Raw genomic sequence first — 51,655 nt, 5'->3', positions numbered from 1 at the left:
AACAAATGTCATTATTCTCTTCAGCCATGAATAAAAACTGTTTTGCTCTGAGGTTGTTTCATTTAAGAATCAACATCTCAGATGTTCCTCATAAAATTCCTTAGAAGAAAATCAAATGTTGAATGAGCTGTAGAATAAATGTATAGATAACATAGGCCAGATCATTTGGCTCATATTTTATTGAGATCTTATAAATTCAAGTGGAAACACATGAGATTACTAGGGTCATTTTCTGAGGAGAAAGCAGAAACTTCAGTGACCTAGAAGTCTCTGTTTGATCGCCATGTAACCTCACTGGTGTCTAGGAATAGCAACTGAGATACTGGTGAGATTTTTTGTTCTTCTATTGCTAAAACATAATTCCTTTTATCCTTCAATTTCTGTCTAAACCATCGCAAGCCGGTTTTTGGTGTTTCTCGGGGTCTGACACAGGGTCTTTGACTGAGAGGGTGGAGTATTATAAACCTGGAAAGTGGACAGTATGTTGACTGTTCCCATTTCGGTTTGTTTATTTTGGACTTGAGCGCACAGCTTAGTATAGCCGTGGTCTCCTAAACGTCAGAACAGTAGTATTTGGATATTTGCATTTTAAAAGCTTATTGAATTACTTAATGGATACCACATCATCCATATATGCGCTGTTGTACAAGTTTAAAATGTATCTTTTGGTAAATAAAAGGTTATTCTTGGAACTGAATTGACCAGCTACAGTGCCTGCCTCATTCATATTTCCTGCAGGACTATAGTGTTATTAATATTATAAAGAGTCTTCTCTTAAACTCAAAATGAATGCAGATAAAACAATTTACAATGAAAAATGTTGTATTACACTTGTGAAAAAGAAGTACAATAGCATACTTTTAAAAAGAGTAGGAAAATAATATATTTTAAAAGAATATACACTTAGGTGTGAACTGAATGAACAAATAAAATAAATTGTACTGTAAATTTATATTAATTGCAATAAGCGGAACTTTAGAGTGCTTTTTTACCTTAAGTACATTTATGTGTAATGTCATAATTACTTTGATTATCTTCCAGATATGGTTAAAGTTATGACTATGTATTACACATAATGCACTGAGAAGCATTTATGGCATTTAATAAAACATACTTTAATGTAATTTCTATTGAAACTTGTATGTCATGATATTTAAATATATTTGTAGTTACACATCTGTATCCTGTAAAAAGTATTTTAATGACTTATCACAACTTGTATAATCAACTTATTAATGTGGTTCAGATAACATCATATTTTGAGTTTCTATTTATTAAATTTCATTCATTGTATTAACTACATTTTTTAATTTCAATGTACTTAAAAAAGTCAATTTTAAGTTAAACCAACAATAATTTAGTTGCAGTTTAGAACATTAATAGGTTACACTTCAAATGTACTTCTATAAGGTTTGGTTTAGGGTTAGTTGCTTGTAATTAAGCATAATTGACTGTTGTTTCTATATTAAGTACATGCAATGTGAAACAAGACGACTGTAAAATAAAATGTTACCCATTTAAAATATATGAACTTTAAATGTAACATTGAATAACACACTACAGTTAAAATTGTAATCAAGTCAACACGTGACCAACAAGAAATAATGATGTACTGTAAAGTATTATCTGCAAGTACAGTTTTTTTTTATACAATTTTAAGATTTGAAGTACACTACAAGTGCACACTAACCACACTTCTTTTTCACAAGGGTGAATCAGAAAATAATGTCAAATAGAATAGCGTGCCGTTATTGTAAAGTGTTTCCAAATATTTCAACTAGTGACCTTTTTGATCCCAACATTCAACAAATTAAAAAACTAGCATCTATGGCCAGTTGCATAAACATAGCCGCTGTGTCTTAAAAACTGACCTTACTTTTTGGATTTAAATTAGACCAATCTAAGTAACTGACTTAAACAAAAAGTTATGACCAGCCTTGTAAAACTAGTCTAAGCCGTTTACTCAACAGGCCATTGGTGTTGAAAAGGCCTGTAAGTGACAGGAACACTGTTCTCCTTCATAGCTGTTTGAAAAACTCCATGTCTAGTATCACACATGACTAAAGAGGAACGCAAATACAGAGGAATTCTGACGCCAGCTGCTCTGGTTTATAAATCTCCAAGCAAAAACTGCAATTGTCCTGTGGAATCTCTTTGGCTGTATGTTGCACATACCAGTCATTGTTTTTACAGATATAAGGCATGTTCCATATAGCGTCCAAAAATGAGGCCAGTGAGGGTTTGTTTTATAATAGTTCTTGTATTAGTGACATCAGCACAGACGGAGTAATATCCCCATCACTCTTCAGCCTGAACACAAGGATTTCCTACCAGTTTGCAGGAAAGGTGGAAAGCTCCATTTTGTTGCAATTCTGGAAAATATCTGTCAACTGTGAGCCAAGACATTATGGGGGAACTGACACATTTTTCCCTTGCAAAAGAACAAAATTAGCTAAAATGCCACTGACATGTTTTTCCAATGAGCCTGTGCTGATATTCAAGTAAGTTCATAATTTCAATGCAAAGCAGTGAACATTGTAATTTGAAATGAGAAGTATGTGTAAATGACGCACAACAGATGAGGATTTGACTCATATACAGATTTATTTTAAGAAGGTTCACTAATTGAATGACATTGTTAAGTGAATGTTATCACACAGGATTTCAGAGTTCAGACTTCATTAAGAGAACAAGTAAAGCCAAGCATCTTTTTTTTTGGAATATGGTCACAATTTCTGAAATGAACAGGAAACATAGTGTCGTTTTTTTCAACCTAGAATGAACTTATGGCCCATGACCCGTCAAGCACAGCTGTCTCTTCTGGACGGACGTCATTTGGAGCACTGCACTGCTTCAAACTTGCTTGCGCAACAGAGTAAGACTTGCAAAAATGCTGAAACATTTGCTACTTGGTTAACAAAAAAAAAAAAAAAAAAAAAAAGAGGTTTTATAGGTTGTTTTCCTGGAAAGACAAATAACATGAAAAGTTCTCAAGAAACTCAAATGGTCACACATATATTCAGTGTAAAATTGATAATAACAATGTTAGTATTTTTTTTTTTTTTTTTTGTATGACAACTGGTAATACTGATATGTTTTAAAATTACATTATCTCAGCCCCAAATCCTCAATTCATTTACAGAGTGCAAATCTTCAAATTTCATCCATATTAAAGTGGAAAGTTCATTCTCATTACACACAATGCCATTTTAAACATGAATACACATTAAAGCAATACTGTCATTAAGTTCAAAATGTTATAGGGTACAAAAGGAAAAGCCTTTTTCTACAACACTCATTTTACATCAGTTTTAAACTGGAGGTTATTTCACGAATAGCGTTCCCTCTTATAAACAATACAACATATAAAACTGTTAACTTCACAGATGTTAGAATTAGATTATGATCTGAACAGTGGCCCCAACACGTTTTGGACACTTACCATTCTCATTTACAATGAATTAGTTTTCCCGACTAGTTTTCTGCAATTTTTGGGTGACGTAATCTTTGCAAAGCATCTTTGTTACACGTAACATGTCCTTATTGTAGTAACAACAGTACATTATGCATAATTACATGCAACTAACACTAAACCAAAACCTATTCGTAACGCTAACCCCTATAGTAAGTACATGTTGTTCATTAATTAATAACTCAGTACTTAAATGTAAAATTGTAACAAGGTGTAACAAGTACACCTAAAAATAAAGGGTTGCACTTTATTTTAAGGTGTCCATGTTACAGTGTGACTTTACATTTAAGTATGGAGTAATTCATTAATGAACTACATGTGCTTACTATAGGGGTTAGCGTTACGAATAGGTTTTGGTTTAGTGTTAGTTGCATGTAATTATGCATAATGTACTGTTGTTACTACAATAAGGACATGTGACGTGTAACAAAGACTAACAAAGTGTCATATTTATCATTAAATGTATCTTAAATGTCCAAATACTTTTTTTGGGCCACTGTATACTAAAACACTTGTCATTCCATGTTTGGCCAAGAAAATATATTTTGTATGATGAAATTAGATTTTAAAGAAGAAGTTTAGAACCAAAAATATTTAAAAATAGCTATACCTTGGTTCAAATGATCTAACTTTAAACAATAAACATTCCCTTTTTGACTAACATATGAATATATACACTTATTATATACATACGTACATACGTTGGTATATGAAGTAAAGACGCTTTTCGATAATTTAATTTCAGTCATGTTGAACCATTATTATATTTTTTTGTTTATGACATTTCATTTTGATTATGGCCATGATACAAGGTACATTGCATCACTTCAATGAATCGGTCAATTCTGTGGGAATAAATTGAACATCCATAAAAATAATCTTCATTTGAACTCTTATTTTTGTATTATGTGTTTTAGAAACGTGAACAGAATACCTTGAAAACTGAATAAAATTCATAAAAAGGTGTCAGATATTATATATATATATATATATATATATATATATATATATATATATATATATATATATATATATATATATATATATATATATATATATATATATATATATAGTAATAAGGCACGGATGCTGATCCCTATTGAAAATTACTGGGAATGATATAACCAACAGATAAGGCAATTTTTGTGTCAGGAAAGATATAAAGCCAAGTTGCGTATATTAAGCTGTTTCAAGTTACTGAGGTATAAGTTTACCCAGCTTCACATAAATATTTAATACTCCTCATCATGTTCAATTTCAAGCATTCATCTCCATTCTCAGCCCCTTGGACCCCTTAATCATTCAATGGGCTGAAAGAAATATTTTTTTGGGTATTATATTTGGTGCCAGCTTGGTATCAAAGGGATGAACCTGCAGTGCAAAAAAAAAAAAAAAATCAAGTACTTCGCATAGTTTACCAAATTTATTTCCCAGTGGTCTCTTACATGCACTCTTTCTTTCTAGTGCAGATTCACTGGATACTTCACTACGTCCTTCACTTCAACGCCTGCTGTACAAGACAAAAAAACCTCCAAAAAAACCACAACGTGTAACTCCTCGATTTACAACAATCTGGCCAAAAAATTACAACTAGCCAATATACTCATCCAACCTTTTACCATACTTAAGGCATTACGGGAACAAATATGATTTGTGTTAAACTGGCTACTTAAACCCTTTTGGATTAGCCTTTAAATAGTTCAATATAGTGACAACACATTATGAAGACAGAAAAGTCTTTTGCTGATGAAAATGCCTTTTTTCACAGTCTCTGCTTGCTTATACTATGTGGATCCTGGCCCCTGTAGAAGCTCAGACCACTGAATGGTCATTATGGTGAGCACCGCTCAGGACCGTGTGGTTGATGGAGGACGCGGACCGGTCTGAACCCTCCACAGTCCCGTTCACGTTCTCCTGGCGTTGACAGCACAGGATCTGTTTGAATGTGACGCTCATCTCCTTGTCCCGGTAGGAGTATATGATAGGGTTCATGGCAGAGTTGAATTCTGCTAAAAGGAGGAAGAATTTCTCATAGGTCAGGATATTGCAATTGGTACAGACCACGTCCAGCAAGAGAAGCACCAAACCAGGCGTCCAGCACACAATAAAAGCACCTGAAAAACAAAAGGAAATGGATGCAATTCATTTGAGGAAATTGCAGGATGTATTGTAAAAAGTAAAATGTGTGAAAGTAGCACAGTCAAGCTCAATAACTTTAACTGTGCACTAAGAGATTTCTGAGAAATGCTTTTGAAAGTGGATCGGACCGAGCAGTACAACACACTTGTAGCCAATCAGCAGTAGGGGGCGTGTACAATCATGACAGGGGAGGAGCGAGGAATAATACTTTTATTCAGGATACGTCACAGCCTCTCGTACCTTATTGTTTACATACAGTAGGGGGCGCTATTGCACATCTTCTGATCGAGTACTGAATCTTCTGATCAAAATACATGTGAAGAAGCATTAGAAACAAGCAATACCAATGTGATCATCAATATTGAACAGTATATAAATCAAGACTGCCTAATGTTACCAAATGAAATGTCGACCCAGGACGAGCTATTATAGGACTGTGAAGCTTTGGGGGTGTTGATGAATGCGATCTACTCCATCTTTTGATCCATGTTTTGATCATTGTTCTGAATCCAGACGTAGTCTTTTACAAAAATGCGATTTTCTCAGCTTTTTGCTCAAAATTTTGCTTTTTTTAATGAAACTTACTCACATTTAACTGTTGATAAAAAAGAGGACAATTTTTAAGCAGAGGCTCTGTTATTTCTTTTGATATATTGTATGTTCAGATATTACTACAACAAAAGGGACAATGTGATAGAAATGTTGTTTAAAAATATATTTATTAAATGCTGAAAAGTATTCATAGTCCAATTAAAACTTGTCTATTTTAGCCAATATTTGTGTGATATATTTCTATACTTTTTAGAGTATTATAGCATTAGCTTACCAACATGCTAACAGCAAATGGAATTGAAACCAATTGCAAGTCAAGTGTCCGATGTGATTCGTGTGAAGACAGGATTTGAAGGTTTCCTTCAGGGATGGTGTCTTAAGGTAGTTCCCTATATAGGCAGTAGACTAAGTTTTGGATGGAGCCTACATCTCATAATACAAGGCAATGAATATCTGCCGATTCCATTACTAACAGAAGGGCAGGCAGGCATCCCAGTGCTTAAAAAAATCCCTATAGTAAATTTTATTGGTGCCAAACTTCTCCTTTCATATCATTTCCTTATGAATCTAACCTAACATGACTTCGACAAACAAAAAATGTTTACTGAAAAAGAACATTTTGGCCACAGTTGTTATTTTGCAAGACAGAAATACGTTTGCAAAAGCACTACTCTTCTTTAAGTCAAACGCAGCTGCTCTTGAATGGTTGACATCACTAGAAAGTTATGTGGAGACTCTCAGCCTTTAGATAAACTGCAAGCTGTTTCCAGCATGGCTTTGCCACATGTTTTGCTCTCTCTGAGCAAACCCACCAGAGACGTGAACGAGGGGGACTGAAGACTGCGTTTGAAGTGAGAGATTCTGATACTTTTGTACGTCCGTAGTTTTCTCAATACTGGTCCCCACACCCAAACGTCCAGTTGGTTTTACTCGGAAACTTGATGCCACTTTAGATTCGTAGTTCTTCTGAGAATAATGAATCTCTAAATAAAAATATATACTTGAAACGAAGATGATTTCCGTCACAAGCACTTTCACTGTGGGTTGAGCTGTGAGAAAGGAAGCAGCATCGAGAGCTTCTTTTACACGAACATCTCAGAAAACTAATTTGAAACAGAGAATCAGCTTGTTTTGGAAGAGAGAAAAATCCCAGAAATGTTATGGTCTTGGTCGAGTTCGGGACTCCGAGTCCTTGTTAGTCCTTGGACTCAGGAGTCGGGATCATGTGGATTCAGACTTGATCCCGACTTAAAATCAAATAATTTGGTCTTGCTTACTATACTGTGGTGAACTGCGATAGCAAATCTGTCAGCCTGCTGTTATAGCACACAGTGAATCTACTGATGACATGCTCTCTCAGAAACATTTAACTAGATTTTGCTAAGTAATATTTATGTTATCTAATTTAGGATGAAATTCGACATTGGTTAAATTGGAGTTTAATCCACCACAACACCATTTTGATTTAATTCAGCCCTTCTGAGTGATTCTGTAAGTGGCATATTCGTGATATGATACCACATTTCCACTTACAACAACATGTAATAATTAGATGCACTGTATCCTTAAAGTGCGTTTTATGTAATAACAATTAGTTTGATGGATAACTGTGTGTCTGGGGTAAGTTTTCCTCCCAGTGCTTCACAGACATACGAAGAAAGCCAATACCATGGGTGTGGACGAGTTAAAACGGAGTAAAACTGAGCAAGTTTAGACTGACTGAAACTGCTGTTTAGAATGACTTCAAAGCCTTGTATGTTGGACCTCAAAAACGAATCATTCCCCAATTCATGCTTACAAATAAACATTTCATTTTTAAAAAAGCACCCAGTTGAGGAGTATTGCTTTTTTAATAATGCTATGATATTTCAACCTAGATTCTGTATGTCGTAACTACAGGATATTGGTTAGGTACAAACAGGGCCGTAAAGACACCCCTCACCCTCCATTAAAGCTCTCTTCCACTTACAAGCTGAATAAGCTGCTTAAATTGGCAGCTGCTCAAAGCCTTGCTTCATCTTAGAGCAGGATTTCGATTTATTACTTCCGCAAATGCTTATTAACACCATCAGGCACAATGACTGGGGTGTTCAGACGAACACTGCAAGAGATTCGGGTTCAGAGGCGAAATTACTTTGCCAAGTCACATGAATGTTGGGTTTGTCTAGGAACAATTTTTTGGCTTTCCCTGACAAAGGCAAGGGCCTGACCATATCTAAAGGATAACATGGTTTCATGCCTTGATTCTATTAGAAAGTAGAAGCCAAGCGATTTATTGTTTTTCTGGTTATTCAGCATGTTTACAACACTTTAGTTTAGAGTCCAATTCTCACTATTAACTAGTTGCTAATTAGCATGCATATCAATGGATATTGTCCGTTTATTAAAGCACATATTCATACCTAATTCTGCATGACCATGTTCTACATTATTTAATCCTACCGAATACCTAAACTTAACTTTACAAGTAGGAATTAGGAGTTTATTGAGGAAAAGTCATAGTTAATAGTTAGTGAGAACTGGACCCTAAACTAAAGTGTGACCAACAACACAATAATAGCCTGTTTATATTTATAGTGTGTTCAATTGGTGCTGGAGAGTTCTAGAGTCTCGTCAAGGGGCAACTGATGCAGAATGTGTTTTTGCATTCCACTACACTGATCTTCCGTCGTTTATTAAAAATGTTCTAGACAGACGTGTTGGACAATTGGACTCGCATCATTTGCAGAATCTTGCACATGACATGGCATTCTCCGCTCAGAAGTTCAACTTAAAAAAAAAACGCCTTGCGCAAAATAACACAAAATGTACAACAGCTGTCACTGGGACGGTATCCTTTCAAAAGGTTCTAATATGTACCATTTAGGTACTAATGTGTAATTTTAAGGTACTAAGGCCGCATTTACACTGCAGTTGATGCCCAATTCCAATTGGTTGACTATAATCTTCTTTTAAAAGTGACCTATATCCAACATCTGGATTTACACTATACACTTGGCGAAACAAGCCAATGTAGACATAAGGGGCTTTCGCACCGGAGGAACCTTTTCATAGTTCCTAGAACTATTGGCAGAAGTATCCATTTTTGGCATGTTTGCACCGCAGGAACTAGGAACGATTTTAGTTCTAGTAACTCCTTTTGGGGGAACTAATTTAGCTCCTACTTCAGAGTCGGGTCTAAACCTGCACTATAGGAACTACCAGTGACGTTAGTGACGCTGATTGGCCGAACACATGTGAAACACAGCACCCGCTATTTAAAAAAAAGCTGTGTAAACACACAGATTATAGCCTATATATTTACTCTAGAAACTAACTCTACAAACATGGAAAACAGTGATAGATGGGCCTCTTAACCTTTACGCTCAGGAGAAAATCCAACTCAACTTTGAGGGGACCAAGCCAAACATGATTTTGTATTTCTTTGTATTTTTATTTTTCAAAATAAAAGTTACAAGATCAAACGCATCTTACGTCACTTACTTGTGATGCAACCAGGCAAATGTTAAAAGGGAAACATTAGTTCCGGGGAACCACCATGGTGGCTAGTTCCTATACTGACATAGAACTGCTTAGGCCAAAATAGAAGGAAAAACAGCACAATTTGCAACGGGCACAAATGAAATGTTTTCCGCACCATCTTTAAAAGTCACTGTCTCTTCGCCCCAAAGGCTCAAAAGAAAAAAGAAAACTTCAGCATGAGCTTTCATCCTCCATTGTGCCATTGGAGAGAGTCATGTGTGTTCACCGGAGTTGACGTAATTCGCCACCGTCACTTTTTCAATGACGTACGATCTGTCCGCTTACATGGCAGACGCAAATGCACGTATCCATTGCATATCAGATTTATTTCCACATATGAATGAGGCTTGAAACCGATTTGAGAATATAGGCATTGATGTGTTTTTTTCCTGCTTACACGTTCATGGGTCATATACAAAACAATCAGAATTGGGTCTCAACCATGTAATGTAAATGCGGCCTAACAAACAACGGAGAACAAAAGTATAAAAACAAAAATTAACTAAGTAGTCCACAGATGCCGTGTTCGTTATTTACAACAATAACCCCACATTAATTTGATCTCAAACCGATTAATTAGCAGATGCTATTACGTCATTACGACAGTTTTATTGTTGAACCAACGTGGTTCGAACAGCAGACGTGCAAAAAAAGTTACTACGGTTAAAGCAGCACTCAGTAGCTTCGGGATTTCTTCGCTGTATTCTCGCTTTTTGCTCGCAGGTTTCTCTCTAGAGCTCCCCCCACAGCTTCGGAATAGATATTTGACAACACTGTTGTAAAAACTCGTTGGTGATTCTCAGACACCAGAGGCTATAGATCAACGACATCAAAGCAGATGGGACATTCTTTAAAACGTCTTCTTCCTTCGGGTTCGAACAGCGTGAGGGAGCGCAATAATGACAGCATTTTAGCAGATTTCTTTTGGCCGTAAAGCAATTGTTTACATCGCAAGACCTGATATCACGCGAGACTTCCTGACGCGGCGGCTGGTGGCCCGCCGGCTCAAAGTTGCAAGTGCGTATTTTCCGCTCACGGGCACCAGGGGGGTGCGAAACGACCACCATCCAACCTGAAATAAGTAATATAACAATTCCAATGACTCCGAAGCTGTTCAGTTAAGGTAAAAAAAGTTTCTTAGTTCACCTTTAAGCAGCAAGTTGTACTAAATGTAAACTGCAGATCATCATAACTTTTAACCTCCTTGTTTTATGAGACTAAAAGTAGAATTTGTTATTTGAGCAACTTGTCAGAAATGACATTGATTTGTGTAGTAATTTTACAGCCTCTATCTGCTGCTTCCAACAATACTGCATGATTCACTGGCACATGACAAACATTGACTCAAATTCAACAAACATCATGTAATCTTTAAAATCTAGAATGCAGAACTAATCAGTGTCTATCACCATTATTCACCCACGAGTAGAAGTTATCTCTGCAAAACAAGTGCTATCTTTTTCATGGCAAACACCACAACACATGGTCAAATGTTTGTGGTCAAAAATATGCAGCATTAGCAGGAGGTTGATGGGAACTCAGTAAGACAGAGACACCTGTGGAAGTGCTTAGCGCATGCTTTGCATAGCAGATTCCAGACCGGAGGACTTGCCAAGAGCACGGGCATTTGCTCTGCCCTCCCAATTCAGTTAGCTTTTCCTTGGAATTTCTGGGGAATCGGCTCATTAAGTCTATGTTTTATTCAAATAAGAAAAGTCAACTGTCATTTTATGTGTTTATTCAGTATTAGATGACTGTGTTTTGGCCTGATTTTTTCTGTCTTTTTTTGATGGAAAAAAGTAATTATAGAAGTATGGAAGCTTGTGTCAAAAAATAAAATGGTAATTGTGACTTTTTATCTCACAATTCTGACTTTTCACACAATTGCGTGTTATAAAGTTAATAAATCACAATTCTGAGAAAAAAAATGGACTTTTTTCCCTCGAATTGGAACTTATATCTCACAATTCTGAGAAAAAAAAAAGTCTGGATTGCGAGATATAAACTCGCAATTGCAAGAAAGAAAAAAATCACAATTGTGAGATGAAAAGTCGCAATTATCTTTTAAATTGTTTCATTCCGTGGCGGAAACAAGCTTCCATATGGAATAGAATCAGGTTGAGCTGTGAACGCAATTCAATACTGACTTCATGATTGAATTTGTAAATGGGAAGCTGATATTCAGTTGTCATCACTTGCATAACAAGATATGGCAGTTGCTTGTTGTTTATGTCTGACATACCGGTAGTTGAAGAAATCTTATTTAACACCATTTTAATGGATGGTTGACAAGAAGATATGCAGATATACTTCCATAACCAGAAACTCATTGCTGCTTCATGGGCTGTGATGTTTACATTTCTCAGGAATCATGATTATGGCAGATTCACAAGGGGCAAGATGCCAGTAAAGTCAACAAAATATTTTCACATGATAGATGCAACGGTCAGCTAATCATAATCTATGTTTTTATTTCAGAACTGGTCACTTCCTTCAAGAAACTAGGATGAGGAAAAAAAATAAAAAATAACATAGACTAGCAAATGTGTTTTTTTTTTTTTCAAAATTATCTGTATGCCATGTAAGCATATCTGAGTATGTCATGTGATCCAGTAATGCTGATAAGGCTAGAAACAATGGCCTGAAAATGAAAATTTAACACTGGCAAAATGTGTTCAGAATGAAACACCCTGCTGTTCTACACCCCACGAGTCCTGATATCTCGTTTTCTTGAGGAGGGGAAACTGATCCAATGATTTCATCATCACTGTAACTATGTTATTCAAATATACTTCATACGCCCTTGAGTAACTCTCAACAATGGATGAATCATGCCTTTGAGAAGTAACAAAAACTGATTTCATTTTAGCTTGTGGAAGTTATTTGTAAGTGTGGGGAGAAGCAGAGTCTCATTGTTTCCTGGAAAGTTCTTTTTTGTGGATATATCATGAAACCCTGGATTGGTATTGCATTACACAGTGATGTTACAGCAGATCGCACTAGAAAAACAAGCACCTGGTCTGACAGAACAAGCTCAAGTCATTTATAATTAATGGATATGGTGAATGTAGTGCACAAAAGAGAATTTTTGGAAATTACAATGAACTCTAATATAGACAAAGCCGGGAAATAGAGTCTTTATTTTAAAGAGGCTGTATTCTCTTTAGCCTTTGATTTTGTTTCCTAAAGTCCAATGTTTTACTCCGGCGAACGTTTCTGTTACGTCTCTGTTGTTCCATAGTTCCTGGAGCATTCACAGTTTATATGGACTGCACACAGGATAATGAAGAACTAATCTAGACAGAGGTGAGGAACATGTATAGTATTTTGCTGTAATGTACACTACCAGTTTACACAATACACAAACTGCTACTGTACCTTTAAGACTTTTATAGGGAAAATGTCTCACTGGGCTGGAAGACTAGATAACCTCAATCTTTTTAACTTGCATTATTCTTAATTCAATCAATGATTTGTTTTGTTGTCTGACATATTGGCAACAAACAGGCAAACAAACAAATAAATTAATAATTAGTATTTCGTTTTAGGGATTTTAATCAGACCAAAGCCATTTATTTTCCTAACGAAGTATACAAACATACCCAACAAATACTGAAATAACCTTGGTAAAACACATTGCAGCTGGTGATTTTTTCTTCCATTTCTCTCTTTTTTTTCTCAGCCTGACACACGTTCACTAAACCAGAGAGTAATGTTTACGAGCATTAATAATATCCTCAGAGATCCAGGGCACATTTAGTTAGTCAGATTAGTCCGAATTGTAAGGGTAACACTTTAATTTACAGCGTCATTGTTACATATGAAACATTTAGTTGCTAATAATTATAAATTAGGCATAATTACATGCAACTAACTCTAACCAAATCCTAACCACTAACCTATGGAAGCTTGTTTCCGCCACAGAATAAAACATTTTAAAAGATAATTGAGACTTTTTATCTCACAGAGTTTACATCTTGCAATTCTGACTTTATTTCTCAGAATTGCAAGATATAAAGTAAGAATTGCATGATATAAAGTCGAAATTGCGTGTTATAAAGTCAGAATTGAGTGATATAAAGTCACAATTGTGAGAAATAAACTCGCAATTCTGACATCTTTTCTCAGAATTGTGAGATATAAACTCCCAATTGCCTATTAGAATTGCGAGAATTGCGAGTTTATATCTCACAAAATAAACTTTATAACACGCAACTGCGACTTTATATCTCCCAATTGCGTGTTATAAAGTCAGAATTCACAGATTTGAACATACAATTCTGAGAAAAAGTCAGAATTGCGAGTTTATAATCACACATTTTTGACTTTATAACTCACAATTGCGACTTTAAATCATAAATATATCATATCATACTTTATTTTATATCAGAATTGCGAGATAAAAAAAAAAGTCATAATTGTGAGATAGAAAGTCACAATTACCTTTTTAATTTTTTCCTCTGTGGCGGAAACAAGCTTCCATACCAACCCTATATAGTAAGTCCATGTAGTTGATTATTATTACTCAGTACTTAAATGTATAATTACACTGTAACAAAGACTGCTTAAAATAAAGTGTGACTTAAGTCAGAATAAGTGCTATTTGGCCTAGTTATAACAATATAGCAAGTCATAATCACCAAAAAAACAAACATATATATATATATCAAATATTCCATAGTATAATTTGAAGGATTCTATTATTTAAACATTAATTACACACTGTAATTACCACATATACATATCTCCAGGGTGAGATCACAGTCTACAAACTGTGCTTTCATCCAGACTCTTATTATCCATCCTTCCTAGAGGTTCGAGACAAGCTCTGCCTGGTCCAAACAACAACAGTACTGTTTCCTGCACAGCACCATGACTGGCTTCCTTTTCATCCAGGCCAGGCTTCACTGGGGGAGCCGGCGAGGCATGACACTGAAGCAGTGCAAGGCAAACAGTGGAACTGGCCGCAAGACCACTATGACGGTTCCTCAGCCTACTCAAGGGCTACATTGTTCGTCGACTTGAAGTTGGCACAATAGAGTGAAGGGTAACATATTACGTAGCATTTAAGTAAAGCTGCTATATATATATATATATATATATATATATATATATATATATATATATATATATATATATATATATATATATATACTGCCGGTCAAAAGTTTTATATCGATAAGATTTTTAATGTTTTTAAAAGAAGTCTCTTCTGCTCACCAAGGCCGCATTTATTTGATTAAAAATACAAACAAAAACAGTCATATTGTGAAATATTATTACAATTTAAAACAGCTGTTTTCTATGTGAATATATAGTTAAGTGTAATTTATTCCTGTGATCAATCATTACTCCAGTCTTCAGTGTCAAGCGTTCAGAAATCACTCTAATATGATGATTTGATGCTCAAGAACCATTTATGATTATCAATGTTGAAAAGAGTTTTTTACATTTTTATTTCATGATACTATGATGAATAGAAAGTTCAAAAGAACAGCATTTATCTGAAATGGAAAGCTTTTGTAACATTAAACTCTACCCTTCAAAAGTTTGGGGTCAGTAAGACTTTTAATTTTGGGGGAAAGAAATAAAATAAATCAATACTTTTATTCATCAAGGATGAGTTAAACTGATCAAAAGTTACAGTAAAGACATTTATAAAGTTAGAAAATATTCTATTTTAAATAAATGCTGTTCTTTTGAACTTTCTATTCATCAAAGAATTTTGAACAAAAAAAAAAGTACAAAACTGTTTTCAACATTGAAAATAATAATGAATGTTTTTTAAGCATCAAATCATCATATTAGAATGATTTCTGAAGGATCATGTGACACTGAAGACTGGAGTAATGATGCTGAAAATTCAGCTTTGATCACAGGAATAAATTACATTTTAAAATATATTAAAATAGAAAACAGTCATTTTAAATTGTCATAATATTTCACAATAATACTGTTTTTTTATAGTTTTTTTATCAAATAAATGCAGCCTTGGTGAACAGAAGAGACTTATTTTAAAAACATAAAAAATCTTACCGATCTAAAAGTTTTGACCAGTAATGTGTATATATATATATATATGGGCTTTTGGTTATTTTGAACCACAACATGGAGCCTGGGGTGCATAAATTTGTATCATTAAAGGACCTCCCTTGACAGGAAGTGGACAAATGTAATTGCACCAAAAAAAAGCAAAAAAAAAAAAAGCAATGAGTGTGAACAGCAATTGTAGAGAACGAATTGATCCCCAGAGCAAATCTCCATGTCATAGTGACATCATTAAAGGCCAGATTCTCAGAAAACATATGCAATTTGGCTCCATGATGCTCATATTCACAACGCGGTTGACCAAAAAAGATCGTTTCATGTGCTTTTTTGCAAAGATTTAGTGGTCAAGAGTATTGACCTTTATGATTTTTTCCCAACATTTAAAAATGAGATAAAATCAGTGAGGACAGTTTGTTTGTTGATCAAGTCATTGTGGTTTTTGGCCATCTGCTTATGATTGCACCAAAGGATACGATAGCTATTTTGATGTAGATCTATCTGCAAGTAAAAGAGTGTGAGAATTGACCCACACTGCGTTCAAATATACCTACTTCCCCACTATATAGTAGGTGAAAAAGTACTCAGATGGCCCACTAATTCAACAGAGGTTTTGAAGTGTCAATCCAGTGTACACTTTACTATGACACCATGGGAAAGGGTTTGTGAATGGCAGTGAAGCAATTAAACTGATTCTGGTTGGTCACATGACAATGACAACATGAGGGATGACGTAGGGGAGAGCGGGGCACAACCTAACGCTTTTTTACTTTCTCAGTTTGTGTAAATCTACTTATGGTTCAGAGTATTTATTTTTTCCCACATTAATTTCCCACATGTCTAGTACAATTATGTGTTTTTGTTTTATTAATACAGTATATACTTTTTTCTTGATATACCCTGAAAGAATGGAAGTGAAATGTGCCCCATAGGTGGGGTACATTGTAACATATCGTGGGGCACATTGTAACATAACATATGACAGCTTAAAATGTTATCTGATCTAATAAAAAAAATATACAAAACAAACTAAAATATTTTCTAAATAAAATACAATTAAAAAACTTTTTCATATAAAATAATGGCAATTTTTAATAATTAAATAGAAACTCATTTTTGAGTTTTGACTACGAACACATGAAAACACAGCTATACAACATAATTCAAAACAAATAAATAATTAGTAATTTCTGGACATTGACTCTCAGTCTTTATTCACCTTTTTCTCACGTTTTCTCAATAAAATTAATAAAAGTATAGAATATAATAGCATATTTCTAATAGGGGCACATTGTAACGCAGTGTTACAACGTGCCCCGCCTGCACAACTGGGATTTAAACCCTGCTAGTGTCTTCTGCTAGTTAGAGAAGCATTTACTAACTATCTCAACTGTTAAATAACATATTGGAGATTAAAATAATATCAGATTTGTCTTATTTTAAATAAACACAAAAAATAGAGATGAAAAATTAACTTAAGTAAGAAAGTTACTTTTGCTATGGTTTAATAAATGTCTATGGATATCTTCCAAAAAAAACTATTTATTTTGGCGGATTTTTTTTTCTATATAGTGTTGATATGGCAACTAGTAAATAAACAAAGTTCCGTCATCCAAGCATGTGCGGAAGTATTTAAAACAAGCGTGTTACAACTAACCCCGCGTTAGGTTGTGCCCCGCGCTCCCCTACATCCATATTTAATTTGTATTACACACATTCATACACACTTTTTAATGGTCGCAAAGTTTGTTTGAACAAACTAAGTTTGAACAAAGTTCCTCATCTATTCTGACAACATTAGCTCTGTTTGAATTTGGATGCACCATTTCAAATTGCTTCATATGAAGAAAAAGGAACAAATTACTAAAATCTTGTCCTAAAATAATGAAAATGTCTTCAAATGCCCAACAAAATTACAATTTTTAGTTTGTGTCTGTTAGCATTTAGGCCATCTCTAGACTATATCAGGGGTGTCCAACCCTATTCCAGGAGTGCCTCCATCCCACAGTTTAGTTCCACCCCCAATCAAACACACCTGAACCAGCTCATCATGCTCTGAACATAACAGGTAAGTGTGCTGTAGCAGCGTTGGAACTGAACTCTGCAGGACGGTGGCCGTCCAAGAGCAGGGTTGGAATCAGGGTCTATATGCTAGTGCAGGGTTGTCCAATTTTTCCCTGGAGGACCACATCCCATGCTGGGGAAAGCTGGTGCTAAACTATGCAGGACCCCTGCAGACAAATCCAGCACTGTTGTTCAACAGAATAAGGTTTTGCATGCTGGGACCAGCATGGGATTCTGGTTGCTGTTGGACCTGCTACACCAGCTCTGCTTTCTTAAGAACAAGCACTATACCAGCTCTAATAAACAAGCAACATGGAATTCATGCTGGTTTATGCTGGATTTTTCAGCAGGGGTGTTGGCCCACCAAGCCTAAAGTACTAATGATGAAACCCTGAATGAAAGCAGAACTTACCCAATACAATCACAACAGTTTTCAGCAAGCTCATCATAGTGTCCCTGTTCCGCCGTTGACCTGAGCTGTGTCGGGACATCCTCATGGTTCGCTGACGTACGTACATAAATATGTGGGCGTAAAGAACGACCATCACCACGAAGGTCACCAGGTTGAAGATGGCCCAGAAGCCCAAGTAGGAGTTGCTGTAGAGGGGGGCCATGTTGGAGCAAGTATCTATGGCACAGATGCAGTTCCAGCCCACGCTGGGAATGGCGCCCATGATGATAGACATGGTCCAGATGATGACGATAACTACAACTACTCGTCGATTGCTCATGCGGGTATGGAGCTGCATGCGGAACACAGTTATGTGGCGCTCAATGGCTATAGCTAACAAGTTAGCAACTGAGGCTGTTAGGCTTGTATCGATGAGGCCTTGGCGAAGCAACCACGTGCTGACTGTAAGCCTTCTCGTATTGGGTCCCGTGTTGAACATCAAGTAGAAATAGGCAAGTCCCGCAAAGAAGTCCGCAGCTGCTAGGTTGGCCATTAGATAGTAGATTGGAAAATGAAATCGGCGGTTGACGTAGATGGCCACCATCACGAGCAGGTTAGCTAGCATAATAAAAATACACACTGTAATCCCAAGTCCCATCACTAGCTTGCTTACGGCGTTCCATTCTGTGGCCAGATACTTGTGACTACGATTGTAAAAAAAGGCAATGGTTTCATTGTAGTAGCATTGTCCGTCGTCCATCCTGAAAGGTTGTGTTTCTGAAAAAAATATCAAAAAAGGTGTTAGAGCTTCAGCATTATTTGAAATCTAATGAAAGGTCACATATGGCTTTAAGGCTTGCATTATTTATGGCATGTAATTTCACATTGATGCCATACACAGTAGACTTGCCACCCACATGCATTGATGCCAATTGATTTAGAGCCATAGGCACAATGATCATAATTCTGAAATAAAGTGTTGATGGTTTTTTTTTTTTTTTTTTGTGACATTGCAGAAGAGCATTTATAATGCATGTTACATCCACATAAATTAACTGGTAATAAACCTCTCAACAATGTGCACTTATTTAATTCAACAGTATGTCCAGAACACAGTGAGATATTTCACATATCAGCTTTTTAGCATGCAGTTTCCATCTGGTCCTGTTTTATTAGCATGTTAACGCATAATGTTGACCAGGAAAGGCCAACTAAACACTGAAAAAAAAAATACAGCTTGCATAAACACACAAATGGGGAAAATGGTAGTCTGAAGCATGGGATTCTAACTCTCAAAACTAACTATTAAACACATCAATGCAGGACTGAATTGAGCGATTCTTCCTCTCCGAACACCCAACACAGGAAATAGGCCCCATTTGGGCATTGCAAGATAAATTAACCCTTATTATGTGTAATCAGTAAAAGTAATCAGTAAAGTTCAGCAGGGTTTCATTATTTTTCAAGAATCATTGTGGTAACATTTGTCTAAAGTCTCAATATCTCAGTCTCAATATCTAAATTTGCTTAAATTACATTCATGAAGTTATTAAACCTTTAAAATTACTTTATGGAAAATTGTGTCATTTACTAACACATACATTGAGTAATCTACCAATGGTTGTTCTTTTACCAGCAATTACAATGGATAGGGGCTAGAGCTTTTAATCCTTAAAAAGCCAAACATGTGATGTTAGTTATTAGTCCCTTTGGATGTATTGACATTTCCTTCTCACTCAATTTCACTGTATTGAAAAGTGTGACCAAGGTATTCTCAAAAATGCACACTTTGTTTTCCACAGAAGAAAGTTGAACAACATGTAACTGAATAAACAATTTGGGTTTTAGGTTGTGTTTGAAAACCTGGTTGCATTGAATATCATAAAAAAATTAAACAATTTTAAATAGAACCATTTATTGTAACTATTAAAACTTCAAAACAGACATTTCTTTGAGCTCACATGCAGCTATCTCAGGCTCAGCATGCTATCAATTGTTTAGAATTCAAATGCCAAGCAAGAGTGGATGACCTTTCCACAGTTATTGTGTACTTCTAAAGCTATCATCACCACACATTGGTCCATAGTGCTGGGAGATAGACAGACAGATCCTGTCATTGTGTTTCAATGTGTTTTATCATATAGCCTCAGGCCTCTGATCTTGCTAAACTAAAGGCAATGAACAAGAGCTGTCTGTGCACAAATGTCTGTGAACTTCCTCTCTCAGCTGCAGCAATGCTCAAAGCCACATTTTCAGCACTGTTGCTGAACCCATCCTCAATGGATAAAGACAGAGAAAAGGAAATTCCAGAACGGCCTTGGCTGAGTGCATTTGATAACATTGTATCTTCACAGTTCGGCTGTATCTCCTGCTAAAACAACAGTGCAAGACTGCAACTCAAGGAAACATTATGTGAAAGTAAACACTTGTTCTAAACAGTGTTTAGAAGGTCTACATAATTTAATTAATACAAATAATTACCAGTCACTTTGCACTCTCTCGTTTTCCAGTTGATTCACCCAAATAATTTGACTTCTTGCAATGATGCCTTTTTGCAATTACTTTTGACCATTCATACAGTGAAACATGGTTTAAAGTGTCCAAATACTTTTTGGCACCATTGTAGTTTCAATACACCCAACACTGACATATTAATGACAATCTTGGTTTAAATAAATGAGACAAAGACCTTAATCCTCAATACTGATTAGCATCACAAGCAAACAATACTATGCAATATAGATACTCTGCAGGAAAGCTTTCTGAGAATGAGGTTAGGGAACGAGCAACGGCACCAGTCTTGAATTATTTCAGTATTGGTCCCTTGCCTGACTGAAATTACAATGCAGGCATTGTTCTGCACCCATCCTATCAAAAAAACAAAACAAAAAAAACAAACAATGAAACTGGATTTTTACAAAGAATAAATTGTTCACATTAGTGCATAGTCTCTGTGAAGCAATACTCCAATGTGATTCAGACACAAATGTTACTAATTTATGCCATAATTAGGCAGGCATGTGAAAGCTGTAAACAATGAGGAGGATGAATTCAGGAACTCAGGTAAAGTAGTGGTGGATTCAAATCGACTTTTTGAGGGCAATTCTAGGTAACACTTTATTTTCAGGTGAGGTAGTTACACGTTACTACACGTACTATAGTAATAACAGTAAATTATGCATAATTACAAGTAACTAAACCTAAACCAAACCCTAACCGTAACTCTATAGTAAGTGCATGTAGTTTTGAGTAAGTAACTTATTTGAGTAAGTACAATGTAACTATCACCTTAAAATACAGTGAAACCTATTTCTGTACTAAAGATATAGGCTACAGTATTACAAAAGATAATGTGTCATATAGGCTACAGGCAAGGCTCTCGATTACAATTAATGTAATGTAATGTACCAAATGCTTGTTGTATTCCTTATTTGCAAGTTGCTTTGGATAATGCAGAAATCTACTAATTGTTCAGTAACACTTTATTTCGATCGTCCACTTAATACATTCTACTGACTATAAGTAACTTTGCAACTACATGTCAACTAACTCTCAGTATAAGTAGACTGTCTGCTTAATTTCTGCTAACACTTTATTTTGATGCTCCTTAACAGACATTCTACAGACTATAAGTAACTTTATAACTTTTATAACTAACCTAATAGTATACTAAATAACACTCTAATGAGAGTTAATTGACATGTAGTTGCAAAGTTACTTATAGTTAGTAGAATGTTTAAAGTGGACCATCAAAACAGTGTAACCAACTGTTCTATATGCTAACTAAATATATACAATACTATTTATTATTATACCAGTCGAAAATATGCTTTGCAATCGTTGAACTTCTGCTTTGTTTCATGAGAAACCACATCCATCTGACCCCATTAGACACTTCTAATTTGGGAGGAAGTTGTTTGTTTCAGTCTGAACATTGTAACCATAATTGTTCCCCTGGAGCAAAACTCTGTAAGACAACAAGTGTCATAAAACCTGTTTTGACATGTTCTTCCATGGACTTGAACCTCAGGTTTATCTGGGACTCGGTTGCAGATGTGCTGATGGTTACTTTCACCTACTGTCTCTAGCACCCTTAGGCTCATACAAGCCTCCAAATATTTGGTTTGGAGTGCACACCGTACATACAGTGTCCCTATATTACATGATTCTCAGACAGCCTCTGTCTATGAAAACAGATAAATACATATACTGTGTAAATAAATAAATAAGGGAAGCGCAATGTTGCGTAAAGCACCAAATTGTCATACTTAAGTAAAAGTAAAAATGCCTTCATGGAAAGTGAAGTAAAAGGTAAAGGTACTTATCCGGAAAATAAATAAAAGTAATTGATTTAAAATATACTTAAGTATCAAAAGTATTGCGTACAGCCTCAGGAAGAGGCTACAACATGATGGACTGCATAAATGACACGAAAACAGTACCAACTTTGTTATTGCTTATCACAAAGAACCAGCCACAACTTGATTAATTTATTTGGAAACATCAATCTTGAAACACAGTGAGTTTAAAGTTAGGCATCAAATCCCCCTAAAGAAAGGGTTTTGATCTGCACCACAAATGTGTGAGTGGACTGTTACAAAATCGTTTTGAAGTTCAGTAGAGTTTGCTGAGAACTCTGGGCAGTTTCAGTGTTGTTTTCTGTTTTGGCCTTGAGATGTTAGTTCAGTACTAGAAGTTAGGTGGCCTTGAATTCTCATCTAAAACACAAGAAAAGAGAAAATGGGAAAACATAACCTAGCTCACTTCTACCAACCAGCGGATTACACCTAAACCTGAAACCCAACCAGCCTGCTAAATAGACATTTAGTTAGTAGTACCCTAACAACATGGTTCAAACAGAAGTGAGCAAAACCGCAAAATGGCCAAACTGCTAAAAAGCAAAGTGACCAAGAACCTTTAGTTTTCATTTTGTTTCTGCAGTTTGAAAGAGCTTGCCCAATCAAACTTTCCAGAAAAGTTCACTCCAGCTGGGAAACACTCTTGAACTACCATGAGTCTGTGGCGAATACGTATAGGTGTGGTTATTTGACGTGGACATTTTCTGCGGTTCATTTCTATTGTTCAGTCCGTCAAGGTCAGACTCGACTAAAATCATGAACACCCTGGAGATCAAATGTATTTCAAAATTATTTTTATCCCAAGGGAAGAGAGTATCTCTTATGTGCAAATCAGCGAAGGACATCCTAACATTGCACAAAGCAATTTCTGATGGCTCAATGTGGTAAGGGCTTCATCCATCTGCCTAAAGCAGGTTTATCCAATCCTGCTCCTGGATGGCCACACTGAACCAGACTTCCAGACACTTGTGTTGGATCAGGTTGGCGCTAAACTCTGCAGGACGTTGGCTTTCCAGGAGCAGGACTGGACATCCCTGATCTACAGCATTGCTACAGCAAAAGCCTCTTTGCAACACTTGGTGGCGGCACTCCACTGGGGAATGGAGTTGGTTAGTCTGGTGGCACACCACACCAAAAAGACGTAGGGATCCAAGGGAGGCAGTGGCCCCTCCCAAAGTTAAGAAGTCACATAAATAGAGCATGATTGGGGTGCAAAAATCTGTAATATCCGGTTCTGTAGAGCCAGTCCATGGGCAACAGATAGCTCTGGATGCCCTACACAACTGTTTGTGTCTAATTCTTCGTTATTACATCCTCAGGTACTCTTCATGTCATATTGACTTATCGTATGGTGCCCTCAGAAAACTAATGGTCACCATTCGTTTGTCTTGTGGAAGACCTAAAAGGTGGAAGGAAAGAGCTCTCAGTACTTTAGCTACTTCCTCTAATTCCATTTCTGATCCTATTTCTGAAACCTGACTGGTCAGCTGCGGTGGCATGGTGAGTGGAGTGCACTCAGCTAAAAGTTAATTTTGTAACTATATTTAAAAACACAATGTCATCAACTCATTTTGGAACCCAGAGAAACGAAACACTTTGACTTGCATTGATTGATCGCACTTCTATGGTAACCAGTAAAACACAGTGACACAGACTTAAAGGGATAGTTCGCCCAAAAATGATATTTAACCCATGATTTACTCACCCTCAAGCCGTTCGAGATGCATATGTCAATCTTTTTTCAGACGAACACATTTTCAGTTATTTTAGAAAATGTCTTAGATCTTTCAGTGGTTATAATGTGAACCTATGGGGTCCACCTCATTCAAGTCCCAAAATGTGCATGCATCCTTCACAAAAGTAATCCATCCGGCTCCAGGGGGATAAACGAAGGCCTTCTGAGGGTAATCCGTGCGGTTTTGTCGTAACAATATGACGTAGAACGTAGTGTAGGAAGTGTCGTGACGTAGAACGAATGTAGAGTTTTGTTTTGCTCTGCTCTCTGGCTGCGCTGTCACGCACGACGTCACTCGTCACATTCTATGTCACGACGCTTCCTACGCTACGTCCTACGTCATACGCCAGCATCCATCTCCGTGAACGCACGTCGACCACTACCGGAAGCCAGTTATTTTTGTTTATAAAGTTTTAAATATGTATATTTTTACGACAAAACATTTAGTTCCTCCACATAGAGGAATTACAATAAAACAGATTGAAAAACAAAACCTTTGAATCTCCTCTTCTTTGTTCAGGCTGCCTCACTTGATGGCCCATTAGCCATTGGGGGAGTGTCTATGTCACACCCCTGGTCTGAATCTCATTAATATTGATAGGCCATTACCACTCCCATGCATAAACCTCTTCTGACAAAAAAAAAAAAACTGTTTTACAAAGTTTAAATCAATGTATTGTTTTATGTGAACGATTAGGCAGGATGATTTTCACATCATTTTGAAGCCAGAACTCGAAGCGACAGCATTCATTAGTCAAAAGTCTTGTTGACACATATTTAGTATGTGTTTTGTGGTCTTATTTCAGCAACTTTCATTTGTATTTTTTTTCCAATAACCACGCATAAACATTATTCTCTTAAAAATTCAAACATATACATGCATGTTGATCACATATTATGGTAGCCCTGTTTGTGCTATATAGAGTGAATTTACACCTTTGCCATTAACATGTTTATAAATAACTGAAAAAAAACACAAATGTCAGAGCATGTCAGAACACCTCCAGGGCCCAGAAAACCCCTCAGACCCCAGAGGGTTAAACAGGGACATAGCATGACAATTAAACCAAATGCAAAATCACCCTTAAATATGATTTTCAACAAACAGTCAAGGAATCAAATTCAAAATGCATCACCAATCTGAATCAATTCCATAGATTCAGACAGATTTGCTGAAGTCTAATCGTTCAGACTGATTTGTATAGGATTGACACGAAAATAACTTTTGTCTGCCATAATGTGGGTCACTGTCAAAACAAACCAAACTTCACATGGACAGTTGTTTTTGGAAATGTTGACACGGAAGACCTGTATAGTGAGATATCACACAATTCAAGCATACAATCCTCCAGTTCTTCAGAAAGTCCAGATTATGCAATCTACATTTGGATCTTCATGGTTCAGTCATTTTTAGATCTGAACATGGGAATTGTTTGGTGAATGCAATCAACCTATAAGTTAACTTAGCTGTGTATGGTGGCATTATCTCCCTGAATTATAGGAATGTCATGGCAGAACAGTGTTTAATCCTGGATAGGAAGCATCTGGTCCTATAAAGTGCTCTTATATTCCATGGAAGCTATAAAACCTTGCAAAACAATCATCAGACCTAATGACTCCCACAAAGATGGCTGCCAAAATCATTATGAAACACAATGATTAACATTTGGAAAATTCACTTGAAGGAAATAGGATAAATGATTATTTCAATTTAATTCAAATTTTTTTTTAAGATATAATGGTTTCCAAATGACTACTCCCTGACATGATATTGCTCAGTTTTTGCTCAGAGTGGGTCACGGGGGTTCAATTTTGTGGTAAGTTTGAGGTTATACTTTTGTGGTATTCATAACCAATCCTGTAAAGTATGCATCTGTCTCCATTAAAGAAATAGTTAATCCAGAATTGAAAACTATGTCTTCATTTATTCAAAACCCATATGACTATCTTTCTTAATGAAACGAAAAGGAATATAGAAATGCCCTGACTACTCTTAAAAATCTAAGTGAAAGTGGAATGGATATTCAGTGTTATTTTATAATATTATAGTTTCAATAGTAATAATAATATTATTTTTTGATTAGCTTTTTCTTTTTCTAAAAAGTTTTTGTCTTATTCTGAGTTTAATTTGTGGTTGTTGTTTTTCTTGTGCTTTTGTCATTAGTATTACTAATTAGGTATAATTTATTTTTGTTTCATTTTAGTTTTAGGAATAGTTTTAGTAAACAATAATAACCCTGGGATGGATATAGGGGCTTTCAAGCTCAAACAAATGACAAAAAGCGGCATAAAAGTATCATAAAATAAGTCATATAAAGCCATATAATGGATTTGCATGAGGAACATACCAAATATGAGATGGTCAAGATCCAGTACACCAGGTTTGACGTCAACCACATATCAATGGTTGTCACCCGTCATCATTGACAAACCTGGTGTCATCAATACATGTAAACCATTCCAGAGAAGCAGCGTGAACTTTCTTCATAATCTCTCCTATTGGGTTAAATGGAAGAAGAAAGTCATTTTGAACAATATGAGGGTAAATATGTTTATTTTTGAGATTTCTTATCAGGTTTTCCTTCACAAATGAGGCAATTTTGGTGTTGTGAATCATGGAGCCACTCTGTTTGCTTTGAACTGTGAGTTTTCTTTTGTTATTAAGACATTTTAAACACACATACTGCTAATTGGCAGTCAACTTAGTGATTCATCTCCGCAGCTGCATTTGTTATTCTAATGTAGTTGCTTTTAGCCCTTATGACGTGGTTCTGTTATTTTATACACCCTTATATGTCAAAATTGTTTACTCAGTTTTCATTCTTGAGGATATTACAAGTAGGGTCAAACGTGTACCCAACACAAGTTACTCTATCTTGTTAATCTTCTCGACTCAACTCTCTTGGCAACATCTAGGCGTGAGATGAGGGACTTCCTGTGTCATTCGCTGTTTTATAGAACACCCAACTTGAAACCAGTTAAACGTGGTCTCATTAAGCTGGCATCGGTTAGAACTGAGCAAATTATACACTCAAAAAAATGCTGGGTTGTTTCTGTAAACAAATTGTTGGGTTGATTGTGCTGGGTCAAAAAGTTGGGCTGTTTGGGGTACTGTAAACACATTATTGGGTTGATCATGCTGGGTCAAATGAGTTGTAAGGGGGTCATTCACAAATAAACCGCTGGTTGGGTTATTTTGACCCAGCAACTGGTTACTTTTTTCATTCTTTGCGGAACTTTCTGGATTCTTCACTTCTGACTCGAGGAGCACGCCACTCGGAGCAGGCAGTGTTTTATGGTAAGTTAATATGAATGTTTACCTATATTTTTAATAAGTTGTGGTGGTGGCAGCAAGCTAATTTCACTGTTCAACATACAGTCTTTGATATGGAAGTGTGAGGGGTAACTATTTATTTCTGTGAAACATTAATTAGCCACAGCTAGCCGGTTAGAATTTTTTGACAAAATGGCACGTTAAATCCTTAGTTGAAATTAAACCAGCTATATCAGCAGCCTTTTTGAAATATGCAGTTTAAATTCTAAATTCATCATGTAATTATCGTAGGCCTATTCATTGTGGACGTTGCGTATTTAAAAGTGAGATAAGCGTTTTGTATGAAATCCATACGCGCACTTTCCTCACAGGGCTCGCACGTAAAATCAGCGGGAAATGAGTCTCTAATGTAGGCTAGCTAGTGAGTTGTGAGTGAAAAGTCTGCTGGCGTAGTTTTAGAAATACTCGTCAGAAGAAGTGACTGAGGTAAGTTCCAGCACAGTCTGCGTGTGTTTTCTGTAATGTCTCGAACATCGTTTCTGCCAAAAAAGGCTTTCAAGAGCTTGATATAGCCTAGTTTTTATTATGTAGGATATGACTTGCAATCTTTATAGGCTACAGCGACTGAGGAAAGGAGAAATAAATGGACAGGCGTCAGTTTTGAGAAGAAAATTATACCCGTTTAGTTGAACGAATGATCGTCAATATTTAAAACTTAAAAAATGCAAACTTACATGATAGCCTACCCGAAGTAATTTATTGTGTGTAACATCTAAACGAGGCGATCATCAGCGCCAGTTAGGAGATTAACGAGCAGCTTTGTGGGTTTGTGAGTTTTAACGTTAAAGACACTATCAACATTACAGTAATATTTTACTTTTAATAAAGTAATGTTTTATTTGAATGCCTTAATGTTGATAATATTTGTCCAAATTACTCTTTTATTACTATTACTATAATTCAGTTTGCAAATACTGAATACACATTTTGTTTGTTTTTCACATTTGGTCATTTAATGTTTGCAATATTTTAATTACATATTCAATAATAAATTGATACTTCCACAAAAAAAGCTTAACTTGCATGTCAGTTTTATTGCAACACTCTAAGTGATTGTCTGGGAAGCAGACACACTCTGTCAGTTTAAATCTAAACTAAAACGCATATCTTTTACCTGGCATTCATATAGAACATTATACATTTCTATTATTCAAATCAGTTAAATGATTATTAGGCTGCATAGGTCAGCCGGAACCGAGGACACTTTCCTATAACACCTGATGTACTCATTATTTAATAAGAAGAATGGCATCTATGCTAATTTTTGTCTTTCTGTTCATTCTAAAGTTTACTGAAGTCAGCCGGATCCAGGCCATATCCAGATCAGAAGGTGGACCTGCGCCTGGACCCATCCATGACGCTTCCCTGAAGGGCCAGCCTCATCAGCCCTGTGAAGGCCTCATCGACACGACTGATCCTCAACAAACTCGTCTCCATACCGGTGTGATAACTCCGACTTCCAAACAGATGGAACTGGATAAATATTCTGAATTTTCTTATTCAATCTGACCTCTGACCTGTAATGCTGCCTGAATCATAATCATACACTGTTCGCTCGATGGCCAGAGGAGAACTGAACGACTGAGCCTGCGTTCTCCCAAGGTTTTTTTCTCCATTCTGTCTCCTGATGGAGTTTTGGTTCCTTGCCACTGTTGCCTTAGCTTTTGGCTTGCTTAGTTGGGGACATTTAATATTCAACAATATTATTGATTATTGATTTGCCTTAAGGTGGACAATGACGCAATTTTTCATCTGGAAACAAACTTTGTTGTATTATTTTCATGTTACAGTATTACTGTGAAGCTGCTTTGATACAATCTGTATTGTAAAAAGTGCTATATAATTAAAGATGACTCTACTTGACTTGTGTAATCAACAGGTGAGGACCAACATGGTTGAATATTTACAAAATGAGATGACTGGTGAATTGCTACACATTCTGTGCCTCAGGGATGAAATGAGGGGGACATGTCAGACCTTTGACATTGATTAACATTTGTATTCAATAACGAAAAGTATTAAAGAAATGTATAAAATTTAAAAAAAAATTAAATGAGATTGAAATCACATATACTGTGGCCTCTCTGGTTTATTGTATTACAGAGATAATAATTATTTTACATTCGTAATATAACAAATATTTGTTACTAATTTTATTAAGGCACTGAGACAAGAAATAACCCAGCACATGAGTAAGACTTAACCCAGCAAGAGGGTTAATTTCACCCACTGGTTGAGTCAAATGAATGACCCAGAAATATGGGTTAAATGGTAAAACCCAGCACTTGGGTCAAACCAACCCAGCGTGTGTTCTGTCCAATAGTGACCCAGCGGTGTGGTTAAGGTTGGGTTATTTTTTAACCCAGCAGTTTTTAGAGTGTAACATGCTAACTAGCAGTAACAATTATAATCTTGACTTTTGAAGCTTTACGAGGATTACTTAAATGGGTAATAGATTAATAAGATGGATTCACAAATGAATGTGATCTAATGAACTTGATATGTTGTTTTACAAGCATGACAGAACATTTAAATAGAGTATTCACTGACATCAAAGTAAGAAAACTTCAGGAAGAAGCCAAAAGGTGATTGAATTCACTCTTCTAAACTATTAAACTCAAGTTTCCCCCATAACCATGAGGCTGGATGAGATCACAGTTGTGTCACACTTGTGTATGGGTGTGTCCTGGATTCATATGGGCTGCACACTCCAACATTTCCAACAATGCATCTTGTATAGACTATATGCCAAGTGAGACACACATTTTAATACAAACAAATAACTTTCAACTTATTAAAATATTAGTTTTACTGATTAGTCTTTGACTCTCAGAAAACCAGTCAAGTACAGGTTATATTTTCTAAAGAAGGTAGATTTTGAATATTAAATTAAGATCGTTATTAAGACCATTATTTTTTTTTATATATTTTTTTTTTGGATAAGGCAATTATTTTCATAATTATTTCCATTTTCTAGGCTTTTATACCATTATTTTCATAAACATTAAGTATGCCATTCCCCAACCCCTCTCATAATTCTCTACCACAGTGGGGAAAATCATATTTTCATTACTATGATGCAACTTAATATTACAGTAAATATAATTTTATTGTATTGATTTTATATATCATGTATTTTACTGCTTTTAATTCAAGCTGACATTTTTTTTTAACTCGGTGTATTACATAAATGTTTTACTTGAATGTTGTTAAAATATATTGTAAAAATAAAAAATCAGAACAAAGTTTGGGAGAAACATGATCTAATTTTCATGAAAATAATGTAAATTTGTAAAAACATTCTCTCTTTACACCTACAAAAGGCTTTTTTTAAATATTTGTTTATATCCTGTATAGAATACACCCCATTTTTTTATTTGTGTCTATGTGTGTGTGTGTGTGTGTGTGTGTGTGTGTGTGTGTGTGTGTGTGTGTGTGTGTGTGTGTGATACACCCAACAAGTAAGCAAGTCATCACAAAGTTACAACAACCTACCACAATACATACAGTGAGCTTGTCTTTGAAGTTAACCAGACTAGACGCCATAAACTCCAGTAAGGACATAAAACAATCTAAAGATAACAGCTTGACACCAACACCACAACAAATCATTATCCTATGAAGATAACCAACAGTTTCGAAATCAATAAACCTTATAGCTGAGCTAAACTGTTTTGACATCTGAAACTGCAACATTCAAAGCAACAAACCACACATCTCAAAAGATCACATATATCAAAATACAATATCTTATTTATACCACTGACTGGGTGGCCATTAAAATAGCACACAATAGAGCACAATCATCAACCAAAACTTGCAACAAGTCACGGGACCTCCCAGCCATGCCCATTTCGACCTATTTATTTAGAAAGCGCCATTGCATCTATAATTGAAGGCCACTGAACACATTTTGGAGTTTGATATCTCCCTTCAGCAGCTCTGACACACAGCAGGAAGGGCAGGAACCAGCACTGGCATCCCAGCTCCGATCGGCTCCACAGCTGCTCCCAGTCCTGACCTGGGAGGCCATGGAGTACCATGTGTGTTTTTTGTAAAGGGGAGGCTTTCCTGTCTCTGTCTAGCTTGCGTCAGACCAAAAACCTTGGCACTAAACATGTTAAGTCTACCCATTTTAAAAGAGCACAATGCAGGAGAAAAAAAAAAAAAACGACAACAACTGTATTTTTACTTTCATGCCGTATGTATTTTACTCTATAATAAATATTGTCGAATATATTCAGTCGACTCTAGGTTCAAACAAATACTACAAATCTAAAGTCTGAGATACACCTGACTGCACAATGTAAACCCGAATAAGTTGACAAAACTAAAAAAAAATGAGGTAATCGGTTACATCAAAATTGTATAAGCTACGCATTTTTAGTTAGTTCACATCAAAATGAAAATTCTGTCATTTCACTCAGCTCAAGTTGTTTCAAAACTGTATGAATTTATTTCTTCTGCCAAACACAAAAGATGATATTTTGAAGAATGTCGTAACCAGTTGATGGACCCCATTGACTTCCATAGTATCTTTTTCGACATTCTTCAAAATATCGTGTTTGTGTGTTCAGCAGAAGACAGAAACTCATACAGGTTTGAAACAACTTGAGGGTGAGTAAATAATGACAGATTTTTTTATTTCGAAATGAACTATTACTTTATGTTTAAGAAAAGTTTAAGCAAGCAAGTATTTTAATTGCTCTTAACTTGAAATATTTGAGTAAGCCAATTCATTCATTCATTTAACTTAAAATTATCATGTGATCTCAACTTAAATATTTTTAATAGAGGAAACTTGGCTATAGCTTTAACTAGTTAGTTCAGTAAATGCTAAAATCCCAGCCCAGTTTCAGCTAAATTTAAGGGTTAGGGTTAGGGTGGGTTAGGGTTAGGGTTAGAGTTAGGGTATTTACGTTCGTCTAAATGAAAAGAAACAAGTTCATAAAACATAAAACAATTCAGATTACTTAAAATCTGTCAGTTTTATAAACTCAAAAGAAAAAGAAAGTTAAAAAAAAAAAACTTGTAAGTCAATTCGATTTAACTAATTTGTTTAATTTAAGTTCACCCTACTCAAACGAAATAAATATTTTGAGCGTTAGGGTTACGGTGCATCCCAGGAAGGTCAAATAGAAAATTTTGCTTTGTTTTGGTCTAAACTTTATCCTTAAATTTCCATTAAAGTTATTTGATAGTTTTGATGAGGTTCCGTTCACTCTGTGAATTGCCAAATAAATCAAATGTACAGTCCATTAGGCAGCTTAACTGTGGTTTCATGTGTAATCTTACTACAACTAAGTGTGACCACATCATGACACAGGCTAATGAAATGAAAATAAATTCCATTTTATCCTACACAGTCCACTCAGATCGGGACCAAACACACCTACTCATACTGTTTACTGCAAAATAAGATACTACAAGGCGTGTATTTTGGGAGCCGGCCAGAAGGGCCAGGAATGTTTGACTGCTATCAATCTGAATTTCAAACCAGAACTGGTTGGTACAACAGTACCTACACACAACACAGTATGAAAAAATTCCCCTTTTGTTAGGTACATGTTATCATCTTCTTGAGAGTGTTTAGTCTGTGTGGAAGTGAGGGGGAGGTATTAGTGTAAATTGGGGCAAACACTGAAGTTTGACACCTTTTGGGAACAGGGTGGCACTTCTGCATACCCCTAAAAAGCTTTATTAAAAAAAAAAAAAGCACAAAAGGTCTGATTTATATCTTCTAATTTATGCATCACTAAACTGATATGATGGAGGATGCATTAATTAGAGGGTAAAAATATATATTTTTTCCAGTTCCTCAGCCTCTCCTGCTGAACACTGCAACGCGTTACTGTTTTTGAGATACGAAATTTGCTTTTGCTGCATATGCATACTTAATATACGGGGAAAAACAAATCTCATGTATCATTTTCATATATTAAACCTTGAGATTAAATACTTACTTGCAGTAGTGACAGTGAACTCCAACAAAGTTATTCCAAAACTGAATAGTAACTCCTCAAAAAAAGTACTAAAAGCTCGCGTCTGGTTAAGAGAGAGGGCTCGATTGTTGTTCAGCGCTGTTTAGTCCACGGCTGTTTGTGAATATTCATTTTATTCCCTCGCAGTCGCGCGCATACGGCATGTGAGCTGGGATAATTCACCTCTGTCCCGTTACTGGGAGAACAACTGCAGCACTGAGACTCAGCAGCAACACTCTCACAGAGAGGAGAGCGAAAGAGAGAGATGTGAGGGTGACGTCACACACACACACACACACACACACACACACACACGCAAATGCAAACACTCACTGTAGGCGCGCTGGCGTGGTGCGTAATTGAAAACACATTGTCAGCTCACTCAGTAAATTTTATAAGCTGTGAGTGAACTACCTATCTTACAGTGTATATGTGCTTGTGATTCATGATGATAACTTTTTTAAATGTTGACTATTCATATAGTCATACCCAGAGCCGGATTAACGCAAAGGCAAACTAGGCACGTGCCTAGGGCCCGATTGGCGGGATGGGGCCCAGACAGAGGGACAAAAAAAAAAAAAAAAAAAAAAAAATTAAATGTCCTATCTACAATTTATTTCAAAATGTAGCCTATTAATCAACTAAAAATAGTGACGATGTTTATCTTAACCATAGACTGTTACATTACGTCACATTAACGCCAGCCCATGACTGTAGAGGCGCCAGCCAGTTTAGTCCGAGGGGACGTCAGAGGCGATCAGAGGCGGTCAACGAACGCATCCATCAGGTGCTGAGTGCGAAGCAAAAGCAGAAATAGGCACGCAAAGAAGCACAGCTCGTAATGCAGGTCATCGATTTTGGTGTGATTGCAATGTATTTTAAATATAAACTTGTGGGATACTGTAGATCAGCGTCATTTCTGGAAAAACCATTCACCGCTTTATGAGTTTAAAAGAGCGCGAGCGTCATTAACGTGCCCAGACGCGACGCTTTGAATTTGCGCGTACAATCAATGAATAACATCGCGTCCAGAGCTGACTAGTAAAAAAGCTACAAAAGTAAAAGACAAGACGTTTGTATTCAAAGTTAAAAAACCAACACACTGCAACATTTTTAAATGTTTCAAATAAAAGATCTCATATGGGTCTATCTTCTATATTCTGATGCTGATGATTAGATAATACCCTGACATCAAAGCCTATAGGAATATTAGTTTAGATTTTTTTTCCTGCTCAGTAGCGATCGTGTCTTTCTCTTCCACTTGATTTGTGTATAGCATATTTAAGGTAGCAATGCAATACATAATAACATATTACTGATATTAATAATATGACAATATCTGCAGTCAATATTGATTAAATGGGAGGGAAAAATCCTGCCCATAACGCAGAAAAATGATAAAAGCACGTTCATGTTCATCTACTGAAGTGGTATTCTGGAACTGTGAATAAACTGAATAAAACAGCAAAATAACAACAATAACAATAACATCTTCATTAAACAAAAAAAGAGATTAGCTTAGATAAAGTTTGATAGGCTACCAGTAAAAAGTCTGGACCCATTACTATTTTTAATGTTTTTGAAAGAAGTTTATTATTATGCTACAAGCCTGCATTTATTTGATCAAAAATACAGAAAAAAAACAGGAATATTCAGCAAGGATGTGTTAAATTTATAAAAGTGATATTGAAGACTTTTTTAAAACAACTTTTTAATAATCAAAGAATCATGAAAAAAAGTATCACATGTTATAAAATAAATATTAAGCACCATCTAACATTTGATAATAAATCAGAATATTATAAAGTTTTCTGAAGGATCACGTGACACTAAATTCAGCTTTGCATCACAGAAATATATTTTAAAGTATAGCCTAGTAAAATAGAAAACCATTATTTTAAATTGTAATAATATTTCACTATATTATTTTTCTGTATTTTTGATCAAATAAATCCAGGCTTGATGAGCATAAGAGACTTCTTTCAAAAACATTACAAATAGTAATTTGTCCAAACTTATGTACTGTGTAAGTAAAAATATACTAAATTTAAAATTAAATGTTGTATAAATAAAAAGGTTAGGAATCATATTTGTTTCAAGTGTGTTTTATTGGGGGTGGGGGGCCTCCAACATGAATTTTGCCTAGGGCCTCCAAATGTCTAGATCCGGCCCTGGTCATACCGTCATCTATCTATCTCACTTTTAATTAATTTGGTTGGTTTTAAAAGCTGAAAATGATTTAAACTTACCTCATGGTCCACAAAAATTACCTTAATACAAATGGTCAAAAGTGTCTACACACACTGGCTAGATTTCTTTTTCCAACACTGAATCTAATACTACACATTTTTAACAATTCAAAATGTGTATTTGTCAATCTCAAGCAACTTTAATTATTTTTTTACAAGGTTTCTAGGCAGAAGATGGACGCATGTTTTCTCAGTCCTGTTACAGAAAGTCATGTGTCATTTAAAAAGCATGTCAATTAATTCCTTTGTTTTCCCCACAAGAAAGTGTTTATTTTAAAGACATTGTTGGTTATATGTTCAAATAATTTATATTTGTGACAAAAAAAATCACTATATATTAAGGCAAGGTGTATTTTAATAATAATAATAATAATAATAATAATAATAATAATAATATATATATATATATATATATATATATATATATATTTTTTTTTTTTTTTTTTTTTATGTACAATGTATGATGTATAATGTGCATAATGTATAATGTACTGTTTTATAATGTAACTTATTAAACAATTGTAGAAATGATGGACCAAACAAAACTGATATAAACAGAGGTTGAACTTTAGTGTTTTTAGAAAAAAAAAAAAAAAGAAAAAAAATGAGTAACATGAATGAACAATTGGTTAACAGGAATGAACATTGGGTAACAGGAATGAGTGTATATACGTGTGTGTATAAGAGAAAGTGTACATGACTGTGTGTGCATAAGGTTTTCTGTGTTGAAGTGATGTACTATGTGCTAGTAGTACTTCACAGCGCAGGAGCTGGAGAGAGAAAGAAGGAGAGAGAGAAGAAGAGAGAGGGAGGGAGGGAGAAACAGGGCAGTTAAGACAAAAAAGGGAGAAAAGAGAGGGTTGCGGGTGTGTTTCGCTCCTTCCCTTGCAATATGCCATTAGTGGGTGTTTCTGGCACCTGTATAGTATGGGTTTTCTCCATCTTCTACAAAATATAAGAAAGATAAAGACAAAATGTTAAGTCACTTCGTGATGGACTCTAAACAGAGGACTCTACTCACTCCTGTTACTTTAACTCACTCCTGTTATTTATCATATAAGTAACAGGACTGAAAGTAACAGGATTGAGTTTTTAAGCAAAAAGCTATCAAATACATGGCATATGGCCACATAGCATACATGCTAATAGCATGAGGACACTGAGCAAATTCTAGTGACTTACCAAAAGTTAATATTTTTTAAATAAACAAATAAAATCTAAGAAATAATTTAGGTAACAGGACAGTATGTTGAGATTGACCTTCTCAGTCATTGGTACAATTTCATCAAATAAAAAAAAAAAAAAAAATAAAAAAAAAGATTTCTGAAGGATTTTAATCATTATATTTCATGGTAAAGTTTAGAGATAGAGAGTGGGGACATGCAGAAAATGCTATTTTTTAGTGTTCTATAGTTGTTAATTATACATTTTAAATTTGTAGCTAGCTTAATGTGCAATGTGCTGCACAGATGAGCAGCCAATCACGTGTAATTAGATCAAGCGGACTCCTCCCCCTAGGAAAATTGAGAAAACATGAGAAGAAAAGCATGAGCTAGAAGTTGTGCAAAATCTTGTTATTAGATTGTATTGAGATATATATTTGCGAGGAACAAACCCCTTATGTTTTGTAGGTATTTTGTTTAGAAACAAAGTTGAGTAGTTTTCGGAAAGGTCTTACCTTTTATCCTGTTGATCCTTGTGACCATCGTTGTGCTGAAATCCAATGGAGTAGGCCATCGTTGTGTCATCCGGTGAAACTCTGAAAGAAAATAAGAAAAAGTCGAAGTGCTCATAAGCCAAGTCGAAGTGCTCATAAGCACTTGCTATGGTATTCCGCCATACAATATAGTTATCCATTTTACACGCTTAGAAAAGCGCAACGTTTTGTTTTGTGTCACCGTCCTAGGTCGAGTTACACTACGCGAGTAACTGTGTTTAAATAGGGAAACCGTGGAGGTGTTTGGTAGCTTCTCTGCTTGGCCCATATTGAATGAACTGAGTGAACAAAGTTTCGCCGCGCGCCAGAGCGATTGAGTGCACGCACTGAGACGAGAGAGGTATGTATCAACTCGTCTTAGTTAAGGGAATAACATAGTTTAATATGAAAAGACAGTGGAGTATCCTTTTAAAATCTAGATTTATAGGTCGTTTGGCTGTACACACTATTACCAAATGCATAATATCAAATCAGCTGAACATTTTAATAGTTGTTCACTGATAATATTGACATCCACCCTAAATCTCATTGGCATATTCATGAGAAATGTATAGCATTTACTGTATGAATTTTTGTTTGTATTTTTACACTTTTTTTCTTTCTTCTTTATTTCACAGTACATCAACACACATTGAACACTTCCACAAAAACGTGATGCAAAAATAAATCGCTGATAATAGACCAAAAGTGAAAAGCAGAAGGAAAGGCAAATTCACAGTCATTTAATTAAAATAAAGCTTTCAGTCCCACGACCAGTGCGAAGCCCTGGAGGGCAAAGCCTCCACAAAACTGCATCACAGGTTTGTTTTTAGCCACACATATTTAGATCATCTCTCAAAAGTAGAAAAACAAAAATATCTGAACATAATGCAAGTTTTGGGCACTTGCTATCCATACAGCACCTGCTGCTGTATTTCAATCTAATCTAAAATGCCAACCCTTACGAAATAGAAGTCTACTAAAAGTTAATTTTTTTTAAGTATACTTAAGTAAGGTTCAAATATATTTTAAGTATACTTTATGTAGTAAGTATACTAATATCAATGTACTAGTAGTAAACTTGTTAGTGTTCTGTTTCAATACTGCTTGGAAATTAATTGGCCCACTTTTCAGTGTATAAAAGTATACTTTTACGTACAAGTGTGACAGAAGTAAACTTTAAGTGCTAGTAGGCCTAGTTCATAACTACGTTTCTCATTTGCACTGCATCTGTACAAGTGAACTTATAAGTGTAGTTGTAGTAAATTTAGTTTATAAAAGTACTCTTTGTTATACTCTCAGTAAACTACTACTGCAAGTATAGTTGTAGGCTAAGTTTTCTTTAAGTGAACATAACATCATACAGTAGCTTATAGTATATTTTTATATATTATTTTTGCACTTTAAGTAGGCTATACTATGTTCCTATTTAGGACTTATTTTTTTATACCTTTAACTTTTTCCTTTTTGCATCCTTTTTTAACAAAACTTGAATATGGGTAAGTTTCATTAAAAAAAGCAACATTTTCAGCAAAAAAGCTGAGAAAAATTGCATTTTTGTCAAAGACTACATCCAGATCAGTGATCAAAACACAGATGGAGTAGATCGAGTCCTTCAACACCCCAAAAATTTCCCTTTTTCGACATTTCATTCTGTAACTTTTGGCATTTTTTATTTATACGTGGTTTAATATTTGATGATCGCGTTATTTTACATTTGTTTAAGCAACCACTTGTTTCTGCATCTTCTTCACCTGTGTTTTGATCCAGAGATTCTGCACTCTTTCAGAAGATGTGTAATAGCGCCCCCTACCTTATAACAGTGAAAACATGGATCGCTGAAAAATTCCATCAATGGCGGGGAAAGTGTAAAAGTAGATTTGAAGTAAAATCCTTTGTACACTACCAGTGGAATAACCTACACAAAAATCCAGTTACTTAGAATTAGGAATATCTCTGTTTTATTAATAAATCTATATTTTCAAACAATGTATTGGCTACAATATTTCTTCCTGCATGTCATGGTGCAGGGCTCCGTAGGATGTTTAAATCAAATAATTGCAGTTATTTGTATGGTGAAGTGTGATCATTGAAAGTTAACAGCAAAGACACTGGGATAAAGTGAGATTAAATGCATAAAGTATATTTGCATTATATTTATGGGGACACATACTGTAGTATATCTCACACAAGGCAAAAGTGTCAATGTTTTAGGAATATGTTATGCAAACAACTCCTTAACTACTTCATGTGTGCAGTTCAAGGGTCCATGAGCTGCACATTTTTATTTAGAGTAATTTTCAGATTTGTGTTCAAATGTAAAATGCAGTTTTGAGTCGAGCCATTAAATGCATCTGTAGCAATGCTAGGCATGTGAACCAAACTTCAAATCTTATTTGTTGCATAAAAGTAGAAAATGTCTTTTACCTTTGCTCCAAATTGTGGTCCAACATGTTTCCATTAGAGCCCTTCACATGAATAAGGATACATTCTACAGTGTAATCAGTTGTTTGATTGAAACTGAGGTTAAATTTCTTCTAGAGTTTGCACAACAGCATACCAAGAAGCAACATCTGACTTACAGCTGGGTTTAACAAGCTTTTCTTCTTATTATAAACTGTTCAGCTTCAAGCCAATAGCACCAATGTTTCTTCCTGCAGTAAACATTGTTAGATTGTCTGTTCAGTGCATTCACAACATGAAAATGTCAAATGACCTTGGACTGGCCTGCACTGCCCAGTGTAAGATATCAACATTTTATTGTGAAACAAGTAATTAACCCGGTAATTCACTGTAAACAAACAAACAATCTTTTTCCTGTAAAATACCTGTGATGATCCCAGCCTGTTCCCTGGGGCCTATACCATGAAGCCGGTTTAGGTGGCTAGCCAGCTATGTTTCAGTTTAGTTTGCACCAACCCTGGGTTAGGCACCATAAAACTGGTTTGGCTTTTAGCAGTGTTCATCGCCATAACTTACGCTCCACGGCTAACCTGGTCCGGGGCAGGTTATGTTCCAGGTAAGCGGTTGCAAACCAAACTCAAACCGAAATTGGACCAATCAGCTGTGAACAAAGGATAAAGTCACTCCACCTGTTTCTACTCCAAATTAAAGGTCACTACATAGCAAATGATTTTTAAAAAGACAAAATAGTCTGGCTTTTAGTAACACTTATTTAGAATGATAATTTAGTATGATTTAGATATTATTTATGCAATTATTAATTGATCACACGTACAATTTTAGTTTATCAATTATTTTTATGCACAGTTTAAAGGAATAAATATATTAAGGTAATATAAATACGCGTTAGAATCAACAGATTAAGCTGTAAAATGACTACATGTGAGCTTAAAAGTTCAATTCTCTCAATACCTATATGAACTGTATAAACTAACTTCACAATTTCTACTTGTACTGATATAGCAAGACTTTTTCTTGTCAAGTCTTGTCCTTCATGGCTGGCTGTATGTTTGATCATTCAGTTTTTCCTGGTTCTCTGGTCTCTAAACTCACTGCGTATGCATCCAGCTCTCCCTTGTTTTTTTTTTATTTCACCTGTATTACAATTTTACTTATTTTTTTTTACAATCCACAATGTATTTGTATGTATGTATTTGGGAACCAAAATTCTAAAGGCTTGTTTTCAGAATACATTTTTAATTGGATTTATATTTCCTATCGTATTGCTAATAATTTTTTTATTGTTTTAACTATAAACTTTGTAAGCAGGTAACATGTCCTAAAGATTTTTAGATTCCAAATCTTTTATTAAAAACTCTTTCAGATAAGTATTATTTTCCCTGAGGACTTTAGTTTTTTTCTTCACACAGCCTTTCTAAAAGTGACTGCAAAATTACAAATAGGAATGTCTGTAATTGCATTATTTATTTATTTAACAGTATTTGTACCATCAAATGGCAAACTTAAATTTAACATTCATGTTGCACTGCAATGGTGCACCATCATTAGGAAAAGTTCAAGAACTACTCATCCTATATGAATAAAGAAAAATAATTCAATCAGTAAGGAAAGTCTGTATTTGTAGATTTCTCATAAAACAAATCTCTTTTAAATAGTGACTGTTTGTAGTGTCTGAAAAAAGACAACATTATTTTATTAGCATAACAGCGCCAGCATGACACTGAAATCACAGCCACATTTCCCTCATTCTTCCAGGCATGTCATAACTCAACTTGCTTCTTACTCAATATTTTTCAGGGGGAGTGGGGAAATTTCTAAACATGTAGGCCAGGCGAGTTGACAGGAGACCCTGTGTCTCTTGTTCCTGCCATAACAGGCCGGCAAAACAGTTAGAACAAGAGTTCAGGACATGAGGGTGAGAGAGTGAGAGGAAACAGGAGGTCATATAGTGGAGGGGTTGGCGACCTTCCGGACTGCTGTCAGAGACAGATTAAATAAACTGGAGATAGAGGCAATGAGCTTTGGTGTCTTATTAGTTTCCTAGCAAATGACAGAGGACCTTTACTGAAGGCATATTTGATTGAAAACCATTTTACTGGCATCTGTAGTAAACACACTTTAGCTATTAACTGGGTCAAACAAGACTAATGAGTCGACTCCCACATCTATGTTGTAATGAGTATGTCAAGCTACAAGAAGTGACGCTTACATCTTTCTAGCAAAACACAACAGGTCACAGTCAAGACATACTGTCCATAAAACACTCACAGTCTCTGCAGAATAGATCTCCTAGAAGCAGCCAGTAAGTGCAGTTACGTACACTTTGTTAGTTCCCACCCTGTTCCTGTAGGAACCCAAATCTACCCATTTCTGAGCTCTTCCTAATCAAACACACCCAAAACAACTCATCAACTCATTCATTGGGACTCTAAGACCAAAAATGTTTGGGTCAGATGAGGGAGACATCCAAATTGTGTACTGATGGGAACACTGTCCAAGAAGACTCTACTAGGGATTTCCACCCAACAGTCTATGCTTCATAAAATTGGCATTTGGTGAGGACCGAACAAGCTCAGCAGAACTGTCTAATTTTCATGGACGAGATTGATTGCCATTGATTTCTATGAGAGGCGTCTGTCCGCATCACCCAGCTAAGTCTCCGGAGGCTGTTTAAAATCCTGCCACGCCACAGAGCGCCACTGTCATAGTTATGTTCAGTTTCACTGTATTGCTTAGTTTCTTAGTATTTGTTTTCTTTGTCACCATATGTCTGACTTGTATTCATGGTTTTTTATTAGTCTACACCTGTTCCCTGTTCTGTTGATGATCTTCCCTCTGTGTATTTAAGCCTTCACTTCTCTGTTCTTCATCTTGAGTTAATGTTATGTTGGTTCTTGTGTTATGCTATTGCTCTGTGTTTATTAAAGTTTGTTCATTCAGCATCACACATATTTCTTGGATTATCAAAACACTGCATCCCTTGAAAGAACACAAGACCATTAAATAAGATTTTCACAGCAAAGAAAAAAACAATATCCCTGCTGTACATCTCCTCCTGCTTGATCAGGGGGATCACTCCCTACAGGATTACAAGAGGGACTTTCTTGATCTGGTGTGCCTCACCCACTACCCCGACAACTCGTTTTTTTTTTTTTTTTTTTTTTTTTTTAACACCAGCCTCTATGAACAGCCGAAGGCATGCCTGCCTGTGGATGGTCCTCGAGGGAGCTTCTCCGAGTATGTGGGTGCCGGTTCGAAATGACTTACCTTTTACTATCTGCCTCGCTGATGAGGACATCACCAGCCCCACTTCAGACTGAGAGCCCAGTCAGCCGTCAGCCATGCCCGCCGTGGAACAGCCAGAGTCCACTGCTGACTCGCAGCCCGAGCCCACCACAAAGTCAGAGTGGTCGCCAGAAGCTGTTTTCATACCGGAGCACGAGCCTAATGTGGAGTCTGTCCAGGTGTGTGAGCCGGCAACAGTGTCCATCATCGAGGGAATATTGTTGGAGTTCATCCAAATAGATTGGTTCCCTTCCCATACTCCTGCTGCAGAGGCACATAAACTGAGCTTGGTAGCTGAGGAATTGTTGTATGATGAGCTGGATGAGGAGGTTTCTTCTATGCTACAATCAATGGTAGTCCCATCCAGTTTCAAATCAACTAAATCGTCGCTGGTTAAGCCTAGCACCAAGTTGTCGCTGGTTAAGCCTAGCACAAAAGTCGTCGCTGGTTAAACCCAGCACTAAGTCTCCACTGTGGATGATCCCTCCCATCCTCCCTCTCCCTCTTCCACTGTCAAAGCCATCCAGTCCCTTGGCCTTGCCTCTGCTGTCTCCTTCAGTGGTTCCCCTCTGCTGCACAGATCTTCCTAGGGCATCCCAGTCATTAGCTCCCACTTTGCTACATGGATCCCTCAGCACTGACTCAAGTCTCCAAGCCCCAGACACTACCTTGGCCCTCCAACCCATCAGCTCCACCTTGGCTCAGTGCTTCTTCAGCTCCACCATGGACCATCACGTCAAGCTCCACCTCTACTGGCTCATCCACCATGACCTTATGTCATGGCTTTAGGTCAGTCTCCTGCCCTGATTTTACCCACCTTCATCTCCTCCCTGGCCGTAATATCCTCGGTGTCTTCCTCAGCCTGCTCCTGCTCCTCCTCCAGAGCCCCCACCCTCCCTCCTTAGTTTGAACTGTGATGTCACAGCTATGTTCAGTTTCACTGTCTTTCTTTGTCACAGTTTGCTTTTAAATTAGATTATATTGGTCCTGTTGTTGTTTAATGCACATGTTCCACCTAGGCTGGAAGATTGTATTGTTTTCTGTGGCTTGAATAAAGTCTGTATGCTTTATATAGAGAGCTATTATGGAGCTATATATGGAGACCGCAAAGACTCAGCTGATCTGTCATGGCGCCAGCGTGTATGGCTTGCCTGGTTGTTTGTGTTTGTTTTGTGTTTTGTTTTCTCTCTGATCTGTCAACATGCCTCAACCACATTGGTCTACGACAAGCAAACATTACTCACTATTCAAAACTCTGTTGAAAAACTGATCAAACAGGATCTAAGAGAATCAAGTACCTTTGTTCCTCCATTTGAGTTTTCTATACCGGAAAGTTTACGCCGGTTGTGTTACGCCGCTCCCAGGAGGAAATGGCGACGCAGACGTGGAAAGTGAGGCGGTATTTCTACTAGATGGAAACTGTACTTGGTGTCTTTCACGTTGCCTCGTTCCTATTCGTTTGGTCGCCGATGTGAGCTGGTTTTGGATCGTTGTTCCTCCTGGCACTGCTTGGAGCTGCGGTGCGGGCCTGGATTCAGCATGTTGTGCCTTGCTCTCGACCCAACTCCTTCTCAGGTATTTTTGCCTCATCTCTGTAGAGGTGGAGTAGATCCAATGAATCTTTGCCCGCTGTGTTATGCATCACAGTTGGCTTATAAATCAATCTTGGCCAGCCTTGGTAAACTAAAGATCGGTAGTAAATAAGACTTTTATTTTGAATGACTTTTTCACCTCGCAGTGTTTGGATTTTTTTCATTTTTAACTGAGACTTGGCTTAATGTTGGTGACCTCAGCCCTTTCACAGAGCTTGTACCAGCGGACTGTGATTTGTTTAGTTCACCTCGTACCACTGGTCGTCGTGGTGGAGGTATTGCATCAGTTTTTAAAAATAAATTTGACTGTCAAAGCATGAAGACTGACATCTTCTCAAGCTTTGAAGTACAGTTGATGCAAATTGACTGAATGAATGAAATCCGGTGTTGTGTGTGTTGGTGTATCGGCCACCCAAAACAAGTAAGAACTTTATTCCTGAGTTTACCAAGTTTTTAGAGGGAATCATGACAAAGCATGACAGACTCTTGATGATCGGGGACTTTAAGATTCATGTTTGTTGTCCATCAAATGTTCTGGCGAGATATTTTTTAAATCTTATTGATTTGTTTAATCTTGTCCAGTCTGTTAAAGGCCCGACACATGAACATGGACAAACTTTGGATCTTGTTTTATCTTATGGTTTAGCTGTATGTGATCTTGAAATTACTGATACTGATTTCTCTGATCATAAGTCTGTTGCTTTCAAAATGTCTCTAACATACCCTGTGGGGAAATCATGCATGTCCACTCGCAGGTGTCTTACTATGAACTCTGAAACTATTGATGATGAGAGCTTATGACACTTACCAAACTCGTGATGAAGCGTTTGTGAAGAGCTTAGGTGTATTATTTGACAAAGAACTCAAATTTGATAAGCAAATAAATAATGTTGTTAAATCCTGCTTTTTTAATCTGAGACTTCTAGCCAAGGTAAAGACCTTTCTTTCTTTTAATGACCTTGAGAACGTTATTCACGACTCGCTTATTGTAATACCCATTACACAGGAGTTAGTCAGACAGCGTTAGCGTGTCAGTCCAAAATGCGGTCGCTAGGCTATTGACAGGTACATGAAAGGGTGAGCACATTACACCGATTTTGTCTTCACTCCAATGGTTGCTGATTCGTTTCCGTATAGAATATAAGCTTCTATTGTTTGTTTTCAAATCCTCAAATGGTTTGGCACCAACATATCTTGATTCCTTAGTGAAACGTCATACATCTGACAGATCCCTGAGGTCTTCCGATCGGTCACTTCCGCGCCTTCTTGATCGCTGCCCCGGAACTGTGGAATTTGTTACCCGTTCACATCAGATTGGCAGATTCCCTATCCGTACCCGTATCCACCTCAATAGCAGCAATTGAAATACAACATTAACTAAATTATTATTATTATTGATGTAAGTGTGTAATTAACACCTAATATAAAGTGTTACCATTTTTCCTTTCTCTTTCTGTTCACTGTTTTTTTTTTTTTTTTTTTTACATCCAACTCATCGACACTATTTTGTTGAAGTGAAGTTTTGCCTTTTTGGTGATTAGATTCACTGTTTTGGACTGCTGTGATGCAGTGCTTCTCATCTGGTGTGTGACCTGGTGGGGACACCAGAATAGCAGTGTTGCATTGTATGCTGTTGAGCAGAATCCGATCCACAACATATAACCAGCTAAAACAGGAAATGTTGGTTCTGTCTGTCAAAACGACCAGATTATCACACTTTAACATTCCTTGCAGGATGTGCGATCTTCTACATGAGGGTTGTAAGGAACTGCTGAGTGACTCGCCGAGCCTCTTTCTTTACATATGTTTGTTATTGAGTCAGTGAGGTCAGTAATCACATTTTCACTGCGTGTTAGCGATACCTCACCGTGGGTGTGTCCTGGGGGTCATGGCAGGATTGGCGCATCCCTTTGAAGCCAATTGCAACTCCAAATCCCACCATCTTGTCAGTTTACTCACAGATTCAAAGGAATTTCTGAGTTAATGCCTTCCATATAGGCACACATAAACTGGGGTGCTTCAATATTACTGTTCTAACGCTTTCTTCTCTCCGTAGGGGAAAAATCGAAGAGAGACGCTTGTTTGAAAAAACATAAAACAGGATCTTCAAAGACATCTGAGGTCTGGTCCGTATTACCCCAAGTATCTACATGGTTTTGATCAAGCGGTCAATTCACAAGCTGAGCAAACAGGTGCTATGCAGCCAACAAATAAAATGTCTTTTGCCAGTGTTGGTTTTGGGTATAAAGCTACTGTTGCTTTTGAGCAAAGAGTACCGTTAACAAAGTTATTGTATTAATTACATAGTTATTATATATTATTTACCTTTGAAGCAATCATGCTTATGGGTTTCACCTATCAGACTATCAAATGGTTGAAAACATCCTTGAATAATGGTACTTTTAACTTGGATCAGTAGATAAGCATCTAGCAATCCTCTAGCAACTACACAGCAATGCCCTGGCAACCGTCCAGAACATCCTAGTATTGTGGCAGTGAGTTTTGCATAGGCAATAAACACCCACATTTTACTAAGAATATCCATTACTCTAGTAATGTGTATTACCAAAATTCTTAACTTGACAGAAAAAAAAAACAAGCAATGTGAACTACTGATCACTTAATTCTTGAGTTTGTTGCTTTGCCCTCTACCATCGCAAATGGAAAAGGATGGAAAAGCCATTATTTGAAACAAAAAAGCCCTGTTATTTTGAGGAAAACGTGGTGTAGTTGGACATAAGGAACCAATTAACCCCCCTCTCTACCCCCAACCCCCTACTCTACCTCTGTCTCAGCCGTCCTGGAGAGAGAGCAGAGGAACTTGTTGGCATTAGACATACCACCAGGCTATGAACATCTGCGTTTTTGTATTACAGCCTGATAACAACAACATATGACCCTCTTTTGTTGTTTACATTATGATAGAGAAAACAATATATATCGGTCAATAACACAATGCAAATTTTGTGTCCATATTGATTAAACTATTAACATCTATAATGACAATGGACAATGTACTCGTCTACTATGAACATTAATGTTTTTTTTTTTGTGCAGCTTGAATTTTATTTATGTATTTACAGTATTTATTTATAAAAAAAATGTTTGCACTTCTACGTGCTTTTATGTCAAATTAAAAGCCTTAAAGGAGCTATATACACAAATATTTGTATAAATTATTTAAAAAAAATATTCAATATATATATATATATATATATATATATATATATATATATATTAGGTATTAATATTTTCAATTTTCATTTTCTTTAAAAAAAAATTTGTTATTATTATTATTATTATTATATTTAGGTTTTGTCGTTGTTATTCTTTCTTATTTTAATTAGCTATCTTTTATTTTTATTTCAGTTTTAGTCATTTTAATAATTATTTTATTTCAGGTAGTTGACAAGGCCACATTTCTAATTATCAATGAAGTATTTAAACTTTGTTATACTCTATTATCTATTATTTTACTTTTTATTTCAGCATTATTATAATCAATTAATTATTATTTCAAGTTAAAAATAACACAGTTTAGCTAGTTTTTTGTTTTGTTTTGTTTTTTCAGAATCATTCATCGTCAAAAATGTTTTTGTTTTAAAGACATTCATGACATATTAGAACGGTTTACCTGCGTTGTCAAAACAGTGTAACACCCAACAACTTAATGATTATTATGACATATTAAATTAATAAAAAAAAAAAAAAAAACGTATTTTATGTTTACACTACTTGAGATTTTCAAAGTCAGCAGAAAAAAAGCATATGGTTTACTGATTTAAAAAAAAAATTCTGATCAAGTAATTACCTGTAGTTTTCAGTTCAGTCTTGAGAATGAGAATGCATTCTGGATCCTATTAGTCAGTTGACAGACAGTATTCTGGATTTCTCAGGAGAGTTCTTTTACACATCCCCATTTCAAACACACATACCTTCCTGTCCATTCACACAATCAAGGTCAGATCAAGGAACATGAATAAGTCACAGTGACTAGGTTTTATATAAGCCAGTTTTGATACACATCATCTCCAAAGTTACAGATACGGTTATAAGTTCCATTAAGATGATTCTTCAGTTCAAAACAAATTATTTATTGGTCTCTTTAACAGCCTCTATAACACTTCATCTTTGTTATACTCTATTCCTAATGCGAATAGTTGAAGAAGAATGTTAAAAGCCTTTGCATGGGAACTGGTGTGTTTTGTATAAAATCACGCTCTTAACCCTTGGACATGTGTTATACAGATGGTTTAACACAAAGCACACTCCTTATAAAGTTTATGAAAAAAAAAAAAGGGAGCTAAATGCCCTTTTTGTGGTGTTCAATCCTAACAAGTAAAATTTCCTGACAGGAGCCTCTCCAAAACACTTGCTGCGTCATATTTGCTCTGGTTAAGTCTGTCAATTTCAGGCTGTACTAACAGCTTGTAGCACTTCATTGCTGTGTGTAGACCCACCCTAGTGTAAATGCATGTGGTTAGCCTCGTGTTTGCCTACATGCTAACATGCTCACAAGCTAACATCTGGACTCACAAAGCCAGACTTTTGACTGTCGGCCTAAAGTCAGGGACACATTGTTAATTCTCAAATGATTGATATGGTATCGTGTTTGGTACCAGTAATGTGGAATAAATTTTACCCTGGAAGTCAACCCAGGCTCATTGAAAAAATCTAATATTATGTTGCTTCTTGCATGTTTTAGTAAGTAAGTTGCGTTAAAAGCATGTCCAAAAACAGATGAATGTGAATCTGACAACATTTTATTTCGTTGGTTGTTGTACATAAGTTCTGAAATGAAATATTCGGTGAGTGGCGCTAAAAGGATAATGCTCTAACATGTTTAAAAAATAAGTCAAGTCAAGTCAAGTCAAGTTTATTTATATAGCGCTTTTCACAACACAGGTTGTATCAAAGCAGCTTCACAGTATTAAATTAAAATAATACATCAATGTATATAACATATAATATGTAAATAACATAGCACCAACACTAAAATTGACCCTAAATCTAACTGATTTATTGCTGAAGCAACCATCCCATTTTAGTTTGCTTCTATGGGCCCTTTTTTAACGATCTAAGCACATAGTCTAAAGCTCTTGGCGCAAGTGCACTTAGGGAGTGTCTGAATCCACTTTTGCTAGTTTAACGACGGGAAAAACGACGGGCGCATGGTCTAAAAGGGTTGTCCCTATTCTCTTAATGAGTAATGGGTTTGTTTTGGGCGTAACGTGCAATAAACCAATCAGAATCTCATCTCCCATTCCCTTTAAAAGCTAGCTGCACTAATTTGCTATTTAAACAACGTGGCACAGGACGTAAAAATGATAATTGCGTCGGGCTGAAACTAGCAAAAAACACTTGCGTCACGCCTGGCACCGGGTGTATGATAGGAGTCTTTGAGCTCTTTTATACTCATGTTTGACAGGACTCGTACCCGAGCGCTTCGCATCGCAAGTGCAATGCTGCACCAGGTGAGCTATCGAGCTAGTTTAATATGTCAGAAAAGCCAAACATATGAAGCTGGTTATAAACATAAAAATTTATCAGTTTTACAAATCATGCACTATATGGTAAATGTGTTTTGGAGTCATAACATAGTATTGTTTTAGGAAACAAAATCATAATTTGTATTTAAAGTAATAAAAGTTATTGGTGTTTTACTGCCTCTAGTGTTCATTTTTAAGTCTGAAAGTGCAATGGTTTGTATGAAGCGTTCTGCAGAAATGTAGATAGAGGCATGTTTTTCCAATGAGCCTGTGTTGGATTTCTCAAATGATTGAGATGATATTGTGTTTGGTTCCAGTAATGTGCAACAAATTTTAGCCTGGAAAAATAGTTCAAATTATGTCATATCAACATGTGCCAAACTGATTAAGCTAGCTACATAACTGGAAGTGATTGTTCTACCCAGAGGCTCATTGATGCATTAGACCTCCCACTGACCCATTAACAGGATGTACAGCTTAGGGTTTTCTCTCGGGATGACGCTGACCATCATACACATGGCTTCCACACGTAAAGTTGACATACATCTTCTCTGGGCCCAGCGAGACATTTGCATGCGGTTCAACATCACTGCGAAGAAACAGAGCATTACCACAAATCTATTCTATTAGACTAATCTTTACATTGGGACTTTTGTTCAGTTTTTGCTGTCTCAGTTGGTTTGGCTGCTTATCAAAGTTGTAGAACAGGTCTATTACTCCTCTTTACTGTAATGAATGCTATTATGTTACAGGGAGGGAGTATAGCTCAGTTATATATTTGATACATAAATAATAGAGACAAGGGGAGCTCGATGGGTAGAACATTTTAATTTGTTGTTTGGAGAAGAGCCAGCGATCTCGAATGGGAGGCCTGTTCAGTAAAGGCTTTGACAGTGTGGGTTGGATGCTTTCATGTCCTGGGTGGCCTGTTTAGTTTGCACTGAAGTGCAAGACAGAGGATGACCGTTTACTTCCACAGTCCATCAGGGAAATTATTGTCTGAAAGAGTTGCACAAGCGTACACAGCTGGATATCTAGCCTTGTTGTCCAAGACAGAGTCATGCATATCCATTCAGATGGATGTCTGTGCTGAGTTTGTTCGCCAAGATGTGGAAATTCTGTCATCATTTACTCACCAAACTCAAGTCATTCAACTCATGGATGACCTTCTTTCTTCTTTCTTTGAAGAATTTCCAAGTTGTTCTTCCTCACATAATCAAAGTGAAACTTGTTTTGTCAAACTCCATAATGACTGAAAAAATCACATCAGTCCATGTGGTTGGTGCGCTAAAGTGTTCTGAAGCCATATGAGACCACATTACCAAAT

General features: G+C 36.2%; 1 protein-coding gene across 2 annotated transcripts; it reads right to left on the bottom strand.

Moving 5' to 3' along the window:
* Positions 1-3,069: 3,069 nt before the first annotated feature.
* Positions 3,070-33,821, bottom strand: lpar1 (lysophosphatidic acid receptor 1). 2 transcript variants are annotated; one of them, XR_014029289.1, is made up of 4 exons: positions 33,576-33,821; positions 18,207-18,962; positions 4,639-5,586; positions 3,070-3,612 (listed from the first exon to the last, which is right to left on the bottom strand). XR_014029289.1 is itself a non-coding variant. In XM_081354495.1 (3 exons), the coding sequence occupies exons 2-3, from the start codon at positions 18,943-18,945 to the stop codon at positions 5,285-5,287; spliced, it is 1,041 nt and encodes a 346-aa protein (XP_081210621.1). In that variant the 5' UTR covers positions 18,946-18,962; positions 33,576-33,821; the 3' UTR covers positions 4,618-5,284. The 2 variants fall into 2 exon arrangements, 1 of the variants encoding a protein (XP_081210621.1); XM_081354495.1 differs by lacking the exon at positions 3,070-3,612 and having other exon boundaries at positions 4,618-5,586.
* Positions 33,822-51,655: the final 17,834 nt, after the last annotated feature.

This window comes from Scardinius erythrophthalmus (genome assembly GCF_964197995.2).
Source record: "Scardinius erythrophthalmus genome assembly, chromosome: 23".
Classification (NCBI taxonomy): domain Eukaryota; kingdom Metazoa; phylum Chordata; class Actinopteri; order Cypriniformes; family Leuciscidae; genus Scardinius; species Scardinius erythrophthalmus.
This window is presented reverse-complemented; position numbering and strand designations above follow the sequence as displayed.

Bases quoted from the DNA above. Each gene is read 5' to 3' on its own strand.
- lpar1 (XM_081354495.1), bottom strand. From the start codon at position 18,945: ATGGACGACGGACAATGCTACTACAATGAAACCATTGCCTTTTTTTAC. The intron at 5,587-18,206 runs GTAAGTTCTGCT...TTTGTTTTTCAG, and splicing joins AACTGTTGTGATTGTATTGG to GTGCTTTTATTGTGTGCTGG.